This window comes from Lytechinus pictus, chromosome 15 (assembly GCF_037042905.1).
Source record: "Lytechinus pictus isolate F3 Inbred chromosome 15, Lp3.0, whole genome shotgun sequence".
Taxonomy (NCBI): domain Eukaryota; kingdom Metazoa; phylum Echinodermata; class Echinoidea; order Temnopleuroida; family Toxopneustidae; genus Lytechinus; species Lytechinus pictus.
The window spans coordinates 16,770,999-16,838,475 of NC_087259.1; the positions used below are offsets into that span (position 1 = coordinate 16,770,999).

The window sequence follows — 67,477 nt, forward strand, 5'->3', positions numbered from 1 at the left end:
GCAATTTTATTGAGTGCTGTCTGTGAGAGTTGTCATTTGTTACTGATGACCATTCGGCTGAAGGAATGGTTTCTTATATCCATGGAAAGATTTTTTTTGAAATTTTATTGGATGTCTTCCCTGAAATTTGACATTTTGCTTCACTACTATGGTTGATGCATTGTATTGTAATGATTGATGGGGGATTATAAACCATTGTGGGATCTGAAGTGTGCTCCCTCAAGACAAGCCTATGTTGAGGTCCTAACTTATTAGATCTATCTTTCATTGTCGGTGCCTCGCCTGATCACTCAGAGTTCATGGAGGCATGATGGATACAGTATGCAAGCAAACATTTGGTTCTTGTATGATGGTGAATGAATAAATTAGCTTGACAGGGGGAAAAATAAATCTTTTCCCCTTTTGGTTTCTATTTTGATCAAAATGCAATTCATTGAAATTCATAGAAATGTAATTGCATCATGTACAGAAAGGAGTATATTTATTTGCAATATATTTGTAGTATATTCCATTTGCTCTTATGAAAAGAAAGCCCTAAAAAAAAAAACAAGACAATAAATATTTTTTATGTGATGGTATAAATTGAATTGTTTGATAAGAATATGAAAATGATAAGTAATATTACTCAAAAATATTAAATTGAAAATTGGAACATTGGTGTCAGTCATGGATAGTTAATGTTGAAAGGATGTGAAATGATTGTCAATGGGCAAATCTTCATGGAATGCTTCCCTGGATGGATAGAACAGGGAGGTATACAAAGAGAGCACAATCAGTGGATTAACTGCTATTTGTGTTGAAGGGGAGGGGGGGGGGAGATGGTTGTAAGGAAGGAGGCAGATTATTAAAGGATATGAGGTTTTAGTTTTGTTTAAGGGTGAATAAAAAGACTTATGGCAAGGAAGAGGAATGGGGGGGGGGGGGTAATTAGGGAAGATGGGGGGTGAACAGAAATTTATTTCTGAGGCAAAAATTTTGATATAAGTCCCCCTCCCCCCCCCCCAAAAAAAAGTAACTGTTGCCCCATCAATGCATTGTCTTGCATACTATTGGCTACACAACATATCATTGATAGAGCACTTTCATTGTGGTAAGTTGTATACCATGCACAACAGTATTCAGTGCCCTTCTCTGCACACTGAAAAATAGGTCTCTTGGTAGTGATGTCACATATTGTGTGATTTTGACAAGGAGATCCCAGCTCAGATCAGGCTGCTGGCCATTATGTGAGGGTCAGGGTTTGCCCCATTGAAGCAAGAGGTCAGCTGCTATGGTATCCTGTACACTTGAGTGAATCTTCTCGGCTGCTGGTCCAATTTTTTTTAATATATTTTCTCTGAGAAAAAAATAAATTCATATATCCTGGAAAAATTGCTTGTCACTTGTGCTTATTTGTGCCAATAGAGTATCTGTATACCGAGAACGGACTTGCCTGCCCCCTTTTTTCTTCATTCACCCCCCCCCCACTTTTGTTATTTTTTGAGGGGGTAGGGGTGCCATATCCCCAAGGGCCCTTTGGCATAAAATTACTATGTAGTCATTTTGCCACAATATTAACTAATATGGTAACATTGGATGGCAAAAGGACTCTAATTTAATTTTAATGCAACAGGGCCCTTGGGGTATGACACCCCTACCCCCTCAAGAAATAACAATGAATAATGCACATCATGTAGGGTATTAGAAATAGTTACACGCACAGGATAATTTTTGAGGACGTAACACGCCCAAGGCATAGCTGAGGGTGTTTAAACCATTTCAAAGGTAACTATAGTGTGTGTAATTATTCTAATGCCCATGCAAAATGTGTATTATTTTTTTTATAAGATAGAGATATGGATCCTTAATTACTTGATAAACCATCATTCCAACACCATGGTCGGTCAGTGTTTTTTCCTCAGCGCACAGAAAAATAGTAATATTTTGTGATATGCGCTATATTAGAGACTATTATCATTAGTAGCACCAGTCACTAGTAAATTTTCCTGTTGGCTAAAATATATGATTGGTCATTTCAGCCAATCATCTGATCAGAATCCATATCACTATTTTATATTATCTTTTGTGCAACTGGGCTCTGTATTCTGAAAATCACGTCATCTGTACAACTCTGTTAACTTTGTGAGTGCGTCATTGGCTTTAAGTTTTTCTTTCCTTCTAAGTTGGTCATATTTTCTTCATATTTTAGAAGAATGAACTTTACAGAGTGAAAATATTTTTATTGTATACATTTTGATATATTCTAAATTTACTTGAACAGTATTTTCCAACAATGTGCTCTATATTTTGTACACATTCAATATATATCCATGAATAATCAATCCATTAAAGAAATGTAATACATGAATCTATGGAATTTACAAAAGAAGTACAAATGACTTCACTTTGGCTGTGCTAAAATGTTATACTTGTTCATTGGACAAATTTGAGTAAATGTTTCTAACATCATTCTATCAGAAGATTATTTGGATCTTAGCATATTTGAAAGTTTGTTCAATTCTTTTGCTCAAGCCAAGTGATTTTTAAAGCGGGTTAAGTAATGTGAAGATGCACTTCACCAAGTTCACTCTTTTCTCAAAGGCTTTTTTAAAACATTGTGTAGATAAAGGGGCTTTCACAATTAGTCATTGAACCATTTGCGAGAATTAATATCGTTTGCGAAGTATACTGTAATCAAATGGTCGCAGAACCAAGTGTGCAAGTCCCTTCAGAGGCAGATCATCATCTTCCTTGCTCATGTGCAAGGGAGATCAGCAGAAAGAGGGAGATAGAAATGAGAGAAGGGAAGAGAGGCAAAAGAGGGGGAGGGAGAGAGACAACAGAAGAGGGAGGGGGAATCGAGGAACAAGCTTTATATGGAAACGTTAACGAGAATAAAGACAAGGAGCCAAAAGGAGATGCAACCAGAGGCAGCGACTTCATGGGGGGGGGGGTGACACTCTCCCATGGTATGCTGAACAAAATTTGAAAATCAAAGAGTTAGCATCCCCCCGTCCCATTTGATCGCTTCCTATGGTTGTGACACAACTCATTTAATGATACACAGTAAAAGAAATAGCATATTGTTTAAGCCCGTAACTCTAACAAAAAGTTGTTTAATTTTTTTGTAATTGTTTAGACTTTTTAAACAGCTTGTTTAAATAGTTTGACAGTAGTTGTTAGACTGACGGGCTTAAACAACCTGCTTAAAATTTTAAACAGTGTTTTTACAGTGTAAATCGTGCAGGCAGACTAAAAATAGTTCTAAAATGCAGCCAAAATTTCATCTAGACAACAATGGAAATCAAACAATGAAATATTTTAACTTTCTAAATTCTATGCATATTTTCTGAGTAGAACTTATGTCTGACGACCTTAAAGTTAGCATTAGTTGATAATTACGAGACCGGAGAAACAAGTAATGAAGGCAACTTTATTGGACGAATTCATTAAGAGCAGCTAGATTCCAGGAAAATGTCCATAAATTTATGTCCGTAACAAAGCGGTCAAATTAAAATGTTTGCATTATCACAGAGTCTTATTTTGTATCTGAATTTGCATCCGAGAAGGGGGGAGAGGGTAAATGGCCTACACAATTTTCTACACTTCTGCCCCTGATTTGTGAACAAATTATTGTGTAAAAACTGCAAGGCGACTGAAGATGATTAGTGCCTATATAAAATAATGTAAAAAAGGAAACACAAAACTATCAGTCCAAGAAACCACTATCAGAAAAGAAATAAAACATTACAATCTATGTTCATCCATACAGTATATGAATGGATAGATATAATAATGAAATAGGATGGATGGATGGAACGATGGATGGATGGAGGATGGATGGATGTATAAATGAATTAATGAACGAATAAAAGGATGGATGAATGGATAAATGAATGAATGAATAAGTATCATAATCATTCATTAACTGATCCATCATCCATTTCATTTTTATGACCCAATTAATCATGATAAACAAACTAAGAAAAAAGAAGGAAAATCACAACAAAGTCTTGGACAATTATATAAAAAAATAGAACATTCAGAGGTATAACAATTCTTAAAAGTTTTCATAATTAATGGAAGGCCCCTGGAATTCTCGCCTGCATTACCCAATTCCATATAGCAATAGTGTTGACTTTGTGACAAGGATATATCCGGCCCATGGAAATATATATATTTTTAAATACCTTAATCATGGCCTTTGTTTTTTAAATTGATTCCGGTTTACTGAACTCCAAATTACCTTGATCTATTCTACTGACCTGATGCTACACTATCTATTTGCTTATACTTGATAATTATACTTAATTTTTATGGAGTGGAGACTTAATCTTTCAAAATGATCTTGCAAAATCAAAATCTAACAAGGCTTGGTAAATATTTTTTTATAATATTCATAGCAAACATGGTCAAAGTTCATTGACCCTGCTGACGTTAGGCTTCGACAATTTGACATGAAGGCTGAAGCTCATGCCAAATGACTGATGACACCTTATCATCCATATATCGAAGTTTCATGAAACATGTCCTTGTATTTTTTAAGTCATGAAGACAGTTAAAAAATTGACCTTTTTCGATGTTGTCAGCAAGCCGTCAGAAAAGTGAGGCCTTGTTTTTACTACGCAGGCGAGACTCTAGATAATGGGGCGTACATGTACATTTTGATTTGCGCCAAAGTAAAGGCATGATTGACTGCAATGAATGAATACTGGTAGCCGTATTGTTTCATAAAGCTGTTCGTAAGTTAAGAGCGACATTAAAAACGATTGGTGATCCTTTCTTTTGGCGTTGGTTTAGCGGGTAAGAAAGGATCACCACTCGTTATTTCAGTCGCTAACTTACGAACAGCTTTATGAAACGCCCCCCTGGGCTCTGTCTGACAAAGAGTTACGATCGATCCATTCAACCAAATCTTTGGAAAGCCAGCAACGTCATGATCTAAAATACATGTTTATTCAAAATATTCTAGAAATGATGTATATTCATACATTCATAGTTTTCTTGAAAATTAATTTTGCTTCTCTTTGTTTTCAAAGGACATTGTGCGAATTTCCTAAAGAAAAAATATATTGATGGATTCCCATATTCTTGGTTGATCGGATCAATCGTAACTCTTTATAAGACGGGTCCCAGATTTCAATGATGTCATAATCCTACAAGGGTTGCATTAAAATCCATTTCAATTTTTTTCAATAATTTACATGATAAATTGCTTATAAACCACTTTTAGTATGAATGCTCCAGTTAATTTCATTAAAAGTGGACTTGTAAATATGTTTCCTGACTCATCATCACTACATCGATCATTGGCATCTGGGGTTCATTTGTTGCAGTCATGCCTTACTTTGGCGCAAATAGAAAATTAACATCAATGCAAATAATACCTACTGATTATCCAAACGTGAAGACATACCACATAAATGTGATAGCAAATTATTTTGGAGAAGATATTCTTTCCAGCCATATATAACGATCATGCGTTCATGACATATTGACGGGCAGTGTATACGTACGTATAAAACTGAAAATGTAGCCATTGCTTTTGCTAGGCTTTTGCTTGATTCCGTATACAAATCAATGAGCAACAAATGCGTTTTATTTGCTTGACGATTAAGCTATTGCCATGAAGCGTGTGCATAAAGCGAACATTTTGCTTGTGCATTTAAAGATGTACAGCATCGGGTGATGAACTTTTAAACCATCTAACCCCGTATCACAAATGTAGATTCGTCGATCGATGTCCATTATCATCCACATCGTTCTCATGGTAAAACTGGATCCTCTCAAAAAGAATATCAAATTTGCCGGTCAACAAATGTCGTCAGATCTCACCTCACCGAAATAACACTCATGCCAATGCTTTCCAAGCAACATTCTCCTATCCACCTGACCCGCCATCACCTCCTGATGAAAACCTGTTCCATTCTTCAATGTCAAGGCCGCATGGATGGTGATGTGTAAGCTATAAGGCCTTTACAGCTTCCAGTCAATAGCTCTGATGCGTATATAGTCCAGGATAGAAGGGGTCGAACCTTGTTTTTTTATATATACAATGTTTTTTTATGGTTTCTTGTCAATTCGAGGGTGCTGATTCCGAATCTGAATGATGCCACTCGTGTAACCTTGAGCATTTTCTGCAAATTGGCAAAATCCAATATGGCCGCCAAAATATTCAAATTACCCATGAAAATCATAAAATTGTCCACACATTGACTTTAAAGTACATGCAATTGTGCTGCCGGAGTGAAATAATATCTGAAAAAATGATTTTTGTCAAAATATTTATTTTCTTGATATCAAAATGGCCGCCATCATATAGACCCCTGTACAATATGAATGGGGAAAATTAATTTTTACAAAATTTAGCACTGAAATGCAAGTAATTATGATCTATGAGTGAAGCAATGTCTGTAAACATGATTGCTAACGATATATATCATTTGTTATGTCAGTTATGTGATAAATCCTGTATTTTGATATTCAAAATGGCCTTCAAAAGCCCTAACACTATTATGTACAATGTGAATGGTGACACAAAAAAATCACAAGAGTGAGCACTAAAATGCATTTTGTTGAGATAAACGAGTGGAATACTGACTAAAAACATTATTGTTAACAAAATTTATTATTTAACATGCCATGTACGTGATAAACCCTGTATTTTGATATTTAATATGACCGCCAAAGGCCCTAAAATTATGATCTACGATGTGAGAGAGGACAAAAACAATCACAAGGTGAGCACTAAAACGTATTTTTTTGTGGTAAATTAGTGGAATACTGTCTTCAAATATAATTTGCAACGAAATATATTATTCGGGTTTCATATTTGTGTTAAATATTGTATTTTGACTTTCAAAATGGCCGCCAAAAGACATTGACTGTATTATGTACAATCGATCTGGGAAACCAATTTTCACATGAGTCAGCACCATAACATGCATATAATTGTGATTTAAGAGTAAAATATTGTCTGAAAACATAATTCCTAACAAGATATACCATTCATTCTGCCAGGTAGGTGATCAATAATGTATTTTGAAAGTCAAACTGGCCGCTACAGGCCCTAACGGTAGGCCTATTATGTACTTTGTGAATGGGAACATATAATTTTAACAGAATTTGGCTTTGCTTGACTAACTGGTGTTGCATGTATGAGTGAAATATCGTCTGAAAATATGATTTTGTAACCAAATAGATCATTTCTTATGTTATTTAGGTGATAAATGCTATATTTAAATTTCAAAATGGCTGCAATATGTTTCTTTGTGGAAATTATCTTTCCCCATTCAAATTTTACATATTAAAAGGGACTATGGCGGCCATTTTTCATTTTTAAAAGGCTGCATTCATCACCTTTATGACACAAGCTATGATATATTTCGTTAGAAATCATTGGGTTTAGACAATACTTAACACTTACATCAAAATTAAGCCATTTTCATAGTAAAAATTTTGTCAAAATTATCTGTCCCCAGTTACAATGTACATACTACTTTGGGCTATGGCAGCAATTTTGAATTTCAAAGTAAGGCCTTTATTACCTTCTCAACCATTATGTGATGTATTTAGTCAGAAATCATGTTCAAGACCAAATTTTACCTATACATCACATAGTTACGTGCGTTTTTGGTTCTCATTCTGGTGATGATTAGTTTCCCTATACGCATATTACAGAATTTGTAGGGGCTTGTGCGGCCGTTTTGAAAGTCAAAATACAGTATTTATCACCTATGGGAGAGGAAATATTATATTTCATTAAAAAAATCACGTTTTCAAACAATATTTTCCTTATACAACAGAATTATATGGATTTCATAGTCAGGCAAATCCTAATTCTTTCAAAAGTATTTGTCCCCATTTACATTGTAGATAATACTGTAAGGGCCCTTAGGGGCCATTTTGAATTTTACAATACAGCATTTATCTCATGCATGAAAAATGAAATGATATGTTTCGCCAGAAATCATGTGTTTAGACAATATTTCACTCGTATAGATTACAATTACATTCATTTTAATGTTTTTACTCTTGTGAAAATTAGTTTCTCCATTCGCTTTGTTCATAATACAGATAGGGCCTATGGCAGCCATTTTGAATGTCAACATGCAGCATAATTACCGAAATTGCAAGGGAAATGATATGTTTCGTTAGAAATCCTTGTTGTCAGACAGTGTTACACCAATATTTCGCAGTTATTGGCATTTTAAAGTCAAACAAATTCAAAGGTTGTGAAAATTATTTGTCCCCTTTTATATATTGTACACAGTATAAGGGGTCTATGACAGCCATTTTGAATATCATAATACAGCATTTATCACATTAGATAGTATACAAATGACATAGTTTTGTTAATAGTCATGTTTTCAGACAGTAGTCCACTCGCAGGTCACAATCACATGCAATAATAGTGCTCTTGTTTGAAAAAAATATTTTCCCCATTCATATTCTACATAATAAAGTATACAGGGGTTATGGCGGCCATTTTGAATATCAATAAAATAAATATTTTGTCAAATATCGCTTTTCCAATTGGTATTTCACTTCTGCACAACAACTACATGCATTTTATAGCTAATGTGTTGGCAATTTTATGATTTTCATGGGTAATTTGCATATTTTGGCGGCCATATTGGATTTTGCCAATTTGCGGAAAATGCTCAAGGTTACAAGAGTGGCATCATTCAGATTCGGAATCAGCACCCTCGAATTGACAAGAAACCATCAAAAAACATTGTATATCTAAAAAAACAAGGTTCGACCCCTTGTCTATGGGGCCTATCCTGGACTAATACGGCAGCCAACGATCGTATTCAATGAGGTATAATTCCTTGTCGACATCAGGTCAATTCTTGTGCTGATGGAAAAAACTAAAAACAGAAAACATTAGACATACATGTTTTATTTGTCTTATATGTCATCAAACATGCCCAACGACGGGCAAAGTAACAGAACTTTCAAAGCCTGTTCCATAAAGAGTAACATGATGTATGGCAGATTATCCATTTTGAAGAACATGTTTATTTAAGCCTATTCAACTTAATGCTCAAAGGGAATTTTCAGGAAACCAGCTTAATGAACTTAAGCTCAATATTACAATTAGTAGTGATTAGCTATTGGTTAATTAATGTTATTGGTTAATAAATGTTGAAAAGCGCCAATATATATATTGAGAACAGGCTAGAAAAAATGTTTCTATTAGTCTTGCATTGTAAATTTTGGATCTACCTTAGATGTGGACTTATACGTTCGGACCCTAGATCAACATTGAATAATCTTCAAAAAGTTTCCAAAAATATACTATATCACCTAGCATCAAAATTTAATGGTAACCTTTTATTATGTAAACTTTTTTCTATAATGCAACTACCATGGTAACAGGGCTCGCCATATCAGCAGACAATCACACTACTCTTTGAATGGTAATTACAAAATTGGCAAATAAACCATGGTTGCTTGACTATTATGGAACGGGACTCCATTCTATCATCATCCTCCTCCTCATCATCATCCTCATCATAATCTTTAAATAATCATCACCATCATTATCATTACCATCATCATCATCTTCATCATTACTATCGTCAATATCATCGTCATCATCACCACTACCACCACCATCAACATCATCCTAATCATCCTCACCATCACCATCATCATCGTCATCATCACCATCACCCTCGACATCCTCTTCATCATCGTCATCATCATCATCATCATCGTTATTATCATTATCATCATATCAATTTTTACATAACTTCCTTACCTAATGGATGACGCCTCGATGTCGAGGATGATGAGATCGTCTCGTATGACTGTGTTCTCTTACGAGTATTATAAAGACCAATCTTGGATAGGTAGGGACGTCTCCAGAACTGTACAGCAGATTTCCACAGCTACAGCTTGGTTGTACTTGGAACTATTGCTTCAGATTTTTCTTTGAAAAAAAATGAGAAAACTATTAGTCAGGCGGCATATGTCACGATTTACCGGCTACTTCGACAAATTGGCTAAGTCTAATTTTGACTTTTCAATGGCGTAAATCCGGTCCGAGCAGTTGGGGGATAATAGCAATTGACCTGAAAATTCACAATTCTAGAGACACCCCACACCAAGGGCTATGTATACGGGGTATATAACCGTGTACATAATACTACCATCTTTCAGTTACAGACCTATAACAATTTTTTTCGATGGCTGTATTGCAATGGATTTTGTGTGATATAAAGTAATTTTTTTTAAACCCACCATGGGCATTTATTATATACATAATTGACCATTCAAAATCACATCACATGTTTATATATTTTATTTTCAAACAAATATTCCAAATTGAATTCTCGACAATCTTTTCCTGATTTGCTTCTTATAAGTATTAAAGTATACATTTATAAATGCACCAAAAAGCAATTGTAAGAAATGAATCTATATAGTCCGGTTTCTTTGTGGGCTTTAAGTAAATGCAATTTTGTTATTTGAAGGTCGAAATTGTATTCAAACTTAGCTACTGTTGTCAAATAATTTAGTTTACACTCAACGGAAGCATGTACATTATCTTCATCCACATAACAATGCGGGCATCTCCCATCCGTTATAGCATTCCATTTAAACAAACTCTTTCTTACCGGCAATAAATTATATCAACCTTAAAATCACTAGCGTACCTACGGGGGGGGGGGGGCAGGGGGGCACTCTGCCCCCCCCCCCTGACGAGCCACAACCCATGCAAAAAACGTATCCCTGCCCCCCCCCCCCTGACGAGCTTGAAAGACCTTTTTTGCCCCCCCCCCCCCGACGAGCTTGAAGACCTTTATTGCCCCCCTCCCTCCTGACGAGCTTGAAGACCTGTTTTTTTTTGGCTTGTCAATTTTTTTTCTGGTACGAAATGCTTTATTTGTGATTGAAGACCTTTTTTTTTCTTTCTTTTTTTTTTGCTTGTCAAATTTTTGGGCAGACGGTTTTGCCCCCCCCCCCCCTGGAAAATCCTAGGTACGCCACTGCTTAAAATTGAATTATTTCAGTTTATTTTCTTTACAGTGACGCAAGTTTCTTTTAAAATGTTTTGTCCAATCTAATGGTGACCCAATTATCTGTTCCCAATACAAATAGCATCTGTTAGTGCTCGATGAATCTAAGGATGATAGTCTATAGAATTTTTACTTGAAATATCATGAATATTTTTAATTTGATTTTTGCTCCTACATCTATTTTGGGAAACTAATGAATGTTTATTATTGCGGTTGGTACAATGTGTTGTAATATCATTTATCCAAATTTTAGGGATAGCTTGACGTAATAAAGTGTAGTCAAATATCAGTCTTTGCTTACTCTTCTGCGATTTAAGAAGGGAATGCATTTACATTGTAGGAAATTTCCATTCCTGAGAATATCTTTCAAAAATACTATCCCAGATTTATACCATCCTTCAAAAAATAGGGTGATGTTGCGAAAGGTTACATTTTTATTGTGCCACAAAATTTCGTATTGTATACCGTATACTTTAGGGTGATACTTTAAACAAGCATTATTCTTTATCTTTAACCAGGCCTGTAATATTTCAATGTAAAAGACTGGAAGATGGTGCTTGCATATATGTTTTATATTCCAAGCATCAAAGTCTGAATTAAGGAGTAGTTTCAAACCACCTAAAACATTAAACCAATAAAGGCTGAATTTACACAACATTCCTTTACTTGACGCAAGAGTGCGCCCCAGCCATCTTAGTCGAAAACTTAATTTTGGGGTATATAGATCAATCATTTTGACCCCTCCATTGTCCAGTTTGTTGGACATTACAGTTCTTTTCACTTTTTCAATCTTTGTTTGTCAAATAAAAGCATGTATTAGAGAATTCAGTCTTTTTACAATTTTCTCAGGAATAATATCAACCATGAGAATATTTACTAACTGACTTAAACCTAGAGTTTTGACAATGGTTACTCTTCCAAAAATAGTAAGCTTTCTTTTTCTCCAATTATCTAATAATCTTTGCAATTTCGTTAGTTTATTTTCCCAGTTCATTTTACGTGCTTTTTCTATATCAGGTGAGATGTAAAACCCTAAGTATTTTGTAGGAATATCTGTCCAAGATAAACCAATATCATTGAGTGACCATTTGGAGTTACTTCTCCCCATCCACATGGTTACTGTTTTAGTTTTAAGTTTTGGACCTGCTACATTCCCAAATAATTCAAATTCTTCATTTTTATCAATTCTAGTGATCTTTTATCTAACACAAAGAACAGGGTACCGTCAGCATATTGTAGTACTTTAACCTCACAATTATTTTCTGGTTTCAAAACAGGTATGTATTCATTATTTATTATTTTGTTAGACATAAATTCTGCTGCGAGGACAAAAAGTAATGCTGAAAGTGGACAACCTTGTCTGAAAAGGACTCTGATATCCAGCCACTTACTAATACAGAGCTTCGAATATCTGTGTACAATATTTTTATCCATGTCTGGAAATTCTTTCCAAAATTCATTTTTTCCAGACATGAGGACACAAAATTGATATCTATTACATCAAAAGCTTTAGAAAAGTTTGCCATCATTATAGCACCATCTAAGTGTTTTCTTTTCATAAATGCAATGACATCAATTGTAAGACGTATATTGAAGGCAGACAGGCGATGTTTTGTATAACCAGTTTGTTCTTCGTTAACGATCTGTCCAATAACCGATTGTAATCGTGCGGCCATTATTTTATAATCGCAATTTAAAAGCGAGATTGGCCTCCAGTTTTCTAGATTTCTATGGTCTTCTTTCTTTTAAATCATTGTAATAAGACCAGCTTTCTGACTTTCAGACATTTCTCCATTTGTGAAGCATTCATTAAAGGGGAATGAAACCTTTGGAACAAGTAGGCTTGTGTCGAAACATAAAAATCAAAGAATAAGAACAAAGAAAGTTTGAGAAAAATCAGACAAATAAGGAGAAAGTTATGAGCATTTGAATATTGCAATCTCTAATGCTATGGAGATCCTCCCATTGGCAACGCGACAAGGTTGTGTGATGTCACACATGAACAACTTTTCCATTGATGGACTATGAAATACCCTGAAAATGTGTCTTTTTGCTTTTTCATATGGTGATACAAACTCTTTATCCATGATGTATTCTTTAAAAATCTGTATTACATGCCTTCATAGAGAAAGAATACATATTCTACTGATAGATGTAATAAAAGAGGCAATTTATATGAAATATATACTAAAGTAATGGGGAGAGTTGTTCAAGAGTGACATCACACATCTTTGTCGCATTGCCACTGTGAGGATCTCCATAGCATTAGTGATCGCAATATTCAAAAGCTCAACTTTCTCATTATTTGTCCGATTTTTCTCAAACTTTCGTTGATCTGTTTCTTTGATTTTTCTGTTTTCACACAAGCTATCTTGGTCCAAAGGTTTCATTCTCCTTTAAGAGCGCTTAATAAAATATCTTTGATGTCGTCCCAAAAGGTTTGGTAGAACTCTATGGGAATACCATCCAGACCAGGTGGGTGTTTCATAAAGCTGTTCGTAAGTTAAGAGCGAATTTAAGAACGACTGGTGATCCCTTCTTGCGGTAAGTGGTATATTGAATCGGCGATGGTTTAGCGTGTAAGAAGGGATCACCAGTCGTTCTTAAAGTCGCTCTTAACTTACGAACAGCTTTATGAAACGCCCCCCTGGTAGGATAAAGTAATTAATTACAGTTAATATCGATATGCAAGCGAGCAAAGAGAGTGAGCAAATTTTCTGTAGTTGGAAGACAAGATGATGTCCAAACATCCCTTTCAAGAGGTGAGTAATTATTAGATCACGGGCAGTGTATACGTAGGTATATACTGAATATACTGCAACAAATGCAGCAATTGCTTTTGCAAGGCGCTTGCTTGGCTTTTGCTTCATTCCTTATACACAATAATCAGCGGAAAATGGTTTTGCTGGTAAGCTCAAGCAATTGCTAACTGCCTGGTAGCATTTGCTTGACGATTAAGCTACGGCTACATTTTGCTTGTGCATTTTAAGACGTATAGCATCGGGTGATGAACTTTTAAAGCATCTAACCCCGTATCACAAATGTAGATTCGTCGATCTATGTCCATTGTCATCCACATCGTTATCATGGTAAAAGTGGATCCTCTCAAGAAGTAAATCAAATCTGGCGGTCAAAAATGTCGTCAGATCTAACCTCACCGAAATAACACTCATGCGGATGCTTTCCAAGCAACATTCTCCCATCCACCTGACCCGTCATCTCCTCCTGGTGAAAATCTGTTCCATTCTCCGCTGTCAACGCCGCATGGATGGTGATGTGTAAGCCGGGGCCTTTACAACTTCCATCCATATTCGGGAATAAATAATAATTATGTCTATTTACCAACGAGTCTATTTACCAACGATTTATCATTTTCTCGTTATTCCTCTCAATATCCTATATTTTCTTTATCCACTCTCATTTACATTCTTCTCCTCAATTATTATGTCGACTCGGCGGGACAATTATGTCGACTTGGTGAGAGAATTATCTCGCCATCTCGACAGGTCTGTGGCTCTTTAAAGACTCGGTGTGAAAGGGACATAGAAATAGTCGACAACAAGACCAACATACAGAGAGGTGAGATTCGAAAATTATGAGTGCTCCTTCTGAAAGTTGTTGTTGAACTATGGATAGCCAAGTGACACAGATCCTTAACAGTATACATGGTATAGGTTCAATTTATCAGCTCGTCTGTTACTCATGTCAGTCATAACTGTCTGCATGGGCATGATAACCGAATCAGTTTTATTCGCCAATGTAGCATGGGCACAGTAAGCATAAGAATCATTCAATGTTAACGAAATTTAGACATTTCGGCTATCCATCTTTTTAAGCACATACTTGTAGACATGGAGCAAGTTAAACCGAACTTCAGATTACAGGCCAGAAGGTCGATTAAAAACAAATTGAGAGATTGAGAAAAGATATAGATAGAAGATAACAATAAAGAATCGACAACACGGGAGACGAAAAATAAAGTTTAGACAGGGGTGATGAAAACAGTCAAAGGAGCAACATGAGGAGAAAGGAACAGGCGTAAAAAAAACGAGACCGGGGAGCGAAATTAAGAAAAAACAGATGAATAAGAACGAAATAAGAATGATGAAATAGAAAGAAAAAGAGTCGACGAAACAAATCAAAGAGCGACACAAGAAGAGACGGACAAAGTGTCGACATAAAATGAGATTAGGAAAGGTAGAGTTAGGGCTGGAGGGGTTCTAAAATAACGAGACGAGAGAGTCAAGAAAAGCAGATTAATAGTCCAGTCAATATAGGGTTTGACCCACCACTAATTGCAACACGAGATATTCCACTGCAATGCTTTCAAGGAAGGTCCCCTAAACAACATACTAAAAGTCCCAAGAAATCCAAGCAGTGGAAATTTATGAAATTTGCATATTATGCAAATTAGCCATAAAAAGTAAGAAAAATAGCCCAAAGATTACAAATTGAGTGTCCAAAACAATTTAATTTGAGCGAAAATTCATGATAAATAACTGTATTCAATGATTTTTGTCAAAAGTGCAAAAAAATCTACCTCATTTGCATAATATGCAAATAAGCATCCTTATATGGAAAAATGTGTAGGTATTGTGATTTTCTCTCATTATCTGCTTGAAAAGTTCATTAATGTTGGAATTTACATGCTGCTATCACTAAGGACGTTGAATACATTTGTATTCAGCTTAGTGTCTGTAGTGTAATTTGCATATTATGCAAATAAAAGTATCTAACATGTTATAAATATTCAAGAAAACACACTGGTGATAAATCCCTAAAAATTGCAAGTAGATTATCTATTGAAATTGGAATATGGCAATACCTTACAGGAAGGTTTCCTAAACACCATATTAAAAGTCCATAAATATACAAGCATATGGGAAAATCACAAAATTTGCATTTTATGCAAATTAGCCATAATAAATTACAAATAAGGAAAATAATCCAAATATTGGAAATCAAGTGCAATCAATACGAATTGAACTGAAGCACATGACAAGTTTTACCAATTTATTTATGTTTTAAATAAAAAATCGTAAATAAATCTACCTCATTTGCATATATATGAGCATCTTTATATGGAAAAAATCCAGAAATTTTGATTTTTCTCACAAAAACAGTTATGAAAACATTTCAGTCTAGATCAATATGTTTGATCACTAAGAATGGCAAAAACATTAATAATCAGATTAATATCTGAAGTGTAATTTACATATTATGCAAATAAGCATCCGATATGTTATAAATATTCAAGGAAACACATAAGTGATACTTTCCTCTAAAATTCCATGTAGATTATGTGTATTAACCATGATGACCTTCCCTACGCTTCTTGCTTGGTTGATTTTGAGTTTTGTCACGAGCAATTACCCCACTCATATTGTACAATGATGAGTCAATTCTACATGGATCCCACTGCTTGAATATTTCATTATTTCCATCCAAGTCTTGCTCTCTTCTTGACTTTGTATAGAGACTTTGCGTTTCTTGCGAGTATAGTCCACGCTAGCAACTCCTGGATTGCCAAGTGATCAGCACAAAATGTCACACCCGTACGTGTATTTAAAGCGCTTAACGATAAATCTCCATCCTACATCTCAGAGCTCTTATCTCAGCATAGACCAACACGCAGTCTCAGGTCAGCAGCTCAAGCATTGCTGAGGGAATCTCTCAGCCACACAACCTGGGGTGACAGAGCCTTCTACATCTCTGGACCAAAGCTTTGGAATAGCCTTCCCCAATTTATCAGGAGAGCAGAGACCCAATCAACTTTTAAGTCTTACCTGAAGACCTTTCTGTTCCCCACTCCAACATTATCCCAAGACAAGAATAACTCAATATTGTAGCATTACTAGGACAGTACTTGAACTGAATGATGATCCTAAGCACTGTTTGAAGACATTGAAATTTGTGAGATATTTCCCATTTTTGAGCAAGCGCCATGAGCGCCCAGCTGAGGCGGATATACCAACGCTTTACAAGAACCCATCATCATCATCACTTGTCTTGGTGGTGAATATGAGTACTTGCTTGGATCACAAGATCTCTGGGCATGCTTAATAAGAGTAACAATGGGTATTTGCCTATACCAGCGACATGAAAGCCATTCATAAATTCATGATGAAGGCTGCTTAAAGTGCATTATAGGCATCTTTCTCAGATACAGGAATCGTAATTAGACGTTCTTGCTGAATCCATTTGCTGCTTCATGATGAAACATCCATTTTCTGTTCTCTCCTCTTTGATAAATCTCCTATGGCAACCATCTCCAAATATAAAAGCTATAGTTTCTAAGTAAGTCGTATGCAAATAATAATATTAATTTCCTGATATTTATGGTAAACAGAAATTCCTCAGTGAGACAATGAACAAACCAAGATGGAGAACTAAGCCAGATTATTGCCTTTCCAACAAGAGGACACAACATAATGGAACACCCTTAACATCACCATCAAATACCATCCAACATTGACAGTGTGTACCACTTCCAAGATTTATTTGCCACAATGTGCTACTCATGGGTATACTGTGAGGTTATCCAGAGGAATAAACATTTTATGGTACGACTAAGGATGTTCTTCTGGAGGAATGCTGACTTTAATAGTGTCATGCAGATGTACTTTGGACAATCATACAACTATCTGTACTGAAATCCGACAAGTCGAGCATAGGAGACTGAATGCCAATCAAGAGGACTTTAACAAGAACACACCGTTAACCATGTCTTCTTCCGACACAAGTTGCCTCAATGAGAGAATGGACATAAGTTGTGTCGGAAGATGTCAATAGTTTTAGAGAAAGGCTAGGAAGGCTTGCACATTTTAGAGCTCCAAAAGCATCAGTAAGGTGAAGCTCAGAATTGCTACAATGCATTAAAGAGGACCATAAGAGGGTTTGTAGACAAGCCTATAATACATAATTTGTTGACCGGATTGACAATGATCCAGGCTGTAACAATTAGCATGTTGGGAGCCCTTAATATCAATAGCTATGACTACATTGGAATATCATTATTAAAGGAAGGCAAAGATTTTTAGTCTTGGTATTCACCACTGATCATGATGATGATGACGCTGAAGTCCTGGGACCCAATGCTGACCCAGATATGGCCAGATAACATATTGTTTAGTCGAGCAGGTTTAGCCAGACTATTGAAGAAATTGTTAAAGAAAACAACCTGCATGAAGCTACTAGGCCAGACGGAATCTCTGCTGCACTTCTTAATGAGACTACTCATCAGATCTTACCTGCCATAAGTTTGCTTTTCTTGGCCTCCCTTTATCATGTTTATGCGGTGAAATTTCAAGAAAGTCGAAGTCGTTCCCATCCATATAAGAAAGGGTTGTCAACTCTAACAAACTACACACCAATTCAAATACTGTGCTTTGTTCTTGCCAATCCCATCATCTTGTCAGACTAACGCTTAGGAAGCGAAAAATATATTTCCAGTATTTTTCCTTGAATATAAATCATATTAGGATAGATTTGAATGCTTAGTGATAGCAGCATATTAATTTGAAAAACTTAAATGTTTTCACTGCAGTCAATGTGATAAAAATCTAAATTTCTTGACATTTTCCATATAAGGATACTTATTTGCATAATATGCAAATGAGGCAGATTTGCTAGCTTTTTTAAATAAAGACATTGAACTTATTTATTCATCATGTTCAAAAGTACTTGCTGTGGACATTTAATTTGTAATATTTGGATTAATTTCCTCATTTTCTATTTTTTTTAATGGCTAATTTGCATAATATGCAAATTAATTTTCAGGCATTGGGATGAATTCTCATGCTTAGTGATATAGTAGCATATTAACGTCAACATTAATGAAATGTTTTCAAGCAGTCTATATGAGAAAAATCACAATATCTTGACATTTTTTCCATATAAGGATGCTTATTTGCATAATATGCAAATGAGGTAGAAATTTTTGCACTTTTGATTGAAAACATTGAATTCAGTTATTTATCATGAATTTCCATTCAAATCAAATTATTTTGGATATTTAATTTGTAATCTTTGGATTATTTCCCTTCTTTTTCTAATTTTTCATGGCTAATTTGCATAATATGCAAATTTCATAAATTTCCACTGCTTGGATTTCTTGGGACTTTTAGTATGTTGTTTAGGGGACCTTCCTGGAAAGCATTTCAGTGGAATATCTCGTGTTGCAATTAGTGGTGGGTTACCCCCCTATTCTGGCTAGATTGACTGGACTATAAATCCAGTAGGTCTGTGGAGCCGTGATAAGTGCAAACGCCGGGATATGTGCAAACAACGGTATATGTGCAAAATTTCGCCGGGATTTGTGCAAACAACGGAATTTGTGGAAACGCCACGCCGGGAAATGTGCAAATCTGTCAAAATTTATCAACGGCATCTGTGCAAACGTGACGACGGGATATGTGCAAATGAACAATTTTTACGGGAAAAGTGCAAACCTCCGGGATATGTGCAAATCACTGCATTTATCCATATAAAGGCTATTTCTCATGAAATGTCTCATAAAATTACTGTTAAAAATGAGAAACATGCCTGCATAAGGGAGAAGCTACAGTGACATCGGCAATGAAACGCTTTTCAGAGAGGCAGGGGGGGGGGGCACCAACCTTAAATTGAAGATCCACTATCGTTTGGAATGACATGGATGTAGAGTGTAGTCTTTTAATGCTCCAGACCCGGTCATTTAATAATTTGAAGATCCTTCTGAACTAAGATGCTGTACTAAAGCATACATAAGGAGCATAGGCATTCAAAAGTAATAAAAAAAAACTGCAACACCTCACCGTCCACCAAATTAAGACCTTGTAGAAATGAGTACAGAATGTAGTCTTTACCCTAGACCTTGTTGTATCAATAACAAAAAATCAAATTTAATACCTCACCGTCTAGTTCCTATGGAATAAGTTGTTGTAGTTGTTGTTTTAGCTTATACGGCGCGTGTCATTCAGTAGTGAATATTTGCGCCAAAAAAAACCGCATCCACCGAGCCGGATTCGAACCAGCGACAAAAGGTTAACAGTTGTCAATCATCTACAGTCCTCCGCTCTACCAACTGAGCTATCGGTGGTTACTGGATTTAAAGTGTAGTCTTTACTCCAGACCGGGTGATGAAACAAATTCAAAACTATTTAAGCCCCGCCATCTTCCACTACTAAGACTTTGTTATAAAGAACGTGTATATAACGTATTCTCAATTCTCCAGACCCGTTTATTTACACAAATTTTCAAGACCCCACAGTCCCATTCCTGTTTAAAAAAGATGGATATAAAGCGTTGTCTTTTCTCCAGACCTTTGATTAAAAAACCTTCAGAATTAAGACCCAAGACTAAGACTCCGTTATAACGCAAGGGTACATATCGTAGTCTTTACTCCAGGCCCGTTTACAAAATTATGTTATCATCTTAAAAAATAAGACCCTGTAAGAAAGCATGGATATAAGAGCACAGTCTTTACCCCAGACGCTGTTATTAAAAAAATTAGGAGATCTTCAATTTGACGACCCCACCGTCTCATCTCTGTGGGAAAAAATGGATATAGAGTGTAGTCTTTACTCCAAACCTGGTGATTAAAAAAACTTAAATACTAAGACCCCATCATCTTCCGAACTAATAGTCTATAACAAAGCACGGGTACCTATAGCATAGCCTTTACTCCATACCCATTTATTAAAAAACTACACTGTACACTGTACACACACTGTATAATTACGCTGTATACCCATGTGCTACATTACTGGGTCTTAGTATTGAAGATGACGGGATTGCAGTTTCGAAGATTCTTTTTTTTTTTCAAATGACTGGGTCTGGAGAAAATAATAACTCTATATCCATATTCATGCTTGATTACATGGCAATGGTTTAGAACAGGGGTTCTCAATAGGTGGCGCGCGCGCCACTTGTGGCGCACCGAGCCTTGCGGAGTGGCGCTTGGGAGCCGGTATAAAAAATAAAGGAAAAATAAGGGAGAAAAAAATGTATCTACCAGTAACCTGGCAATAAGGTTTTGGTGATCATTTTAATACAAAGAGAAAACAAAAACTCTTTACTTGACACTTAATTGCTAATTGATTTCCTCAAATTTTGTCAAATTTAGCACTCGATAACCCCTATTATGGAGGATCGATGGTGTTCTCCTTTTTATTTATTCTACGCTGTACAAAGTTTTTGTGCCGCACAAGTGATTTGAAAACCCCGTTTGTAGGATTTCTATTTCAACGGCGAGAAATTTTGCATTTCCAGAGTATACGTTTTGGTTAAGAGTTAAACATCAAATGATATGATATTCAAAGAACATCCTGATCATAAAAGATTATGAATTTGGGACATAACAAGCAGAAACTTTGTTTCTGAAGCCGATTAAAATCCGATGTTGTAAAAGTGAAATAAATGTATGCTCAGATGCATTGTCTGCCGTGATTGCCTGCATGTACTCTTGCTTAACATGAACTGAATGAATGATACTGCACGTGAGTAATAGAGAGAGAGGGGCAGTTGGGGCGTTAGTGCAGTGCAACGCCTAATTTTCAGCCCTTGCAAAATCGGGGAACGTAGCTTCAACCACTGGCGTACAGATGGGGGTGGCGATTGGGGGGCCCAAGTGTTTCATGGCCAAGAAAAAAAAGGAGAAAGGGAAAGAAAAGGAAAGGGAAAGAGTGGAATATTGTATTATTTTCTTAATATTATGTCAAAATATAGATATTTGTATTGCAAAGTTCAATATTTTTGCTTCAGCTGCCATATCTAGCCCCCTCATTTTTTTTTTACTCATTACGCCACTTTCTTCAGCCAATATATCTGGGGCAGAACAGTCTGAACTAGTGGTATCATTGGTATGTTGTGAAAAAGTCACTGGTCATTTTTCTTTTAATATTGATTTTGTGTAGTTTGTTGGCATTTGTATTTCTTCTGTTGATATTAATTAGAGCCCCTCTGGGCAATTTAAAAGGCCTCATATTCCAAAACGTCTGGGGGCTCTGCCCCCTCGACCCCCACCAGGGGCCTCTGAACCCCCTCCGCTGATACATTGCTGGTTTGCGCAATGGACAGTGGAGCATTACAGATTCTCAACATGAAATGTGGCGCTTCAAAAAAAGTAATTGAGAATGGCTGGTTTAAAAGATGGTGAGGTCTAAGTTTTAAAGTTTATTTATCTTTTTTAACCACCGGGATTTGAGTAAAGACTACGCTTAGCTGGTCCAGGTATAGCGTTAATCCTGTTGTTTGGAAGAATATATGGCCAAGACTGAGTATTAAAAAGTAGACTAATAACCTTTATCTTGTAGGGTAAGATCGCATTGGGTCTGGAAAAGGAGACTACCAGCATGGGTCGGCAGATCAAAATTGATAGGGGGAGGGGAGGGCACAGCGAAAAAGGGCACTTCCTCTTTTGAAAAGGGCACTTGAAACAAAAAAACTTTTTTAAAAACAAAATAGCATATGTACCCTAGTAGGGTAATGAGCAAAATGATTGAGGGGGGCAAACATGGCGTATCGGGCAAAATTTCTTTAAAGCTGCGAGCGAGCAAAATTTTGAAACTTTTAATGAAAAAAAAACATTTGTGATAGATTTTAACATAGACATGATAGAGAACACTATCATATTTCACCACTTTTCTTTCCTTTTCTTCTTTTCTTTTTCTTGGTCTTGAAAACTTTTGGGGTCCATGGAACGAGGTCCATTTCTTAAGGGGGCAAGTGCCCCACCCCCTCCCTCGGCTCAGATGCCCCTGCATAAAAGAAAGGACGCTAATTGCAAATACATATACCTTATATTAGCAAATTGGACATTTGAACAAATCAGAAGAGAAGGGGCATTTATCAGAATATTCATATGGGGCACTTGATCAAAGGTGAAAATGTACACACTACAGAAGAAGAATTTCACTCTGAAAATGGGGTATTTTTGGAGTTCATATGGCCGGGGGGCCTCTCAGCCCCCCCCCCCCCCCCCCTTGAGATCTCGGCCGTCGACCGCGCGATCGCACCGAAAATTGGCACGCATGTTGTCTGATATATATTATCTACAAAATTGTATAGTAATTTATTTCATGCAAATCGTTATTACGTAATCATGCTAATTTATGCGTAATTGGTACGCAAAATCATACTTTTTCCTCTAACTCCATAAATAAAGCTCCAATTGTTCTAATTTTTTGCATAGAAACCCTTTGTGATGTTCTTAGCAAGTGTACATGAAAAAATGTGATATCAGATCAATTTCTTATGTATTATATTGTTTTTTGCAATTTCTTATGTATTTCCTTGTTTTTTGGACCTTTTGTTTTTCATAGTTTTTTCAATGAAATTCGTTGGGGACTCTTCTAAGATAAACAGCATAAACAGCATAACATTTAGGCCAGCAAAACTGAAAATAATCATACATTTATGATTTTTGGTTGAAAACACAATTTACATTGACTTTGTACACGAAATCACGTTTTTGAGCAATTTTTGGTCTGACATGCACTTACATAACATTGCGTAACTTCGGAACCGCGTACCCGGGTGACGCAAAATTGGTCTCAAAAGTTGTGGAAGACTTGAAAGTAAAAAGTCAGCGAGCAGCACGGTCAAAAAGAAATTTGACAGATCAAGTTCAATGTGTGTATCAGTGGAAATCATGCTTGCCTCTCCCACCCCCTTTAATTAATTGTCCCGTGCAGTGTTCGAAACAGTACTAAATGTCCCTTTAAGGTGACACAACATTTACTCCTGCGACAATTGCGACAATTAATATCTCGGAGGGCATAGGATTAGTGTTAGGATTGTGATAGAGTTTTTGGTTCAGAATATTGTCATGATTACGATTAGGGTGTATTTAGTTGTGGAGGTTAGCTTTTATGTGTCGCTTAATGTTTAGATTTTCCATCGGAGCAATTGTCGCCGGAGCAAATGTCCACTAAGCCTGGTGCCCCCCCCCCCCACTGCCTCTCTGAAAAGCGTTTAATTGCCGATGACACTAGCTGTAGCTTCTCCTTTATGCAGCCATGTTTCTCATTTTAACAGTAATGTTATGAAACATTTTTCATGAGAAATATCCTTAATATGGATAAAAACAGTGATTTGCACATATCCCGGAGGTTTGCACTTTTCCCGTGAAAACTGTTCATTTGCACATATCCCGTCGTCACGTTTGCTCAGATGCCGTTGATAAGTTTTGACAGATTTGCACATTTCCCGGCGTGGCGTTTGCACAAATTCCGTTGTTTGCACAAATCCCGGCGAAATTTTGCACATATACCGTTGTTTGCACATATCCCGGCGTTTGCACATATCACGGCTCCACAAGGTCCCCCTGGATCCGCCATTGGCTGTGACCTTTTTTTCTTGAATCGAATGTGATGGATAGATGAATCTGATTCACTGATCTGTATTGATAGAGATCAGTGATCCGACTTCAGATCGCAGCAACTTATGGCGGCCATGACGGGGGGGGGGGGGGGCAAAGAAAATCTTTAAATGAGTTATGCATTGAGCCAGGTGCGTTGCTTTGTCAATGGATACCTTAACTTGAATTGGGTATACTTGTACCCCGGTCACATTTGCTATATACGGAGGGCGCACGGCGAGTCGAAAACAGCCGTTTTAACATTTCTGTAACAGCTACATAGGTGGTTTGAATAAAAATAAATAAATCGGCTGTTTTCGACTTGCCGTACGGCCGTAGAGCAAATGTTACCGAGGTATCAAGCTTATACTGAAGCCCCCAGTTGGAAATTACCATAAAAAAACCCAACATCTATACCGAATTGGTCTATAGAAAATGCGTTAATGGGTGAGTTTACATCATTACGTATTCAAAAGCCTCACTTCATTGGGGTAAAACCCATTCTGATATCTTTAAGATGGGGTTTCCACTGCACATGCTGCAAGGACTACAATAAGGACCCCATGGAAGAACAGTGGTATTTTATTAATACCGCTGAAATGGGCCATCCTCCATATGATCTGTATGTTATGTTAAATTGAGCATGTATATATTTTATCTTTTATATGGAAATAAATACAAACAAACAAACAATACAAACAAACAATAATGGCATCGCGACGTTCAAATAGGACAGCTATTTAAGACACGCATAGTTCACTGACTAAATTCATTTACAATATAACTGTTACCGTTTGGAACTGATGAACCCCTATGTCTGTGGTTTACTTTTATGCGAGGAACCTCAGCGACATAGTGGCGAATTTATTTTATTCAAGAGAGAAGACTTCAATATTTCTGGATGGGGCAATGAGAGAGGCATTTGCCCACATCCCCCCTCCGTGTCGTCACCGACTTTTCATTATCGTATACTCTTATTTCTAACTTTAAAAAAAATATATATATATTCATTTACAATCTAACAATTTGGATTAGGATATTCATTTTTTCTTAGGTATACTTATATTTAAAAAAAAAATAACAATTTGTCTTTGTACTCATGTATTGCGATTTTGCTGTTCATGTAGTTAGACATGTTAGATATCTTGAACATCTTGTACCAAGAATTTTCTGATGAACGGAAAATTGAATTGAATATATTATTCAATTGAAAATCACCTAAAGCAACGAGTGAACACGTATTACTTTTTAATTCGGCTAATATGAGAACCAGAATTAAGATATACATTTACATATTCAATCAATTAATCATTCGTGTAGCCAAAACTAAAAAAAGGAAACAAATTAACAAACCAATCAACTTTTTCCAACAAATAGTTGATCGCCCTAACAATAATATTGGAAAGACATAACGATTAATTTGGACAATTTCAAAATTCACAATATGCAATGCAATGCAAATGAACGCAATATGAAACTGTTCAACTTGGCATACGACAATATCAAACATACTAAATTATCAATAAGCCAGTTCGTAGTTCCTTTCTGCGCATGATCAAAAGATTCTACGCATGATCAGAGGAAGGTCATTTGTACTTAAGTGACATGGTGGTTTAAAATCTAATGAGATAAGCACCAACTTTGATGTCTTGATTATTCATATATTCTTTTAAATTGTGGTTTTCATTTACATCCACAAAAAAAAAACAATGCGTCCACGAACGACTGGTATTTCACAGTTTGCCAACATGCTATGATATGCATTCAAAGTAGGAATGCAACAAATACCTTCATAAAGTGTTCATTGGTGTGCTATTCTAGTCACCTGGTTTATTCAATTTCTTCATCCTGCTATGTAAGGCAAGCTTACGTAATATCTTGCTTTGAAATCTGCCTATCATAATGAAAGAAATGAAAGGTCATTTGACCAAAATTGTCCATGAAGTAACTACGAACTGGTCTATTTTTGACACACTTCACGAATTGGGTGAGCAGAGCGCGCCGAAAATTTGACATTTCATTTTCACTTCTCCCTCAATCCTAAACATGGATCTTCCTGCCAACAAACGATGTAACTCATTCAATTAATCAACCAATCAATTGATTTGGCGATCAATCAATCTACAAATAAACCAATATTCATGCGGACTTACTTGCCACAGTTGGTACAAGACATCGCGAGACGATTCCTTCAGTAGACGAACCAAGCCAGAAGTCACAACTGAACAATGTCTCTCCACTCTCACTCCAGAGCTACTATTCCAACAACTTACTCACCTTCATCTGTTTGATACTGAATTTAAATATCAATCAGGAGTACCGGGCCGGCCACATGACAATAATGTCTTCCAATAATGACAATGTGTCTACCTTTTTACCCTAGATTCTAAGAATAATGATTCGAAGCACGTTTTGAAACACGTTTCTGCAGAATCGCTGATGCGTTTAGATTATACGACGATTGTATTTCTGATGGGTTTTCGCCCAGCGTCGTACGACGTAGAACGTACGTGTGCAAAAATCGCCAACTTTCATGGAAACAGAGGCCCGAGCGTTCTTGAGCTCAAATCACGGACGGTTCTTCCGCAAATTAGCGGGCGTCCGCATTAGAACGTAGGATTTGTCAACAGCCGTCAACAGCCAATCAGATCGCTTGTAGAGCGAGCAAGCTGAGCCGATCGATGTAAACACATTCGCCCATCGCGTGCATGCACATGTTGTACTCTACTCTGACTACACTGATAGCTGAAAGCTTCAAAACATGGACTCGAATGCGAGTTTTTCGGTGAGTACCATTTCAATTATACTAAAATCAAGCTAAGTATAATTTCAAAATGTTACAGTAGAAGTTTAAACGAGTATGATTATTGAAATATGATTGAAAAGCCGTTGCATGGCTCGGTCGACGACGCGACTGCAAGACACATGGCACTGCCAGTTGTGTGCACATAGTAGGAACATATACAATGCACATGTTGGCGTGTCAACATTACATGCCAACCATGCCAGCCGGTCGATCCGGCCGCGTTCAGCGATTTGCGAAACTGCTTACAAGCGAGAGTTGAGCGCGACGGACGCACGAACAAAGAGATCGTTCTACGTCGTAGATAGCGTCGTACGACGCTGGGCGAAAACCCACTATTAGCTCTACGGCGGCCTTACGGCGAGTCATCGAAAACAGCCGTTTTATTCATTTTTATTCAAACTAAAAACTACATGTAGCTGGTACAAAAGTAAAACGGCTATTTCCGACTCGCCGTACGGCTGCCGTAGAGCAAATGTGACTGAGGTATTAAAAATAAATTGCACACTGTAAAAAATATTGGGTAAAATTTTTACAACCACGAGGGTAATTATGTGTCCAAGCAATTTGGGGCAATATTTTACCAGCGCGGGAAGCATATTGTCCAGTCAAGGTAAAAAAAATTAGCAATTACTTCAGAAATGGGCGAAATTCTCATCACACTGGATAAATAAAAATGCCTCAAAGAAATGCCCAATGTTGGTTGGACATATAATTACCCTCATGGAGCGCCCAATATTTTTAGAGTGCATATATACAAAGTATCACGTCCCCAGATCACTTTAATCATTGAGACTGGGCAGTCACACCAATGAAACGGATTCCAATCCGATAAAAGTTAATTATATCATTTCGAATGGCGTTGCATCGGTCGGTTGAGATACTGCATTTTTTGAGTGACTATATGGCATGGTGCAGCGAAGATAGAAATTAGATCGCCTGTATTCAATGCCGTTCATGTCTGAGAAAAATTCTTAGGTACGAAGACTGCAAAGTATTCTTTTATCAAATGCCTCCGTCACACTTATTCGGAATCTGCAGGAGCCGAGCATAATCAGCTGAAATGAAAAAAAAAAATAATAATTCGAAGAAAAAAAATCAGGGGGGTCGAATTCATCCAACTGCGGTTCAAATACGGTATCTGACCAGGCGATAGTCACGCTAGAGTCGAAATAAGCCGCAATGAAGTTTTGCTACTTTCTTGGAATACAATTATATGGATGTGTGTTTGTAAAAAGAGAGAGAAAGAAAGAGAGAGAGGGGGGGGGGTGCAGGAAGGGAGGGGGCGGAGTCTTGTTGAGGAGGCAGAAGGTTCCTCGTTGGGTATGACTCGAATGGGTTTCGAACCCGTGACATCCTATTATATCCACTATATAAACCAGTATACACCTGCTATGGTCCAATTCGCCCTTGGTGATAATTTCAATATTTTGTTTGTTCAAATCCATGGTCATGCAAAATTAAAATCAAATCAGTTCTTCGATTAAAACGCCATATGGAGCATTTGGCATTGAAACACATAATAAAATAATAATTCGAGAAAAAAAATCAGGGGAAGGGTTCGAATTCATCCAACTGCGGTTCAAATACGGTATTTGACCAGGCGATAGTCACACAAGAGTCGAAATGAGCTGCAATGAAGTCAGTTCAAAAGTTTTGCTACTTTCTTGGAATACAATTATATGGATGTGTGTTTGTAAAATGAGAGAGAAAGAGAGAGAGAAAGGGGGATGCGGGGAGGGAGGGGGCGGAGTCTTGTTGAGGAGGCAGAAGGTTCCTCGTTGGGTATGACTCGAATGGGTTTCGAACCCGTGACATCCTATTCTATCCACTATATAAACCAGTATACACCTGCTGGTCCAATTCGCCCTTGGTGATAATTTCAATATTTTGTTTGTTCAAATTCATGGTCATGCAAAATTAAAATAAAGTCAGGTCTTGGATTAAAACGCCGTACGGAACATTTGGCTTTGAAACACAAATGGACCTGCCCGAATAAGTGTGACAAGCATGAAAAGTAACGTAGCATTCTGTGTGTAAAAGCATGGCGTACGGGTTATATCATTAAATAGCATTAAAAAAGAGATATATATCAAACTTTTGTTTAATAGCTAGTCGCTTTGTCCATGGACCTTTTCACACGTGAATCTTGAATCATCGTTGTAATGATGATTGCAATTCGTCTTTAGAATCATCGGACCTTTCACACGGACAATTCGTACCGTAATTTGAGTAAAACTTAACTGGAATTCACCTCCAGAGTAGAATTTGAATTCGTGATTGCGATTAGCGTTCGTGATTCTAGATTGGTTTCACACGTGCTAAAATTCGTCATTAGGCTTATTATTCCACTGGAATCATTCAAATTACAATTTTCTTTAACCGTGTGAAAGGGCGGTAAGACGTCTTCAAGTGTACTATATATGTACAGAAACGAAAGAGTGCAATCAACAGCTCAATCATCAAAGCAGTGAGGAAGATTCGAAGGGCGTTTTCACACGTAAACCTTCAATCGTCATTGTAATGATGATTGCACTTCGTCTTTAAAATCATCGGACCTTTTACACGCTCACTCGAAAACTGTGATGTGAGTGAAACTTAACCGGAATTCACCTCCATATAGTAGAATTTGAATTCGTGATTAGCGTTCGTGATTCTAATCATGTTCTAGTTTGGTTTCACACGTTCTAAAAATTCGTCATTAATATTATTTGTCACTGGAATCATCATTCAAATTACGATTTTTTTATAACCGTGTGAAAGGGCGGCAAGTGTATTACAGAAACGAAAGACTACAATCAACAGATCAATCATCAAAGCAGTGAGGAAGATTCAATGTGAAAGGGGTTGATTTACCTCCTTGCTTCACTTGCTCATTGTATTAAACATTGTATTTTCGATTAGTCCTCTCATTTTCCCCACAGTTTCACATGTGTAAATCGGCATCATAAATAAAATGGATTTAATGTTGAATTTACTTGGAAATACGCAATGTCTAAGGCTTGTAATCGTGCGAAAATATCAAATCATCAATTTAACAATATTTAGGCCTGCTAAAACAAATTAAAAGTTGAAAACGGTATTATCAACGTTCCTGTATGAAGTCATTTGAACATGACCGAGTTTAAATCATAAAATGGATTGAAGAATATTTAAAACTTCCTATCAATGAATAAAGAAAATAAGAAAAATAGGTATTTATTCAGACTATGCATTGAGACAGGAAACGAACCTTGCCCTTAATCCCGTTTGTTAATCTTTATCTATTCATGATTATCACCATTATCATTACCTTAATCTTCATCATCCTCATCATCATTATAATCATTACCATCACCATCATCATCACCATCTTTACCATCTTTACCATCTTCATTACCATCATCATCATCACCATCACCATCATCATTACCATCATCATTATCATCACCATCACCATCATTATCATTACCATCACCATTCTTCTTCTAGTATTTTTTCTTCATCTCGATCCGTAATATCGCCATCTTTATGTTTATCATCTTGTAATCAATTTGTAAATATGAATAGCCCTATATCTCCTTTCTGCGTTATAAAATCGTTTTATATTCTCATTAAACTTCGTTTCGGGCTGTCGTGTTTTCAAGCCAATTTTTGCTTATAATGACAGTCTTTCTTTGTATGAATGAGCCGTGATTAATGCATACATTTTCTTTTAGCTTTTTGGTGAATTTCGATTATAATTTTAGTTATTTGTTAAACTGTTTCCTATATTTATCTTAGATGTTTAGTTTTGTATTGCATATGTTACATTTGTGAAATTCTGTATTAATTTCAATGCAGAAGGAAATTAAACCAACAAGCGAACAAATTTTAATCTGACTTTGACGTTGACTTTGAGCTATTCATCATTGAATTTCCGACCTCAAAAAAAAATATTTCGCGGAGCCATATGCTCGCGCAAATTCTCATTATTTTTCCGTTTAAAACTTATAAAGAATGTCCTTGAAAAAAAAATGATAAAATGCACGTTTTCGCTCTGTATGCATCACGTATAAAGCAGAGTCAGGTTCCAGCTAAGAAGACTCGTTACTGCTGCTATCATTACACTACTACTGCTGCTGCTCAGCAACAACTGCTACTACTTAACTATTAATAGTACTGTTGCAGATAACAGGTAAGATTATATCCGAGTAAGTCTTTCAAGGTCAAATCCATCCCATAAAATGTTGATTTGAATGAATAGAAAAAAATCAAACTAGCATAACGCTGAAAATATCATCAAAATCGGACGTAAAATAAGAAAGTTATGACATTTTAAAGTTTCCTTTATTTTTCACAAAGTGATATGCAGAACTCAGTGACATGAAAATTAGAAAGTCGATGATGTCCCTCAATTGCAATTTCTTTTGTTTTTTATTGTTTGAATTATACAATATATATATATATTTTTACAGATTTGAAAATCAGGACCAATTTGACTGAAGTATAAAATATATATCAAACAATGCTCATTCCCAATTCCACATGTTCAGAAGGAATTGATTGTTGTTTCACTTGACAATGAGGAGAAAATAGGAATATTAATATTTCATGTCATAAAATAGAAAAGAAATAGTGAGTGGATGACGTCATCATTCTCCTCCTTTGCATACCAACCAGGATGTGCATAACTGTTTTGTGAAATTAAGTGAAACCTTAAAATGTCATAACTTTTCGTATTTTACAAACAATATTGATGAAATTTTAAGTGTCATGCTTGTTGGATTTTTCTCATTTTATTCAAAATCAACTTATTGTTGAGGTGGACTTGTCCTTCAAAGAACTCCACACGTCACAAATCGCATAACTAGTATATCATGATCGCAAAGCTCTTAAATATGGCCTCATTCTCCGGGTAATTTTAAACCATTTAGATAAAGTATTTTTTACGCTTGGATAATCAGGAGATTTGTATGAATGTATAATTTATGCATGGTTGCAACGAAGAAATCCCACTGATCATCAAATTGTAAACCTATACTACATAAAAAATTTGGTATGAAATTGTGAGGGAATACTGTTTCAGGACATAATGCATATAAAAGCATAATAGCTATATGTTCATGATACCTTTAAAAAAAAATCAAATTGGTGATTTCAGAGGTGTATCTTTTTTTCTATCATGTATTATTAAATATAGAGGTGCCAAGGTATATAATGCCCTACCTTTGGACTTAAAATTGTTTCCTACTGTTAACAATTTCAAAACTAAATTATCATCTCACTTCGGTGACCTGCTTACCTTGTCATAAAGTCAATATTGTATTTTTTTTCTTCCCCGTCTCCCCATTTTTTTCTTTTCTTTTCTTCCCCATTTCCCAATTGTTCTTTTAACAAACTTTAAATTACTAACTGATTTTGAGCTTATTCCACGAAATAGTTCCACAAAGTGCATTCTCCTTTTTGGTTTTTATTTCTTACTTCTCATATGAATCCAATCAGTGTATATACATGTTTATATATATTTATTCCGATGTTGTCTCAATGCAATCGGTACTTTTATCCTGAATTCCTTTCAATTGTTTACGCTCTTATTGTTGTCCTCTTAAAATTGTATGCGTGAACCAGAATCCTGTGTTATTATGACAGTTTACAATGATTACATATTCATTTATATTCATTGTATATTTATATTATTCATTTTCTATTCCTTGCTCCCTGTGAAAACCTTTTTCAATAACGTGATAGCAGCCTAATTCATTCATTAAAAAAAATATTTAGTGTAAATTCTTGCCAAACTATTTAATTTTATGATCTTTTCTTATTAGTAACAACATATATCATGTCATTTTTGTTATTTTGTTTGATTTACCGTATATGTTATGCTTCTTTCATTATGTGTTTACTTTTTACTTTGTATTGTATATGGACCCCATGGAAGAACAGTATAGTCATGTCGACTAAACTGAAAATGGGCTATCCATCCGTTTTGCATTTTGCATTTTTGCTTTTTTATACGGAAAATAAATTCTATACTATACTATACTATACACAAAAGTAATTTCCGCTGTATGGTAGAGAATATTTTTACTGGATCTGGTTGTCTTTCATAGATCTTTTCGGGTATCCATATTATTCGGAAAAGTCTTTCACCTCAAAGGGATCCGAGTACATTTTTTTATGAAATTACCCATAATTATAGAATGAAAATAATCATCGATCGTCGTATATCTAATTATGTATTATGTTTATATTGTATACATTATGGATTATTTTGTATATTACAAACAATGTAAATATTTTTGATAATGTATTGTGAACGCAGAAGTAAAAATAAAACAAAAAACAAATATCTTTTTTACATTTATTTCAACATTTGCAGTCAGAAAATAACATACTTTTATTTTGCAGGTCTTGCTACAATTCAACATGAAGATAGCTCTTCTTTTGGTGACATTTATGACATTGAGAGGTAGGCGTTCAAATTATATTAAGAAACGTCCATGTTTTGTGGAGTGGGCCTATTAGAATGGGCAAATCAAATCTTTCTTTAGAAAGGATTTAGGATTTGATGCAAACTTTACGTGGATAAAAATTTCATTAAAAAATAAGGTTCTGATTTTATTTATTATTTATTTATTTATTTATAGTTATTATTATTATTTTTTTTTTTTTTGGGGGGGGGCTTTGAACCTCCACCTTTTCATTTCTCTACTCTCCTCTTGTTCTTTCATTTATTTTGTGGGCGCGTCATCGTCTAGTGGTTCTGACTCTCGTCTTACGAGGGTTGCCGGTTCGAAACCTAGCCATGGCGTTTCAGCAAAAAAATTGTTTACATCGTACTGCACTCAACTCAGATGAGGGGAATGAGATCCTGGCAGGATACTGGAAAAAGGTCGTAGCTCGAGTTATAGCATGGACCTATTTCGTAATAGGTCCATGGTTATAGCCGGGGTAATAATTGCTCTTTGGATCCTCAGACAAAAAACGCTAGAAAAGTCACAATAGTTATCATTGCTATTCTTACCTTATTATCATTGTAATTGCTTATTATTATCAATATTATGATAATTATTATCTTTACTATTATCATTATATCATATATGATTAATATCATTATTATTGTCCTTATAATTATTATACCAGGAGAACTAACTTCAATCTTTTCTGCTTTAAGACTAGTGGATAGTATGACAAAATGAAAATCATCTTCTTTTCACAAAAGAATTTAAAAATTGAAAGGGCTATTCCTTCTACCCTTTTGGTGTCTTGCGATTCCTTCAATATAATTTATATTTATTTGTTATTATCTATTTTTTTTTTAGATTTCTAATATTGCATGCGACCTTAGTATGAGCGATTTGGCGCATTACTAGTAATTTAAATCTTGATTGATATATAAATCCTGTATATTGATGACCTCTAGGCCTACACCATGTTAATTGTTGATTTACATTTTTAAGTTCACTAGTCTTAACGTGCTTAGATGTTAGAAGGGCGTTATAATGGATCATTGTGGCCTAGCGGATTTGTCTCCGGACTTTGAAAAAGAGGGTCGTGGGTTTGAATCTTAGCCATGGTGGAATTTCTTTCGGCAAGAAATTGATCCACGATGTGCTGCACACAACCCAGATGAGGTAAATGGGTACCTGTCAGGAATCTATTCCTTGATACAGTATGCGTAACAGCTGCTCTTCTAAAGCCATGGTAATTATGCGGCATTACAGAAGAGCTCTTAGAGACTTCTGACGAGAAAGCAATTATCATTATTATCATTATTATTATTATCATTGTTATTATTATCATTATTATTATTATCATTATTATTATCATTATTATTATTATCATTATTATCATCATTATTATCATTATTATCATTATTATTATCATTAAGTTATTATTATTAATATCATTATTATTATTATCATTATTATTATCATTATAATTATCATTATCATTATTATTATTATAATTATTATTATCATCATCATCATCATTATTATCATTATCATTATTATCATCATCATCATTATGAGCCAAGCGATGGATATCATTTTTTAATGTCTTATTTCTTAAGGGTCATCTCTGGCTCTCCAGTGCTATTCGTGTGAAGTTGTATTGGGGGAGGATGTCACCACTCCTAACGAATGCAGAATGAATGTCGATGAAGTTGAAGAGTGTGCAGATGGCATCAGTGAATGTTACGTAAGTTCATTTTTTAAAATGAGATTGTGCATTGAAATACACACGTGGGATCCAAAAAATTGGCACCCCCTCCTCTACCCTACAAAAAATATGTTTCTGACTATTTGGGGATAAAGACATTTTTTTTCATTTTTTTTCTTTATTTTTTAGGATTTCTAAGTTTTAACCATTTTAATTGCTTGCTGATATTTTGAACAAAAAATGTATGACCATTTTGAAGTAATAAGCTTTTGAATTTATGGTTATTCAAAATTTGCAAATACGGATTTTCATTATTAGTATTGTTATCATGAACATGATTATCATCACTTTATACTCGGCAAACAAAATGACAAAACAAAATAATATGCGATTATGTCGTGGCTTTATTGAATAGAGATGAACACTTTTCCGAATCTGGTGTCACAATCACATAAGTATAAAACATGGATATGAATACCTCTGATTAGAGACTTACATTCATGTATGTCTGGAACCAACCGATAGCCTTGGTTTAGCTCCCCGAAGGGGGGTTAAACCCCCGGCTAGAAGGCCCCCCTCCCAGAAAATTCAACGTTAAATTTCACGGCTGCTTTCCCACTGGTTCTCTGCTAGCCGGACAGGAATACCAGCACAGCTATTAACTACATGTATGAGCTATCGGCAAATCGGTGGATTACAGATGGCATACTTATATCATATAATATACATATATATACCAGCCTTCCCGCATGAGAACTTGGGTGAGGCCAAAATTTCACGAAAAATATAAATGTATACAGAATACCAGCCTCCCCGCCTATGAGATCAGGTGAGGCCTAAACTGAAAGTTCGAGCGTGACACCCTTACATTCAAATTACAATTGCGTTCCTAAAGTACTATGTAAAGTTATAAATAAATCCCCTTCGTCTAGGTACCGAATGAGGACCCGATTCAATATGAAATATTAATCAACGTACATGGCATCAAAGTGGAAAATCTAATAGCTAGAGGCTAAAATATCATTCACTGCTTTACACACCTTGCAAAAGTGACCATTGTGGATTAAAGAACATATGCCATGCCAATAATATGAGAACTCAATTCATGTGAATTACCAAAATATAACGAACACCCAGTCCCAAAAACGGGTAAGGGCGAAAACCCACCTGACCACAGACCAAAATAGATCAGAAGGATAAAAATTCCCTTACGGCCCACATTTCTAAATACACGACAATCTTTATATTGTTTTGATGTGCGACCAGGCAAACTGCCCCCGGATTTGAATTCGTGTTTCGTTATATAAATCAACATTAAATTCATATAAGTAAAATAATTCAAATGTCCATATATCATATAACAATTCTACATCCGTTATTCCATTCATAACGAGCTATACACTCCAATAAAACACAAATCAACTCTGAATGATACCTAGAGTATCTTCATTCTCGACCTTCCCCATTGCATGTGTTTAAACAACATTCCAACATTGTTTGACCCAAACGTAACATTTACATGGATGGTTGTTGGGGAGGAGGTGGGAAAATTACAAGCGAATATTTTGGACGTTCATCTCCGTTGAAAGCCAAAACTAAAATGAAGGATTTTTCGCGCCTTCACCTAGGCGCGCGCGCCAAAATATCGCGCTCCTTGCGCCCAGTATAAATTATTGTCATTGTGCGCATAAACAATACCGTCTGGCGCGCCATTGTGACGTATCACATCGTCAACCGCGCCATTCCAAATTACAAACACCTTCATGACCTGGCTTTGTTCGCCGACCTATAAATCATTTTAAATCGCCGAGTCGTCTTTAAAATACATTATACTCGGCAAACAAAATGACAAAACAAAATAATATGCGATTATGTCGTGGCTTTATTGAATAGAGATGAACACTTTTCCGAATCTGGTGTCACAATCACATAAGTATAAAACATGGATATGAATACCTCTGATTAGAGACTTACATTCATGTATGTCTGGAACCAACCGATAGCCTTGGTTTAGCTCCCCGAAGGGGGGTTAAACCCCCGGCTAGAAGGCCCCCCTCCCAGAAAATTCAACGTTAAATTTCACGGCTGCTTTCCCACTGGTTCTCTGCTAGCCGGACAGGAATACCAGCACAGCTATTAACTACATGTATGAGCTATCGGCAAATCGGTGGATTACAGATGGCATACTTATATCATATAATATACATATATATACCAGCCTTCCCGCATGAGAACTTGGGTGAGGCCAAAATTTCACGAAAAATATAAATGTATACAGAATACCAGCCTCCCCGCCTATGAGATCAGGTGAGGCCTAAACTGAAAGTTCGAGCGTGACACCCTTACATTCAAATTACAATTGCGTTCCTAAAGTACTATGTAAAGTTATAAATAAATCCCCTTCGTCTAGGTACCGAATGAGGACCCGATTCAATATGAAATATTAATCAACGTACATGGCATCAAAGTGGAAAATCTAATAACTAGAGGCTAAAATATCATTCACTGCTTTACACACCTTGCAAAAGTGACCATTGTGGATTAAATAACATATTCCATGCCAATATATCTTATGACATCAGAGTTTAGGCGGCATAATTTGACAAATTACCGCCAAACGAGAATATATTTTATATATATGATCGGCCGCCAAAACACTTCATTCATTTTTAAGCGTTCGTTCATAATTTACTCCAGTTTTGTGTTAGCTGGCCAAGCTAAATCAGTTATGCATAACGGGGGAGCGTTTCATCAATATTTTCATCCGACAAGTTGTCAGATCTGACATCTTTCCATGATTTTGATTGGCAGAGAGGCACTGTTCCTATGGTAACTGTCGGAAAAAATGGGACTTGTCGGATAAAACGTCCGACAAGTCCTTTCATGAAACGCCCCCCAGGCCTCCAAGCCCTCCATCAATATATTTAAATGAATCAAAATTATACATCTTTGTACAGCCTTTGACGTCGCTGTCTTCCCTGACACAATTACCTGAAGGCTTGCATTCTTTGCCTCTAGATATTATTCATTATTATTATTATTATTATTTTTTTTTTTTTTTTTTTTTTTTTTTTTTTTAGAATACCTGCTTTCTATCCTTGACCAACATACCAGCCCCCTATTAAACCAGCATGAAATGAAATTTAAAAACCAGATAGAAATATTCAATTAAAGTATATGAACAAATATCCATCTCAAGTTTAATGAGAGCATGGAAAACACTTCTACAGGTATGTATTCAGTTGTTGGAAACAATCTCCCATTAGAAATACATTAAACATAAACCGTGTCAGAACTTCCTTCACAATTAAAATCTGATTACCATGCACAAAACTAAACAAAACATATGAAGGAAGACAAGATAATATGCAATTTTAAGTATGATGGTTTTGATACAAACCTATTGCAAGCTTCAAAATTGAAATTCATTGCATCACTAATTTTTTGATAAGTTATCAATGGTGGCCGCACGCCATCGGTTTGACCTTATAATTAACAAATACTAGCATCCCAACATTGCTAAACTAACAATGCATGCCGCACTAAGGTACTGCCTCTTTCTTGTTGCCCCATTTGCCATAAATTTATAACAGTGCATGATTTAACCCTATGCACAAATATAATTCAATCGCAGACAATCGATCAATTAAATCCAACCACAGCATTTAGTTAGTTACCTCACACTTAATTTCAACAAATACATAATTATACCATTCCTGAGTTATAATGGATTTTGTAAATTGTTCTGTTGAATTGGAGATAAAATAAAAACTGAAAGCTTGCGTAACATCCACAGAATAACCCCATATAACCCATGGAGTATAATCATGATAATTGAAGGCACTAAAACTAATTTGAATATGAAACCTTCCCGATCAGGACTATTCGGTTAGAGCTACACTCCTCAATTAAATATGCTGTTAAACTAAGAACCATTTAACGTAAACTGGAATTTTACCCGGGATGAATCATTTCGATAATGTTTTCACATATCAACGTAAAACATGACTGCCTTTTTATTGTTTTATCATCCTCACCACATCCATGAAATAATTATTTATTTCAAACATTAAATAACATCCGAACGAGTAGTCCTTCAAACGATAATGAATAAAATTTGAAGTGCCGTATACATTGATACATTCATATAATATATGCTTATCCTGAATAATATGTTCCATTCTTGTTGGCAAAAGCATACGTACAAAGGGCTTTCTTCATATGTTCCACATGTTCAAGTTCCAATCCCATCCAAGTGAGCAATATGGGGGACCTCATAAAAAGTCTGAAACTGAAATCATGACGAATTCATCCTCATATTATATGAACTCATCATTCAAGACAGCCCACTGTATCATGATGTTTCAAATATGATCTTTCCCTGTTGCTTGAAGGCTAAAATGTTTGTTCACCAGTTTTTTGACTGAAGAAAAACCTCTATTCCTTGGAATACGTGTTAAAACCACCTTGTCGGTAAATTAGTTCTATGAAGATGAAGACGTTGACCACTGCTCCAATTAGTGTCATTGCTGGCAGCAATACCCAGTTCAGTTATATTTATTATAAGAGCGTATTAACGCCCCAAATGACATCCTTTACTATGGACTCTAAGCTAACTGGTCAGGAAATAGATCCAACCAAAGGGGAACTCTTTGGCAGCCAGACTTGGAGCGTTCTAGATCATACTATAGTAGGTCTAATTGTCATCAGACTTTCCTGCCAGCCTACCTTGCCTCGCAGTAGCCCACTTGAATCCCTTTCATCCAAAGATCCGGCACTGCAAAAGAAAAGAAGAAAAAAAGCCTGGGCAGAACACCAAATTCTATATCTAGTACCAAAACGGGTCTGTCCCTCTGCTATCCTTTTCAATTTATCACTCTTGTCCCTCTTCGCACCTTGTAGGCCCGAAAACCGGAGGACGTATATAACAGAGGTTATAAACATTTCTTCATCTACTGCAAACACACAAGCACTAGTGAAATGCATATTAAATAATTTGGAAGATTACAATCCTCACCAGTATTGGGGGGGGGGGGGGGCTCAATTGAACCCCCTAAATGCCTATGGGGTTGTACCATTTATTCAGAAACAACTTGTAAAATATATATATCCTTCGCCCTCTTTATCGTAGCTTTCAATATACGCGTACTTAAATTTTGAGCTTTATACGAAACGAGCAGCTTCCCGAAACATCTGAAACCGCCTCCACAGAGTAATCATTAGTCCCGCTCCTTATGTTTCATTTATAACTGCTATTTTCCAATTCCTTACAGTATAACCCCAACCAGCGATGCAATATCATCTGCATATATCATATGTGCGTGTTGCAACTTCGACAATATTTCAAAACCAGATTCAATAAGCTTCAAATAATCTGTTTAATTTTAGACTATAACTTCTCTTATCATTTTTATTATTTATTATTCTTATTTCAGTATTCGGTTTTACCTCTAGACCACTGCAGAAATAGTCAAGCCAAATTACTGCATACAGCCCATTAGATACATTTTCATAATCAACGGGCCACCAACACGAATATTTCACACGCTGTCCAATTCCAAGAGGAAGATATACTTTTTGGAACCTGGTTTCAGCTTGAGCAATCGGTAAATTTCGTTTGATTGGCCAGTATACCTATGTGGCTTATTGCATAATTAAGGCATCCGTATATTGTGTCCCGGCCCCCGAAGCAACGAAGGGAAATGACAGTATGGTACAAGATTTCAGACACTTTCCAACACAGGCCCATGTCAATCGACTACATCAATTTCCACTGAATGCCTTCAAGGAATTAGCTCATAATTATAAGCTCATCATCATTATTTATTATTTTATTTGCCGCTTTGATCATGTATACCGGTACCAAATCTATTATCATTATTTTGAATGATACTATCGATATTATCTCAGTTCAAATCATTGACCAGTCAAATAGGCCTATTTGATATTGAACCATGAGGTGTAAGGTTCAATTCTGAAGCGCTTTGAGCGGTTAGAGGCTGATAAAGCGCTATATAAAAACAAGTAATTCAATTCCAATAGGGCCTAAGCATTTATATTCTTTCATTTCCACAAGATATAAACCATACAAAATCATAAAAAATCAAGGTATCTTTTTAGGAGGCCCATACTATTATAACAACTGCTCGTTGAACCCCTTGACTTCAATCTAAACTAAATTGGGGATTCCAAGCTAATTCGAAATTACATCCGATTTAATATTATGTGCATGGTAAGTTTACTTTTACATGTACCATGTTTCCTCGAAAAGCTAATCACATAATCATAATGATAAGCATCATCTGCTACTTTCCAAAATAATGACTGATTCAACAATAACATTTGAAACTGAAAGCCGAGTAGAATCTATAATTATTACCACTAGGCACTACCGGTCTATCCACATAATTTTGCGACCAAGAACACAGCTCTCGCTGGCCCATAATCCAGAAAATGTCATAGAGGTCAAATACTACTTTTATACTAGGCCTAACTGAACCATCTGATAATAGGGTCTATCCCCAAACAGACATGTAAAACTGCGTCTACTGTAAGTAGATCTAACGTTAGGCCGAGCCTAGTTTCACTCTGTGGTGTCACCATGCACTGCTGTAGTGCAGTAGACTGCACTACAGCAGTGCATGGTGATGCACTAGGGCCTACGCTACGCCTACGCTACGGTAACCAACGTTAAAATTGTTGAACTCATTCTCAAAACCTCCAATCTCCATCATGACACACCTGGTTCAGACACCAAAACAAGTAGTCAAGTAGGACCAGGTCTAGCCCAGGCTAGGCCTGTGTTTGAATTTTGAAGCTGACCCCTCCCTTTTCCATCATGATCGTAATTAAAACACTTGGACCAAGTTTAAAATTAATTCCAGGCCAAGTCCAAGTTATGTCTAGCCTAGGATCTATGGCTTGACATTTGACCTACATGTAAATCCCCAATTGCGTTAGCATGCCAAATGGCAAATGCCCCCCCCCTGTTTGCCTGACTAGGCCTACATCATTACATGAACTAGGCCATAACGTTAGGCATTTGATTTGCCTAGCACAAACATGTAAATGGGATCTTCGCGTGCTAACGTAAGAACCGGGGGGGGGGGGTATTGAAGAGCCATTAAATTGAAAGAGATTTGTGTCAGACTCAGACTCAGAGGTAACTAATCGACTTCTGACCAATAAGAACATGATTTTTTTTTTTTTTTTTTTCTTCTTTTCTTCAAAATCTCAGACTAGGATCTAGGCAGGCCTACCTGCGCTAGTCTAAAGAAAGCTCCAAAAGGTACAAATCACCCCGATACTACCGTAGTACTACTTGTACTACTAGCACTGTAACTTTTTTACTCTGTACTCCTGTAGCAGGCCTCGATCATTCAACAAGCCTAACGTTAACTAACAATAGGCTTAATTCTAAGATACGATGCTGAGAAGATTAGGTGGTCGATAAGGGGTAGTTCCAACCATACTAACACTAATCCAGACTGAGTCTAGGCTCTAGCCTAGAATAGGCCTAGATCTAGATCTATTGCTGCTTCCGTACTCACCGGATAGGCTAGGTCTTGCAAAGACTTGAACTTGTAAATTGTCTGGTACCGACCCCGCGTTCCGTCTGCTAATCCAGACCGTTGCCTCGGGCTCGGCTCAGCCAGCCCACCTGCTTCACATCATAATCGGGAGCTAGTAGTAGTAGGTACCGGTAGTAGTAGTCACTAGTAGTAGTAGGACCTCTGACTACCGTAACATTCAATACTCATAATCATGATGGATCCCAGTCGACCGTATGTCGTTGAACGGAATTCCATCTAGCAGCTCGAGTCAATTTCTCATCGTTGCTGAAACCAAACAGCTCTAGGACCCAGCCGATCTACTGTGTTATAGCGACAACACGTAGCGTAGCTCCTTGTACCGTCGTATAAAACTCGGTTCAATTCAAAGCAGACGGTTAATCGTTAGGCCAGGCAAGAAATAGAGAATCCTCAAGTAATTCGGACAGCATTTAAAGCTGCATTAAGCAAAATTAAGATGATTCCCGATCGATGATGGTTTCAACAAAAATTATTGTAGATCTCGTTGTACTTTGTAGATTACGACGTCTCCAAAAACGCAAGGTCGTAAGAAAAATTACAAGCGAATATTTTGGACGTTCATCTCCGTTGAAAGCCAAAACTAAAATGAAGGATTTTTCGCGCCTTCACCTAGGCGCGCGCGCCAAAATATCGCGCTCCTTGCGCCCAGTATAAATTATTGTCATTGTGCGCATAAACAATACCGTCTGGCGCGCCATTGTGACGTATCACATCGTCAACCGCGCCATTCCAAATTACAAACACCTTCATGACCTGGCTTTGTTCGCCGACCTATAAATCATTTTAAATCGCCGAGTCGTCTTTAAAATACATTATATAGTAGTCATAGTTTAAGAAATCTTAGTCTGGTCGTGCAGAATAAAAAGGTATAAAAACCTTCCAAAATCAGATAAGAAGTTAAGGAGATAAGCAAAACAATTTAAAAAGCAAAACAAAAAACAGTATAGTAAGAAAAAAGAAAGAAAGGCAAAAAGAAAACAAGAAGCGCGAAAATGGAAGAAAAGGGAAACAAGGGAATAAGAAGCGTTGTGGCCCAGTGGATTTGTCTCCGGGCTTTGAAACAGAGGGTGGTGGGTTCAAATCCCAGCCATGGCATAGTTTCCTTCAGCAGTCAGACCGCAGGTCCCTATGCTAATGAGCAAAAAGGCCAGATTCATCCAAATCATCTTGTGGCTGAATCCTCCTCCTTGCAAAATCTCGTGATTCGTGAGACTTTCTGTCTCTAAGAATTTACCTGTTTTAACTTCAAGTTAAATGAAATATTATTGCACCATCAGATAGAGTAAAAGTTACTCTTTCATATTGGTCATTTATTTTGTATACAATATTTTGTTAAATAAGTAAATTTCTGGCCTGAAAATGTGCCTCAAAACTGAATTTTCTTCCTCTGTTTTCTTTTGCAAATTGTGCAAATCTTTTTATTTTGAGCCTCAATAATATCTATATCACCATAAAGCTGAACTTCTGTTCTTTCTCATGATGCCACTCTTGATATGCGGCACCTTTTAATCGGGTCAAGATCACACTTTTCCCACCAAGATTCAAGACGAGATTTCTGAAATTTTGTACTTGCATGAAATCCAGAGTTCTGATTGGCTGGATAAGGTTCACAGAACAACAGGCGCGGGGTATTTGAGGAGATTACCACATGGGAAGTGTGACCTTCCCACGAACCCAGGCACTGGCACCGTTGGAATTTGCCATTGTGTGGTCTTTTTGACCAATCAGAGTGCAGTATTCTTGTTTTCAAGCTGCTTTATGTACTTGGCAAATGAAAAGTGTGATCTTGACCCGATTAAACCAATTCTTATTTTGAAACCTATATCATTTCAAAGCAAACATATTCAGCTTTATCATGATATAAAAATCATTTGGGCTCAAACAAAAATAAAGTGTGAAAATAGCAGCTTTTGTCAGGTGAAAATATTTATTTTGTAGCATATTTTAGATCAAAATTTTAACCTATATTCCAAAATCTTTGAATAAATCCAAACACATGACCTGAAAGAATGATTCTTCTTCTTTACAATGGTACCAAATTCATGAAATTCGATGCACAATTAGAGCAGCAATGACCGAATGTAAAGAGGTGTTTTGGTCCGCATCAAGCTCATTAAATATGCAAAACATCTCAAGTCATGAATATCACTTTAGTCCAGGATAGAAGAGGCACAACCTTGTTTTTTTATATATATACAATATTTTTTGATGGTTTCTTGTCAATTCGAGGGTGCTGATCACGAATCTGGATGATGCCACTCGTGTAACCTTGAGCGTTTTCCGCAAATTGGCAAAATCCAATATGGCCGCCCAAATATGCAAATTACCCATGAAAATCATAAAATTGTCCGCACATTGGCTATGAAATGCATGAAATTGTGTGGCAGGAGTGAAATACTCTCTGAAAAAATAATTTTTGACAAAATATTTATTTTCCTGATATTCAAAATGGCCGCCATAGGCCCCTGTATACTCTATTATGTACAATATGAATAGGGAAAACTAATTTTCACAAAAATGAGCACTAAACTGCAAAAAATCGCGATGTATCAACAAAGTAATATATGCAAATCATCATTACTAACGAGATATATCATTTATCATCAATATCATATATCATCAATCACAAGAGTGAGCACTAAAATGCATATATATGTGATGAATTAATTGGATACTGTCTAAAAACGTATTTTCTAACGAAATATATCATTCAGGTTTCAAGTTTGCCGGTTAAATACTGTATTTTGACTTTCAAAATGGCCGCCATCGACAATAACTGTATTATGTACAATGCAAAGTGGGAAACCAATATTCACAGGAGTGAGCACCATAAATGCACGTAATAGTGATCTATGAGTAAAATATTGTCTGAAAGCATAATTTCTATTAAGATATATCATTTATTCTGCCAGTTAGGTGGTAAATACCGTTATTTTAAAGACAAAATGGCCGCTACAGGCCCTTACGGTATTATATATGCACAATATGAATGGGAACAAATCATTTCAACAGAATTTGGCTTTGCTTGGTCAAATGGTGATGTATGAGTGGAATATTGTCTGAAAACATGATTTATAACAAAATATATCATATCTTATGTAATTTAGGTGATAAATACTGTATTTCAACATTCAAAATGGCTGCCATATGCCCTTTTTGTGAACATTATTTGTCTCTATATGGTGGCCATTTTCAATTTAAAAATGCGGCATTTATCACCTTCATTACACAACATTATGATATATCTCGTTAGAAACCATTATTTTAGACAATAATTCACCCTTACATCACAATTCACAATTATATGCAATATTTAGAGTCAAGCAAAGCCGAATTCTGTCAAAATGATATGTCCCATGTTACAATGTACATAATACTTTTAGGACCTATGGCAGTCATTTTGGATTTTAAAGTACAGCATTTATTACCTCCACCATGTCCACGACCAATATGTGATAATGTTTAAGACAATATCTTTACTCGTATATCACAGTTATATGCATTTTATGATTCTCACTCTTGTGAAAATTGGTTTCCCTGTTCGCATGTTACATAATTTAGTAAGGGCTTGTAGAGGTTATTTTGAATGTCAAAATACAGTATTTATCATCTATATGGAAGAAAGAATGCGATAATTAAAAAAAAGTTTTCAAATAACGTTTTACTCATACAACAGGATTATAATTATGGATGTCATAGTCAAGCAAATCCAAATTCTTACAAAATATGTCCCAATTCACATTGTAGATAATACTGTTAGGGCCTATAGGGGCCATTTTGAATTTCATAATACAGTAGTTGTCCCATGCATGACAAAAGAAATGATATGTCTTGCTATAAAACATGTTGTCAGACAATATTTTACTCGAGTAGATCACAATTACATGCATTATATGTTTCTTACTCGTGTGAAAATTAGTTTCTCCATTTGCATTGTACATGATGAATATAGGGGCTATGGCGGCCATTTTGAATTTCATAATACAGCATTTATCACATCAATGGCATATTAACAATTATGTTTTTAATCAGTATTCCACTCGTTTATCTTAATGATATGCATTTTAGTGCTCAATCTTGTCATTTTTTTTGCCCCGGCCATTGCCATTGTATACTCTTTGGGCCAGTGGCGGCTATTTTAGATATCAAAATACAGCAGTGTTCCCATATATGACATGATATAAATGATATATCTCGTTAGTAATGATGATTTGCATGTATAACTTCGTTCATACATACGCGATTTTTGCAGTTTAGTGCTCATTTTTGTGAAAATTAGTTTTCCCGATTCATATTGTACATAATAGTATACAATGGCCTATGGCGGCCATTTTGAATATCAGGCAAATAAATATTTTGTCAAAAATCATTTTCTAAGATTGTATTTCACTCCTGCCACACAATTTCATGCATTTCACAGCCAATGTGCGGACAATTTTATGATTTTCATGGGTAATTTGCATATTTCGGCGGCCATATTGGATTTTGCCAATTTGCGGAAAATGCTCAAGGTTACACGAGTGGCATCATCCAGATTCGTGATCAGCACCCTCGAATTGACAAGAAACCATAAAAAAATATTGTATATATAAAAAAACAAGGTTTGGTCAATTTTCTATGGGGCCTATCCTGGACTACTTGGATGAAAGAAGCCACTTTCTTGGGACCTGCAGTCTGACTGTCAGCAAGAAATGTATCCACATTGTGCTGCACTCAACCCAGGTAGGTGAATGGGTACCTGGTAGGAATTTATTCCTTGAAATGCACTGAGCGCTTGAAGGCTGCTTGAGCTACAGCCGGGGTAATAATCCAAGTCCTTTGGAAGCGCATAGAGACGTTATTCATAATGTGTTATGCGCTATACAAGAACTGACTATCATTATTATTAAGAAAGGCAAAAATAGGGAATAAGAAATAGAAATAGAAAGGGGAAGGGAATGAAAGATATAAAAAGAAGGGGCAAAGAATAAAAAAGGAGCTTGTTACTGCCGATGTTCATTTAGCCACATTTACAAATGATAACTAAAATGGGACATGATCTCTGAATATGCTATTCATTAATCTATTTTTTTAATAACTAATAATCATCCCCACTATCCAGTCTAGGTTCGAGTGCGAGTTAACTCCCAAGGGGGCATGCCTGAAGAGGACATTTTCTCGCGGATGCGTTCCAGAAGACGAAGACTGTGACACAGAACTTACTAATACTGGAGGAAAATACGACCTCCAGTGTTGCGGAGAGGATAAATGTAATACCATTGGAACTACCCAGGTTGCTACATCTAAATGAAACCCGTTACGGAGATCGCAGATTTCAAGAACTGACCCAGTGGTGCTTCGAGATAAAAATTCATATATCGATGGTGGCGGTAGTTCTCATTCCTTTCTCCGTGTCTTTCGCTCCCACTTTCATCCCCCTCTCTCACTCTCCCTGCATCCATACCCTGAGAGGTAGTTCCCCTTCTCCCGTCTCCGCCCCTGTCCCCTTCTTTGTCGCATTCCAAATCTGGTTTACTGATAGGAAACGAGAAAATGCCGTAAATTATCATTGGCCTTTGTGAATAATGAAACGCACTCATCTATCATGTATCGGGCAGATAAACTGAACGAAATGATAGTAAAATTGTAGTTGTTTTCACCTAAACGCTTTAGAGCAATATTATTGGTCAAAGTCTTCCTATAGGCTACATTTTCTTCTCTTTTTTTCGGGGGGGGGGGGGGGTACGTAATTCATTAATGTATATTTTATTCAGACTGATATTGAATTGAAAACGATTATATATTAATCTGAAGCTTTGTTTTCCACTATCCAAAATTTTCCCGAATTCTTCATACCAGGAATTCCGGTTGATGACTTCATAATTATTTCAGACAAAATTATATATTGTGTTATCGCGTAGTTACTGGTTATTATCTCTGTAATGAACAGATATATACATCAATATTTGCCAAGATACTTCTGATCAAGTCGAAATATAGTGATTTACTTATCATGCTTATATCATGGTTCTGGCATTAATCATTATATTAATAAAAAACCCAATCATTCTAATTCGTAGGTTCGATTGAAAATTTCATATCTGTGATGCATATTCGCAAATAAACCTGTATTTTCATATTCACTCAAAATTATTGTGAGTGCTTTCTCTTTTTTTCTGATTGAGGAGAAGAATGTAAATGAGAATTGATAAAGAAAATATAGGATATTGAGAGGAATAACGAGAAAATGAGAAATCGTTGGTAAATAGACATAATTATGTCGACTTGGCGGGACAATTATGTCGGCTTGGTGAGACAATTATCTCGCCATCTTGATAAGTCTATGGCTCTTTAAAAACTCTGTATGAAAGGGACCGAGATAAAGTCAACAACATGAGGAGAGATTCGAAAATAAAGATTGTTCCTCCTTCCGAACTCGGGTTTAATTTAAACTCTGGTCTAAAGTTGTGATTTTACTATGGACAGCCAATTGTAACACAGATCCTTAACAGTACATGGTATAGGTTCAATTTATCAGTTCATCTGTCACCCAGGTCAGTCATAACTGTCTGCATGGGCATGCTAGCCGAATCAGTTTTATTCGCCAATGTAGCATGATAAAAAGGACACAGTAAGCCTCACAATCATGCAATGTTGACGAAATTTAGAAATTTTCGGCTATCCATCTTTTTAAGCACATAGACATGGAATAAGATAAACCGGACTTCAGATTACAGGACAGAGAGTCGATTGACAAAAATTGAGATATTGAGAACGGATGATGATAGAAAGGAAAAAGCGTCGACATAAAAAACAACAATAGGCCTATACTGGGAAAATTAAGAAAAACGAATGAACAAGACCGAAATAAGATTGATACAAGAGAATGACAAGAGTCGACAAAATAAATAAAAGAGCGACACGAGAAGAGACGGACAAAGTGTCGACATAAAATGAGATTAGGACAGTTGGAGGAGGCGTTCTAAAACAACGAGACCGAGAGAATCAAGAAAAACAGATGAAGAAAATGAAATAAGAGTGACAATAAACAGGATTACAAGAGTCGACAAAACAAATCAATGAGCGATAGAAGAAGCGATGGACAAGTGTCGACATAAAATGAGATTAAGACAGGTAGAGAAGGGGTTCTAAAATAGCAAGGCAGCAAAAATCAAGAAAAACAGATGAAGAGAATGAAATAAGAGTGATAAGTCGACAAAACAAATCAATAAGCGATACGTCAAGAGAGGGACACGGAGACGATACATGTAAATCGAGAGAGTCAAGAAATAAAATGAAGAAACTAAAGGGATAGATGCGAAAAGAGAGAGGGTTATAAAGAAACATGGCGATGTGAAGGTATCTTAAGGGGGGGGGGTAAGATGATTTACATGTGACATTTTTTCTTTAAATGAATGCTTTGTTTATCGTAAAGTTAAAACCATTGTACCTCCACAGGGGCGGTAACCCGTACCCGGCTCTTTCTTATGGTGCCGTGGCGTGCCGCCTTTTAACGACATCTGAATGTATTTTCAATTCAATTCAATTCTCTATACAATTTCCATTCAAAACAAAATAAAAAGTAATATAAAGTAATACAATTTTACAGACGAGTATTCTTACTTCGTAAAACAAAAAACAGTATAATATTGAGCATAAATGGAAATGAGGGGGTCCAAAAAAAGCAAAGCTTGTAAAGTGTGGATAATGTAAACAGTATCAACGTGGAGACACCAACACATGACTATCAAGATGCCTTCAATACTCATTTAAAGTATCGATTGCCTTTTTTTATCACGGATACCAAGAAATACCCTCTTATACATTATTGATTGCTTTCGATGTTTAAAGTTCAGTGTTATCAATTATTAATATATAGGAGGCTATAACATAGTGACAACCAACCAACAACGCACGAAAATCGCACGCACGTCATTCGCATGCTGATTGTGATGACCTATTCTAATCATCGACGCGTCATTACATATCATTCGTTCAAGGAGTTGTATTCTGTTTCTGACTTCAGCAATCCGCATCATCAACTCCGGTCCATGGTAGCAAAATGGCCAATTTGGAGCTGAATCTTTTACTAATATCTTAAACGCATTTCCCTCATCATTTGCAATTTCTTCGAGAAAACAAAATGGCGGCTCGTTATCCCGATGGAGGCGATGGAGTCGAGGGTTTGGAAGAAGAATCAAATACGTGAGTATGAGCTTCTTCTTTTCCTTACTTTGGTTTTGATGGTAACCGGTCAGTATTGACTATTTTGCCACAGATTTTAAAGAAAGAATTTGATACAGTGAAAAAGCTTTTCTCATAATTTTGAGTTATTTTTCTTTTCTTTCTTTGTCTTTCATTTTTCTTTTCTTATCTCCTTTTTATAATTTCCCCCCTTTTTTTTCTTTTAAACATTTTCTTTTCTTTTTTTTTCTTGACTTTTGAGCAACCACATATTGAGTAGCCTATTTGACAAGGCCTCGTGACTTTGCTGTATACTGAAAAATGGGAGTCATTCCAAACTTGAGCGGGGGGGGGGGGGCACGACACCTCGTCAGCTTTCCAGATGCTTTTAAATTATACCTAAATATGTTGTTATAACAGAGGCGGATCCAGCTTTCACCAATGGGGGCGGAAAATTATTTACATCCAAATTTTCCCTGATCGACTGCTAAAAGTTGATTTTTGTTGGATTTTGAGGAGAGCTAGGGGGAATAAAAATTCTGAGCAATGCTTGTAATCATGAACAAGGTTCGTACGTAAACAATAATCAATGAGAGTGCGAAGCAAGAGCGGAATTTTTTTTTTTACTTGAAAGTCATACTAATCACTTATTATTAACAGGATAGGTATCTTACAAAACAATAAATGCGAGCGTGAAGCAAGAGCTGAATTGTTGACATAATATACTTACCTGAAAAGGGACCTGATATTCAAGGACTGTCCGCAGTGACTCATGAAAAGGATACATATCCCTGCAATCAATAAAGCAAGCGCGAAGCGCAAGCTCAAATTTTGTTATATTTTGACCTGAAACCCGAATTTTGTTCAATATTTCGCTTCAATTTTTATTTTTAAAAATAGTTCTTCATATTAATTGAATACTTGCCTATATTTGGATTTGAACCCGCAACCTTGCCATTTTAAGACCAATGATTATCCCATTGCGCCACGCTGTTGCCAATTACTTTTATAGCTTTACGTGTTTATTAATATTCAGGTGTAGTCTTTGACGAAATAAAACCTTTGCTGACGCTGGGAAGGTAATGTAGTAGGGGGGGGGGGGTAGTGTCCAGGGTCCCGTAACACAAAGGGTAGCGATTGATCGTACGCTTGATTTTCACGATTGATTGTACATTTAGTCAATGGAATCAATCGTAGAAAAATGTTCTACGATCATTGCTAAGCTTTGTGTTACGGGCCACGGGGCATGCGCAATCAGCAGGGACAGAATTTAATATTCAACGCCATGTCTGGTATCACCAACTAGAATAATACTGTTGGGTCAGATTCTAGTTATCACCCTGGGTGTTGTACGAAGGAATACAAGCAGAGGGAGTGGGGCTGCGGCCAAAAACACGAGTTAAATCAATCTCAGAATTTTTTCATTATTATTATTGGTTGAAAATAAAATCATTTTGATTGGAACTCTTTCAACGACAGATGTCAACAACAACAAAAATGTCAGCTTTTAAGACTTGAGACTGATACACAAAGTGCTTTATAGCGTGAAAAATATATGGAGATATTCATGCAAAAAAAAAAAATAAGTGGTTTATTATGCTTGGCTTATTTGCTTTCCAGTCATTCGCAGCAGGGGCATCGATCTGTGTTTCGGGGGTGGGAAAAGGTCATGAAAATGTAAAAAAAAAAAAAAATTACACGTTTAAATTGTGTACAGTATTTTCATTAAAGTGCTTCCAAATTCTCTTTAAAACATTTCCATTGCACATCATAAATTCTTCAAGTTGTCAAAATTATGGGGGGGGGGCGGGCAAGTCGATATGTTTGCCCCTTCCTCAATATTTACAATGGAGGCGATCGTCCCCTTGCCCCCCCCCCCCTCCTCTAGTATCGACGCTTCTGATTATCGAGTTGTGAAAAGATAATATTCTCCGAATTATGATATTATTAGAACCAACATGATTTAAGGGTGCATGGACTTTCCTCCTTTGCTCAAGAATGTTTGCTTTTTGTTTCAATATCATTATTACAGTCAAGTTGATGGTGCAACTATTGGACTTAGTGATAAGGAAATCCTTAACATCGCAGAATCTATCTCTGATGAGATGAATATTCGTCGCCTCGGTATTGACCTTGGGTTCAAGTGGGCCAAAGTAGACCAATTTCTAAAGGTAATGACATCGATTAACAAATATTCAAGGATTTTTTTAAAGGTAACATAACATACAGTAAAGTATAAGAAAGAAAAGACATCATGAATTGAGAGGAGTAAAAAAAAAACACCAACAAACAAACAAACAAAACAAAAAAACTGTAAAAACTGTTCAGGGGGCAGAAAATATTAAAGGGATTATTAGATGCCACCATTGTGACTCAAGGGGTGGGTGCGAATGGTTATTTAGTCCCAAGTCTCCACAAAAGTTTTGAATGACAGAACGTGTTGTGAAAGGTATACATGATGTGTAATTCACGAAGGCCGATAATGTTTGCTTAATAAGAACCTTTGGAATAATCAATAGAATTACAGAATATTAGGCGTAAAGTAATAAAGTCTCAAATGGAGAATACGAGGGGCTGCGCTACAGGGGGTAAGAGCGTCGACTGCCCCTCCTATAATTTTTCACGTAGTGAAAAGGGGGAGGGAGAAAGGGGAAGAAAGAAAGGTCAGAGCTGTGTAACTCTATACCTCTATGATTAAATTGAGAAAGAATTATGACGTCATGCACCTGAACGTCTCCCCCTCCCAAATATCAGGTATCTCGGCGTTCCCATAGCAACTAGACCACTTTACGTGTAGTGGTTCTGGAAACCAGGAGATGGGGATGAGAAACTAGTTCGAGAAAGTTTATTTGGAAACGGGGTTGCACTCTTACTGGTGCGTGGTTGAAAAAAAATGTATATTCAACAAAAATATTTATGAAATACGCCATTGTTGTAGCCCTATCGCACGAGATGACATGAGGAACACCGGAATGATTCTGTTCCACCGTGAAGTAGACAAAAAAAACAGAACGAGTTGTGTTTTAACATTCTTGTCCTTTGCCCTTCTCTTTGAAGACGAATAGGAGTGGTGGAGACGTTACGTCCAAGGGAACTCAGAATATGCTTAGCAGCTGGAGAAACAATACCAGGGCAGCAGATCAACGAACCAAAATGAGAAAAGCGTTGGTTGAGGCGGAGTTGACTGCTGTGGCGGAGAAGTATCTGCTCCTAGGTAAGATTTACCGAGGTGCAAAAAAAAAACGAAATAAAGAACAGAGTAGGGCGGCGATAAAAAAAGGGGACATAGCTCCAGTAGTAAAGGGGATAAAAGAGGACGTAACAGAAATTGGAAGAAGGGTAACAAGAAAGAACGGTCGGAGTGTAAAACTCTAAATATTCCTGTTATTCGACTGAGAAAAACATGACGTCAAGTTTAGGTCGTCTTACTTTAACCCCCCCCCCCCCCCTCCATTAAACTACCATGGCGCCGCCCCTGAGAAAGTCACAGAACGTGACAAATTAGACAAATATAGTGATATCAAAGTTATTTTACGGTATAAACTATGCTGATTGACTGCAGCTTCCATTCCCAAAATAATAAATTGGAGATTGTTTCTGCATCGGTCTTCAGTTTCAGAGAAATTGGAATATTTTCAGATTCGGGGACATCAAAATACAATATCATCATCATGAATTACATTGTCTCGCTTGGCGGCAATCAATAATGGTCGTCGAAAAATAACATTGTCGCAAACAATAATAAAACGTTTGTTACTATCCATAGTGTTTTATTTCGGGTATCCAAATGGGCTGTATTTTTCAATATATATAGTGAAGACAGAAGACGGAAATGAACTAAGAATGCTTTATTCATACCATCACATAATTATTGTAATGACAAAGCTAAGATTATCGTTCTTTCAAATTAATTCATGAGTTTCTTTGGAAAATATATTACTAGCACTATCGCATACATTTACGACCTTGATAGCGGAAAACGATATTAATGGGGTATTTTCGTTCACAAAATCTTTATCTCATTTTATCAGATCCCGAATCGTCATCAGCGATGACTGCTCAAGAGGTGAAACAATGCCAAAAGGACCTTATCCAGTACTATGTGGATGACGCTTGCAAGATTAAGACGTCTCCACTCGATCCAGACAACTACGTGGAACTTGACGAGATATTCATCAATCTAAAGATGGAAAAGAAACAAAATCAACCGGGAACACCAACAAAAGAGCCACTGGCGTACGATGATATCATGAAGCTTCCATCCAAGAGGTTGATGATTGTAGGAGAAGCTGGAGTTGGGAAAACAACCGTATGTGCAAAGATGGCTCACGACTGGGCAAGGGGGCAACACTTCAAGAACATCAAGCTATTGCTGTTTATTCTCCTCTGCGAAGTGACGGATCAGAAGACTCTTGGGGAAATTGTCAAGGATCGACTTTCTGATAGCAATGACGTGAAAGAAAAGCAGATTGATGAGTACGCCCGAACCAATCCAGAGAAAGTCCTCATTCTCATGGACGGATTGGATGAATTCAATAACAAGGCCAAGATCATCACGGAGATCCTCGAGGCGACCAAACTCAAATCCTGCCAGGTTATCGTCACAGCCCGCCCCTGCGAAGTCGAGAAGATAAGCACCAAGGACAGACTGAGCAAAATCTATACACGTATCCACGTTGAGGGGTTCAGCAAGGCTCAAATCCAGAACTACGTTAGGAAATTCTTCGAAAAGAATGACCCAAAGGCTGGCGAGAATCTCCTACATTTCATACAAGAGAAGGGTGGCGTTATCTCTGAGACCATAGCATCCTATCCAATATACTGTACACTGCTTTGCCATTTGTGGAATGACGAAAAGCGACGAGATGCAATCAGGAAGTTTCAGACCTTCTTTCAGATCTTCGATGAAATGGTGATTCAGCTGAAAGAACACCACTTATCAAAGACCATAGGTGATGGAGAAAATCTTGACTACACAGAGGTCGACGCTTGTTTCGAGGTTCTCGGGAAAATAGCCTTCACGGGACTTGTAGACAAGCAGATGATCTTTGACAAAGGGAGCTTCAAGACCGGCGATCTTACCTTGGCATACGAAGTGGGAATACTCAGTACAAAGGGTAAGAGGCTAGCACCACGAGCTATGAGGAGGAAGACGGGCAAACGATTCGTCGAAGAAGTCTTCTTCCCACACAAACTCCTGCAGGAGTTCATGGCAAGCATTCATCTCTCATCGTGCCATAAAGCAAGTCCTGATAAATTCAAGAAGATGCTGAAGAAGAACATGTTGGAGGATTATATGAAGTTCAGGTACGTCTTCTACTTCACTGCCGCACAGGGGCCAGAGATTGGACGAGATACTCTGAAGCTACTTAGGAGGGGAAGGGTTCATGAAGACTTCATTGTCGCTACTGCCTTCGAGTGTCAAGACAAGGAAATGACCCAACCGTTCATCGAGAAGCTCCTTGCCAGAGATCAAGCAGTACAGCTGACGGATTACATGCAACCCCACACGGTCACCGCGTACCTCTACGCTATGGACACGTTCGATGATTTGGTAGGATTCATGACTTCATAAATAATACAAATACATCCCTTCCACCTCCATTCGAATTCCAAGACTGGCAGAGATAATTGATCAGTCATTAGCTGTCACAAAACCAGACTGGGTAATAGGAACAACAAGGACCACGCCTCTGCACCCTTTTATTAAAATGTGCACTTCTGAGACTGGTACCTTAAGTTTAATATCGATCGTGTTTTGTACATAATATTTTAAAGAAATCTTCAAAACTAGAGTCTCCTTTCTGTTCTCCTTTCAGTCATCTTGTTATCAATAATGTTTTATGGGAAATGTCTGACCAATCGTCTTATCATTTCCCTAATATCTTTATAGGGGAAGTTGACCTACAAGAAGACAAGACTAAGTAAGACAGCCTCCCACCAAGCAGCTGAAACGACATTCAAGGCAACGAATATCCACGAGCTAAATCTCAGCGAAGCAAACTTTCAGGAAGACTTCTACGTGGTCATGGCCGACGTGTCCGCATCTTCGCAGGTACAGGGATAATTGTCATATGCATTGGGTTATGTTACAGTCAAACCAACGAATCCGACTCCAAAACCGATACAGAAAACCTTTGTGCGGTCTGGAGTGGTTTCGCCGATGTGATTTTATCACCATGGTGCTTTGATTATGATTTTATGCCAGCTAGAGTCATACCGTGAAAAACGATGTCAGGAAATACGTTAATGCAATGGTCGTTTTGTAATGATTCGTGGGATATCATGTGCGAATTTACCAAACAAAGCTTTTCTGAAAAGGCGTGGAAAAGGTGTTTGAATATGTATAATCAAGATGAGAATTTTCTTTGTCCATGCTCTACCCGTGCCACTCGACGCCAATTAAGTCTTACGCACCAACTTTCGGATGCAGAGTGGCATAATAGTCATCTATGAATTTATGACTACGTCCAAGGTAAATTTAATCAAGGTAAATACAAAGACTTCTGAAACCAATCAAGAAGAAAAACGGATTGTAAAATTATGTGTATTTCGGTTGAAAAAAAAACAAACACATATTTTCAGTTTATGGGGTTAAGAGACATCACTAAACCCAGGAGGTCCAAGTAACGAATAAATCACCGACACAGGGACCTTCTGGGGTTAAGATACATCACTACACCTTCGCCCCTGGAGGCGTCTACGGAGGCGAGTGATACACAGTGACATGGAGGCCGACTTCGCAAATGGTCTCAAAGATCCGTTGCTAGTACATTTGGAGAACCAAGGGTTTCATTAGTGTTGACATTAGATGTGACTTGTAAAGCTAGGGTTACACAAAAACCGAATTATCCCGAATAACTTCGGACCGATTCTGCCCGAATATGGCCTGATTCGGATGGTTTCGGTGGATTCGAATGTTCCCGAATCCCTCCCGAATTTTATCGCATTCGCGGAGGAATGAAATCGCAGCTGATTCAGTTCCGGTGTAACCATATAGTACGGGCAATTAGGATATGACATATGTTTCTGTTCGTCCTTTGGTCTTAAGTTGGTGTTCATGGAATAATGTTCATTTCATTCCGCCTTCTCTTTAAAGATTCAAAAGATTACTCATCGGGATAGCAAACTGAGCAAGGATGACTCGTTGAGGTACGCCGTTGGACTCTGCAACATGCCTTGTTTAACTGAACTGGAGCTGATCAGTGTGTACGTGTATCCTTCGTTCTACGGCCCTTTTGCGGACCCAAAGAGCAAATGCCAGGTAGGGCTATTAAGGTTTGAATAATTTTCTCCGTCTTTTAAATCGACGGAAACTTCATTAACAGAACGCAGCGGGGGGGGGGGGGGTGAGACACAGGATAGTTGTCCCGTTTACTTTTAATGTTCACATTGCCCTCAAAGGGGACACCAGATTATTGAGATTCAATTAAAAAATGTAAAGTCTTCTCATGTATTTCTGGAACATTTTATATACACCCCATACAACGAATAAATTATGCACGTGCGAACATGAACAAGATGAAGGAAATGCGAAATAAAACTGGAGAACAATACTTCAATCTTCTTAAGATGTTGAAACACTTTAATACACAATAGATATCATGCACCAACTGCCTTTTGTTTTGCAGATAGTGAAAACAAGGGTTCCAAAAAAAGTAAAACTCAACAAAACTCAACGATTTGGACGAGTAGTTCTTTGATCTAGTCCATTTCTTTATTTTTTTCACACACAGATCAAGAAGATGTCATTAAGTCGACAGGCCTTCAACAGAGCTACATTCAGGGCGCTCGTTACAACGCCCTCTTTGACATCACTCAAATTGGATCGTCTCATGATCCTATCACGTGATGATACCGGAAAATCGGCTACCAAGGTAAGTTGAACTATGTTTATGTTAATTATGTGGTCTGCCTTTGGATGTCTTTCCCTTGGTCTTGGACTCTGAGGTATGGTGTCCTTGTCCTTATTGGCACTTGTTTTGGCCTTTGTATCGGGTAAGGTCCTCAGATGGCTCCGGAAGAGTAAGTTAAATTTCAGAAATAGGATGGTAACACTAAGTCGACAAACCTGACTATATTTATGGAAATGATTGTAGTGTTGTGATACTTGAGAGCCCTCTTGGCCCGAGGACATTTATTTGGCCCTGTCCTTACTCTTGGACATCTAGTCATTGGTCTTCATAGCACTGGCTTCGGAGGTCTGAAGTCCCTGACCTTGTACTAGAGCAGTCAGGCCAAGACCTTATTCTTGGCTTGAGTTTTGTCGATCGGTAAAGCTAAAACTTAATTTTAGTCAGGAAGTAAATGACAATTTTGTTCCTTCTACAAAGAAAAATCGCAAAATGCTTAATTGCTACATGCATGGCAAAGGGCATGGGATTTTTTTTTACTCATAACGATACATGTTGTCGGGGATTAAGGATCCCCCTTTCTTTATGAAAGTTAAGATTACGCCGATGACTATTTTTTATAATCGAGAATCAAACCATGTGAATATCTTTCAGGCACCCAAAGGGACTAGTCACGTGACCGAGCTAGAGATCGATGACAAAACTCTACTTGCATCAGGTGCTCTTGGGTTACAGGAGTCGTGTTCACGTGTCACCAAATTGACTCTACGCTGTTCAGGGTACGTCCCCTTTTACTCAAGGAAAAAAGTCCCCTTACAAATGTGTTTAATATCCACTTTAATCATAAAAGGACCCGTTTTATAACGAGTGCTCTTATGCCAACTTCAAATTCTTGTATCAGATAAGTAACCGTAACCCTTCTTAAACCCATTTTTTAATGCCCGATCATAACCCATTTTCCTTATATGGCGTTCTGTTCCGTTCTGCAAGTGCATCTTTTAATCATCCCTCTCAAAATGTGTTCATTGTCCCCTTTAGTTATGAACTTACAAAGGACGTATTAAAATGTATCGAGTTCCCTCTCCTCACCGACCTCCATCTCGAGGGTTCGACCACAGAAGATACTATCTTGGAAGAGTCGACGTCGATCTGCAGGTCATTAATGGAACGGTGGCCCGCCCTCACAAGTCTCATAGTCTCGAACGTCCTCATCGACGACGCACAGACCGAGAACATCCTAAAGACCGTGAAACGACATCGCTCTCTCAAGAAACTCAAGTGATTATTCTTTATTTGCCCATTCCATTAGATAGTTTCATTTATAGTATTTGCATATTAACAATAGGCTGCATAAAACATGTAAAATAAAGTGTACAAATACCATTGATACGCAAAGCAACGATTGGCGGACATTCAAAGGAATAAAATAACAGGAAGGTAGAATTTCACGTGAATAAATAAACAGCCATCAATATAACTCAGGTTAAACTAAGTTTAAATGGTCATGATTAGATTATGGGACTGTATAATATACTATGTATATCTGCCGAATTATGACAATGAACGAATTAACGACTGAATTTGTTTTGGGTATATCGTTGAAAAAAAAGTTAAGGCCTTCTAAACCTGTACACGTACGTTGTTGAATTAAGGAGAGCGCATGCAAGTGTCAAGATAATAGCTATCTATCCTATTCATCTTTGACAAAAATACGTTGTTAATTCTCTTTTGTGACGTCACAACTAAGAAATAATATCATCATTAACACTAAAGTGATACGTCGTGTCCTCTATACAAAAGCCTTACCGTTCTCATTGATAGGACAATTTTAGAATACTAAAGTGATACATCGTGTCCTCTATACAAAAACCTTACCGTTCTCATTGATAGGACAATTTTTTAGCAAAAATAGTCACATTATTTATGTCTACTTAGACTTTAAGCATGTTAAGTTTCTCAGTGTTTTCATTTTTCTTAATTTTGACATAGGTTCCACAAGTGTTTCGATGACGATGAATTCATCGATGAACTTTGCGCCGATATTAGAAAGAAAGGTATCATCGAACTTGACATTGAGAACGTAAACGATGATGAAATGGTAGGTAGAAATGCATTTTATATATAAATGTTGTAGGTACAAAACTGGAGAAATGAGAAATATACTTTTTCAAACATGAATAACATTTTGACAAATATATAAATTGATTATAGACCTAACAATACTTTGTAAACGAGTCCAAATGAAACAAGACACTCTTTACTGTTGAATATCCACATTCAAATTCAAATTTTAAGATATTGGATCAAACGGCATAGTTTTATAGAACGATTTCCATTGTAAATGTAAGCACTTGGCCTGTAAACATTGACAGCCTTACAGCAAACTTATATTCCAAATATGCCGTCAACCGAAGGGATCATGGCGTAATGAAATAAATCGTTAATTACCAATGACCAATCAAGATCATCGTTGCATGCGCACTCTGTTTGAAATACTGACCTGGAACCAATCAGTGCGGTTCTATCTTATTTGCAATCTTTGAGTTTTTGCATCTTTAGATCCATCTAGCTCCTTTTATCTGTGCACAACTTTTGTAAAGTCTTGAATCACAACAAAATTCAATCTATATGGTGACTCTATTTCATTATCATGATCATTGCAGTTGGACTATGACGAGGAAGAGTACGAATACTCGCGGCGTGCACTCTAAATTACAGGGATTTAAAATAAGTCCAGATGGACTGTAGCTAGGGACCAATCGATTTCTGAATTTAGTTTTAATCCTAACGACTTAAATTTATATCTCAAATGATTTAAATTTAAATCTTTCGAGATTTAAAAATGAATCTTAAGGATTCAAACTAAATCCTGAATTCGATTGGTCCCTAACTACAGTCCATGTGGACTTGTTTTAAATCCCTGTAATTTAGAGTGTGAGTCTTTTGATTTAGAAGGCTTCGAAGATTTTGAAGATTCCGAAGAGAGCGATAACAGAGACCTCTAAGAATACTTCGACGAGGGCCATAACAGAGCCTTTGATCTATTATGAGGAGAATGATGATGCAATCGAGGAACGAAATGATGACGACGTCGACAGTGGCAACGAATCAATGATGACGACTTCAATTCGATAACTCATTAATAGCAGAACAGCATCCTACTCTCAACAACTCCAGAACACTTTCATACGAGTAACTTAATTATCACTCATATTAATTGATTGGCAGCACAATCTCAGAGTGATCATGGTGAGATTCCTACATGTTATCACTCGCAAGGAGAGTGATCCTAGATCACCACTTGATATCGATTTGGTGGAGTATTCTAACGAGCGAAAGGGAGCCAGATAGCATAATTCCGTGTTGGTGTATTAAACGGGAAGTTCACCCTGAAAAAAAGTTTACTGTAGAAATAGCAGAAAAAATAATAGAAAATATTGGTGAAGGGTTGAGGAAAATCCATCAAAAATTTAAAAAGTTATTAGAAGTTTGATTTATTTATTTGTGACGTCATATGCGAGTAGCTTTCCACGTGTCATGAATTTGATAAAATCAATGAAATGTTGTTTCCTCAAAAAAATTGTAATTTATTGTACCTTCAGTGTATCAACAGATGAATCATTGCTCCTGGAAGAATTTTTTTTTGTCCTAATGAAACATTAAAAATTGAATTATATTCATTTTATATTACATAACATATGAGGAAGTTGCTCGTATATGACGTAACAAGTAAAAAAAAAACTAAAACTTGAAGCATTTTATACTAATGTAAAGGAATCTGAAATTCGACCTCTTGTCAAATTTTTCAATATCCGCTTTCAAGAAATCAAATAGAAAATATTAATGTAGCATTGAATTTAATTATATACAGTACCCTCTTTCGGTAATATCAATATTTTCTTAATAAATGCACTTCAAGCACTGTAATATTCAGCTATTGTTTGAATAAAGACTTTCAGCAAAGTACAGTATCCTGAAATTTATGTCGCAGCCTATGCTGATAAAAGTTTCACTAGAATTATCAAAAACTTGACTTAAAATAGGCAAGCTAGTGTAAATTATTACTGTAAATAAATTCACCATTTAGGTCGAAATTTTTACGAACTATATACTCTCTAAATATAAACAATTCAAAACTTAATTCAAAATTAGTAGGCAAAATCTTCAGATTACTGAATCCCCAATCCCGCTATATAAGTGAACAAGCTGATGTACGTTTATCATAGCCTATGTACATTTACCATATCAATGGTTTGGAGTACTATTTGATATACCTTGCTCTGTTCACCCTTAAAAATATGTTGAATTTAACTACAGCATGATGTAAGGGGGCACAGTCTCTTACAAACGACTAGATTATTTGACCTCACTTATAATGTAGTCTTTTGTTGGGGTTTTCTTCTTGAATATGACTATTTTAAATCGTAATTACTAGTTACTAATTACATACGGCTATTTCTTTTGTCACACCAAAGTTGGTGATCTTAGTTTGACTAATTCTTCTTTTTTTAATTCATGTAAATCATTTGCATAATATGGCCTGTTGCGATATCAGTTCGGCATGTTTTAACCAATAGTTTTCAGGGGCGCTATTTTACCAATGACCATGCAGTATTGATTAAAATCGTCTAATAATTTGCCCTAGTTTAAGAGTGTATTACTGAACTGAATCGGTGACAAACACTTCTAGAGGACCACCAACTCTGAAAAGAGGCTTTAATACAGTTTATTCATTTTTATTGGAATCCTGTTCCATCCCATACAGGATCTATAATACAAATTTTACCGATTTTTATGCAATATCACAATTATGTCCGTCTAACATGTGACATGCATTTCCAATAGTTCTGTCTGTCTTCTGTAGCCACTTTAACCTCAGTCTAACCTTTTTGTGTAACGTACGTTTATGTTATTTGTTTGGTCTTGGAATGAAAAATTATACTAAAATCTAATCAGATTTCTTGTTATACTTATGCTGATTTGCCTCTCATGATGCATGTAATTCCAATTACTTTTGTTTCTTTTCGATAGCCTGAATTTTTCTGTAAAATATAACATTTACCTATAAGTTTGTTTGGCCTTAAGAATTAACTGAAATAAACTTATTCACTTTGTCACATACTACCCTTTTTAATTTCATAATCATAAGATGCCATGCATGATCTGTAAATGAAGAGTTTAGTTGCAAAAGGGGTTAGGTCCACTTTGGACCATTCCGAGAAAAACCATGTTTTTTATTTTCACTCATTGCAATATTCTTATGAGAAACTAAATTTTCATGATGTACTACCCTATCATCTGAACATAAAATTGGGTATAAAAGAAATCTACCTGTCTTCATTTTGTCTATATGTTTAAAAAAAAATATCATTGTGGAGCTAACCCCTTTTGCAAGTAAACTGAAATTAATCCAATCTCTTTTGATTAAAAAAGTGATTTTTCTTTGCCACTTTCATTCACGTTTTCATTTGAATTTCAAATTGTCTTTGGTATCATCAAAGTGACTTAAAATTTAGAGGTTTAGAGACAGAAAACAATAACATTTATGAAAAATGGACCTAACCCCTTTTGACAGATGAGTTCTTCAGAAGAGTTTGGTTGCAAAAGGGGTTAGGTCCACTCCAAGAAAATCATTTTTTTAATTCTCCCATATTGCAATATTCTTATGCGAAACTGAATTTCCATGATACCCTACCATGAAAACATAAAATTGGGTATAAAAGAAATCTACCTGTCTTCATATTATTTTAAGATATTCTTTTCCAATGTGTGGACCTAAACCCTTTTGATTGATTGATTGATTGATTTTATTTGTCAGGTAACTATGAACAAGTACAAGAAAATATGAACATAAGTGTATACCTTGACAGGATTGCCCATGAAAGCCGAGATGGCTTATTTCCAATGGGGTCCTTACATCAGTAATTGATGACATACATCTATGAAAAAACAAAATATGATTAAAATACTTGTAAAACAGGATGATTAAAATAATTGTAAAACAGGTTGAGTAAACGATCATTACTTCTAAGTTACATATGAGAATTATACTAATAATCAGTTTTTAAGTAGCGCTAAATGCATCGCAACTAATACAAGATTCATGAATCGTAAAACCTAAGATATGAAAAAGTACAAATAAGTTTGACATCAAACTTTCACGCAAACAACAAAAGATGATGAAACAATGTAAAACAAGTTGATTAAATAAATCATAACTAAATAGTTATATATAAGACTACACGATGCACATGAAATTAGAAAGAATATCTAACATTACAGAGTGGGGACATTTTTTAAGTGTTGTTTCAATACTCTTTTAAATTGTGTAAGAGTCTTAACCGATTTAACATGATTAGGGAGGGAATTCCAAAAATGTATACCCTTATAATAAAAAGTGTTGCCAATTTGACCTTTTCTCATAGGTACCACAAAGTTAAAGGTATTGTTTAACTTTGTGAGCAGCCGATTTAAAAAATTCTCAAACCAAGATGAAACATGTGTACAAGTGCATGTATTAGAACTAATAAACCCTGAAAACAACCATTATTGAGAATGAAAAGCTAAAACTACAAGGCAAACCCCGATTTTGTAAATAGGCGTCTTATAGACGCCTAAATAGTACACATAAGTGTATGGGATGAAATTAAGATGGTGTTTTCGGTCACTTTATATTTCAATTTTTGAAGCACTAAATAATTATTTTCGAACGCAATTTTTTCTGGGCTTCATTTTTGTAACATATCACAGACACAGGTGACAAGTGTGACCTTCTAGCTCAGATTTTTTTAAAGTCAAACCAATGTTAACCAATCACTTTAAACAGACTATTTTTTGTTTCATGCCCGTGAATATTAGATGATCGTGTAAAATTTGTTGATATGTAATGATATTCGTTTGAATAGAAAATTTTATGAACATGGTGAAGTATAAGTTGTTGCGACCTCAAGTCTATGCGAAGAAGGCCAGCTTTTTCGATTTCACATGTGTTCTTGGGTGTAAGCAAGTAATAAATCTAACAATCTTATTTTGAATAATTATAAACTTTTTTGATCAACCTTTCCAAGACTGCAGTACCATGCTGCATTAGCATAATCAAATAAACACTGTATTAATGAAAAGCTTCAAATGCGTCTGGATTTCGTATTCATGCAATTTTGGTACCGGTATAGAAATTTCAAGCGAGCATTAGCTTTTTTTACAATATAGTTAACCATAGATGTACATGAGAGATCACTATTTAATATCAGGCCTACATACTTCACGGAATGCTGTCTCTTAATTAATTGATTGTTATAGTATATATTGAAATCATCTGTATGCTTAGACATGCCCCGCGAACAAAACAAAATACTTTCAGTCTTACCAACATGTAAGCTAAGCTTATATTATCTGTCATCCATTTAACACAATTTGATAATACTAAGCTAAGTTTTTTACCGATCAGCTTAGGACTTGTATCAGAATAGAGCAAAACACTGTCGTCTGCATATAAAAGAAATTTACTTTCATTAACACAAATACACATATCATTGATATAGCACATAAAAAAAAAATGGGACCTAATATGCTCCCCTGTGGAACTCCACACTTTATAGGCATAGAATATGAAAGTACTACTCATCTTATAGAGCTACTGAAATTCTATACATTGAGACATAAAAATCAAATTTGATAAAAAATTGACCTAACCCCTTTTGCAAGTGAGCTCTTCAAATATGCCCTAGGAGTGATAGCATTCTTCATTCCGAGTCTTCCAATAAGCCAATGACGCCTTGAAAAATATAAGCGAACTGACAAGCACCGTGTGTTTGTCTCTCATTGACTTTGTGTTGTAAACTGGTAGTCTTAAAAAAAAAAAATTGGATAATTATTCATAATATACATAATTAGCCTAGATTCCATTCGTATATAGAAATGGAAAAGGTTGTAAGAGGAAAATACTTGTTTGCTACATGATTAAATTATTTTTGCGGTATTTAGCAAATGGTGTGTGGTGTGTTATCATTTAAATGGGTCTGTATTACAAGACTATATACTCTCATCAGAATGTTGCATTGTGGCTACGGACCCTCGCTAGATTTGCGAAGATGAGTTATTAAGTGATGCTATTAAAGCTGCTAGGTCGGAATTGCTTTAAAGCCCGACTAAAGCTTTGGGAAATGGTCAGTAAAATGAATTATACTCGCGTAAAAATACAACTCTCTAACATCTTTTAAATATTACAAACTGTAATGGTCATGTGATGTTTTCCGGTCGCTAAAATTCTAATTTGGCATCTAGTGCTCCCTCTCGATAATATATATTGTATTTGTAGGTAAATCATTTGAGCGCAGTTACTTTACAAGTTATAGTAATGATATATTTCATGCATTATTCAGCCCATTCTATGCTTGAGAAGGGTTTTATCATAAATAAGACAAAAATGCGCAGATTTTTCTGTTGTGATCGGGTACCCAATCGAATTTTGATGTAAGATTAATTACTTTATACAATAAAATGCATTTTTGTTTTTATCCTTTACGTAATAATCATTCTAGAACGCATCCATTCATATAAATCTAGTCATAGATACGAATAGTGACATGCAC

General features: G+C 36.4%; 1 protein-coding gene and 1 long non-coding RNA gene across 2 annotated transcripts; one reads left to right on the top strand and one right to left on the bottom strand.

Moving 5' to 3' along the window:
• Window positions 1–8,773: 8,773 nt before the first annotated feature.
• Window positions 8,774–14,287, bottom strand: LOC135156810 (uncharacterized). The gene is made up of 3 exons (XR_010295854.1): window positions 14,163–14,287; window positions 9,749–9,919; window positions 8,774–8,852 (listed from the first exon to the last, which is right to left on the bottom strand). It is a non-coding gene; the product is annotated as an uncharacterized LOC135156810 (long non-coding RNA).
• A 12,560-nt stretch (window positions 14,288–26,847) lies between these two features.
• LOC135156897 (uncharacterized) lies at window positions 26,848–48,995 on the top strand. The gene is made up of 4 exons (XM_064110685.1): window positions 26,848–27,133; window positions 33,524–33,584; window positions 35,190–35,317; window positions 47,972–48,995. The coding sequence occupies exons 1-4, from the start codon at window positions 27,110–27,112 to the stop codon at window positions 48,158–48,160; spliced, it is 402 nt and encodes a 133-aa protein (XP_063966755.1). The 5' UTR covers window positions 26,848–27,109; the 3' UTR covers window positions 48,161–48,995.
• Window positions 48,996–67,477: the final 18,482 nt, after the last annotated feature.

What these genes read in the sequence shown, in the direction of transcription:
- LOC135156897 (XM_064110685.1), top strand. Translation starts at nt 27,110, where the DNA reads ATGGACTCGAATGCGAGTTTTTCG. An exon ending in ACTCGAATGCGAGTTTTTCG is followed by an intron (nt 27,134 to 33,523) that starts GTGAGTACCATT and finishes TTTATTTTGCAG; the next exon opens with GTCTTGCTACAATTCAACAT. An exon ending in ATGGCATCAGTGAATGTTAC is followed by an intron (nt 35,318 to 47,971) that starts GTAAGTTCATTT and finishes CCCACTATCCAG; the next exon opens with TCTAGGTTCGAGTGCGAGTT.